Source organism: Lemur catta, chromosome 2 (genome assembly GCF_020740605.2).
Source record: "Lemur catta isolate mLemCat1 chromosome 2, mLemCat1.pri, whole genome shotgun sequence".
Classification (NCBI taxonomy): Eukaryota; Metazoa; Chordata; class Mammalia; order Primates; family Lemuridae; genus Lemur; species Lemur catta.
Genome location: NC_059129.1, coordinates 58,661,592 through 58,733,680, shown reverse-complemented (window position 1 = coordinate 58,733,680; position 72,089 = coordinate 58,661,592).

The window sequence follows — 72,089 nt, the reverse complement described above, 5'->3', positions numbered from 1 at the left end:
ACTACAACTTGGGCTATAACCACTAACCTACATCATCATTATTAATAATTCTTTTTTTAAATTCTAATTTCAGTATTGAATTGACTATTCCAAATACTGGATTTCGCCTGAGTCTAGATTCAGCTCATAATCCAATCTGCACACATAATAATCATGTAGATGCTACCATTTACCACGAGTGCACTCAGAGAACTGAGATAAAAGTACTGCCCACTCTGTTTCCCGATGGTCTATTATATTTCAGAGGTAAGAGGTCTTCTCCAACATGGGAGGTGCCAAGTGTGCCACACATACCTCTTTCCTTAAAACAAGTAATTTTAAAATGTTAGGTTATAGATAGTATCTTAGAAAGGAACCCTCTCATTTTATAGATGAGGGAAACAAAGCCCAGGACTGACCCTAGAACACATCCCTCCTGAATCCTAGTTTGGCTATCTTTTAACATTACCTCTCCTTTGGTGGAAATGGGTTAATGGAGATTTCCATTTATATTTTTATTTTATAGATATTTAGAATATCAAATTTAGTAACACTTAGTAAACCAATGATCATTGGTGGCTGCTAGTATTTCCCCCAAATGATGCAACCAGCCTAGGTATCCCCTGATAGAAATACACCCATGTAGTGTCATTTCCCACCCCACCACCCTCCAAAAAATCACGTCTAAAATGATCAACTTTCTAGATCTAACTATCAATTTACAGGAAACAAAAGGCATGTTCAACAATACTGTGGGAATGTGATCAGCTAACTCCAAATGGTGAGATGCTTTAAGGACAATTGAATACATTTATTTAAAAATATAAAAAATAAAGGAGGAAGTTAAAAAAAAATACGAAAGAGATAAACCAATCAATGATAATGTATGGAAAGCATGCAGACTATTAAAGAGATATGTTATCTAATTACAAATTTATAGGAAATACAAGGGACAGAGAATATATTCAATAAGACCATGACTAAATATCAATGAAAATGAGAAATTATTGTTAACTATTCCAGGTATAACAATAGCATTATTGTCATATTTTTAGTCCTTACCTTTTAGAAGTATATATGGTGTATACAGGGTGTCAGGATTTTGCTTCAAAATAATCTGAGGAGTAGGGTGTTCCTGAAACAAGACCAGAAATGAGTTGATAACTGTCAAAATGGGTAATGGGTGTATGAGGATCATAATGCATGTTGAAAATTGCCAACATTAAAGTTCAGAAACCAACTTAAGAAGTTCAAAAATATATATAAAAGACAAAAGCTATACATTCTCATTGAAGACATTCGTAAAGCACAGAAAAGTATTAAAATAATTTTACAAAACTACCCATAATGCTGCCCAGTTCGGATTCCCTGTTAGATCAGAACCAAGCACTCTGGAGGCTGGCTGCTTTGGGGGACTGTGTTCTAATCTGATGGCAAATATTTTTCACCAAATACAACCAAGAGCTTCCGTGAGGAAGAAGTTGTTCTTTGAAAATGTTTTTTTTTTTCCCTTAAATCTCTGCGTGTTCCTGTCTCTCCAGGTCAAAACAGAAGTGCTAGTCAAGAAATAGACCCTCCTTGTGTATACTCAATGAGTAGCTGCAGAGGCTCAAATCTGAGTCCAGGTTTTCAAATCAAATGTTTTGGTGTATTGTGGGCTCCTACATAAACACCTGGATTGACTCTCACTTAATCGGGATCTTTGTTCCCTCCTCCCGTTTGTTACATTAATACTATAATTAAATATCTCTTTTTGCAACTTGGAATTTACCCTCTTTGGGAGAAGAGGTCATCCAAATCACAAATTGACTTTCCATTTAGGATTTTTATCCCGAATGGGCTGGGAACGTCAGCTGCAGGGAGGGGCAGGCTCTGCTGTGCTTCTACACTGAGAGTGCGATATCTTTCCCCAGTTAAATCTTGTCATAAATGAACTCACAAATGCAGCCTGATTTCCTTCCTGCGTCTTTCTGGCTGCTGCCTCTGCCGCAAACAGTTGTGGCACTTGTCACCGGCACCGTTAAGACAATTTCCCCATTCTAACAAGATTTTACTCTTGAGTAAAATAATTTTTCTCAGTATGGCTTTAGGTTTTTTCTATATCAGCAATCAGTTTTCATTGAAGGGTGTATTTTTTTCCCCACATTCTGAAGTGATTTATATTAGGCATTTAAAGACAAACATGGACATTTTTATTATTACTATTATTATTTTTATTTCCTTAAGCAAGCAAGCAAGAGAAATCCAACAACAACTTGGAGTAGATTTACAGTTAGTTCTTCCACCCTTCCTCTTGCCTGGAGCCTGATGGGACTTGAGTGTCCTTGGAGGAATGGCAGAGGGAAATGCTAGGGGCCGATTGCTGATTTTATCATTCAAACACAAAATTTGTTACACCACTTTATCGGTCACAGGGAAAGCAATTATATTGTGGTTCAATTTTCCACTCAATGGCTGTACTGGGGATCAAAGTCAGTTTTTATGATGGGAAAAATGTTTTGCTATTTTATTTGTTACTTAAAATAAAGAAGTACTGTTGGTATAATGCTTTCAGAGGTTTTCCTACTCCTTCATGAGATACAGTGGATTATTTTGGTTTTCTCCTTCCCTTTGATTAAATAATCAGCTTTCTTCCTGTCCTCTAAAGCGTATTTCACTGTAGAAATGAAATTGGCACGGTTAAAGGCAACATAGCATTAAGACTCTAATCACAGCCAGGAAGGGCAAAACCTACTCTACGATATTTATTCTTTTCTAGACTGGTACTATTTAAAAAGAAGCAGGCATTGTAATGGTTTCTGTGTGTGTGCATGTCATTGTGTGCTACATGCACCTATGTACTCTCACTTATCTTCCATGTGAAATAATTAGCACACCTTCCAGCTGAATTCATGAGTCCTTTTTGCTATGGAAAATAACAATTAAGTGGGATTGGGTGTGGAGGAAGATTAGTATGGAATCATAAACAAAAATCATATATTTTAATTCAAAAATAAAATAGAATAGTTCCTTTTCAATTACAATCTTTTTTTCTCTTATTGTCTATCTTTTTTTCATTGAAAAAATTAAGGTAAAATTTAAAATATCAAAACCAAGAAAGATTTATCATTATTTTGGAGATCAAACTTCAGGACTAATTGATTCCTAGTCCTTCTTATTTAAACTTTACTGTTTTTATACCCAAAAATCTACTGATGAGAATTTTTTTTAAATAGTTCTATAAGGCTATATTCTGTAACGGGACTGAATAGCTAAGTGAAAACCAATACTTTTTATTGCACATGTATTCATAATCGCTGAGAAAAGAGAGACAAGTGACAGATACTTCTCTCTTTCAAAATATATCAGGTTTAACCTCCTGTTTCTACTTGGTTTCAGCTTTTACAATTTGATTGCGATCATCTTCATTTTTTTCTGGTCTCCTGCTAATTGCCTCCAGGCTCAGAGAATCTTACAACATATCCTCTGAATCCAGGAGCAGAGAACTCTGGAATCTGCTGTAGGTGACTAATTATGGCAGTAGCTGAGTGATGGTCTAGCTACCACGGGACACTTCTGTCCTCACAGTGGTGCTTCAGGCGATGGCGGGAGAGATGCGTGTGAGGCCCCAGAAAGGTTTGTGTGGGAGCCAGGCAAGTGCACCCCGCGGGGAGAAGCACCACGGGCTGGCTGGGGTCTGCCTCCCTCACTCCCTTTCCTGCCCATCCTTGGTGCTTGTGTCTGGGTTTTCCATACGAATTAGAGTAACTGCTGATGCTCAGAATAGGAAAGTCTTCCTCTCAGCAGTTTCCCTTTCAGCTTTCCCCTCTCCTATGAGTTTAAAGTGCTTTGTATATGTCAGTGAGTTTTCTGACTTTGAGAAAGAAACTGGGCCACAGAAAAAGGCAAATATGTACACCTGAGAAAGATAGTTCTGATAATGACAGCTACTGTTTATCGAGAGCTCACTGTGTGTAGCTCTGACACACACAGTATACGTTATATCCTTGGAACGATCCTGCAAGCCACAAATTGTTACCCTCATTTTTTAAGATAAGAAAGCTTAGACCCTAAAACCTATTTAAACTATTCTTGAAACTATTCCCCAAACTGCCCTTAGAACACTTTCTTATTATATGCTAAAGAGTCAGTCCAAAGATAACAGCCTCATCTACTCTTAAACATCATCTTCAGAAGCTTTAATTTCGCTTTTTTACCTTCATATGCTCCAAATGTTCTTAATTACAAAACCTTTAATTCGTTTGGAAATTTCATTTATTTTTGGCAGAACAGACTAACGTAAATCTAACTTTCCATAGAAATCTTACTACTTAGATAGTGCTCTGAGCCTGTGACAATATAATTTACTGTATGAACAAATTGGGAGCTGGCAGTTAGGTTGCTATTATTTTGGACTAGACTGGGCTGAAATTACAGTTTTATTACATCAAACAAAATGCTTTTTCAATTTTGTGACTGACATAGTGACTAAGTATTGTGCATTAAAATATTATTTTGATTTAAATGCATAGATGTCAAAGTAACTAGACCAATTGTTTTTCCTTCCTATTATGTTTAATGAACTTAATACTGAGTCCTATTCATCTGGTGATAATCCAGTCAATCAATTAATGATTTACCCACAAGTGGTCAGCTCAAGCCAGAGGCAAAACAACCTGATTTTGGCCAGGACATTGAAAAAAGTAATTGGAGTGGGAATAAGTGTCTTAAATATCTAGCCTTTAAAAACAGGATAAAAACAGGATTATTTTAATGGAGTATGGTGAACATAATCCTAAATATTGCCCCATGTTCCCAATGGGTTGTTTCTACATATAGATTACTTGGTTTCTACATATAGATTACTTTCATGACACCAAACTCTTAATTTAATGCAATATAAGACTGTGAATGAGACTAGCTCTTTGTGCTATGATAAATTTTAGATAACATTTTAAAACTTTCTTTGAATTTGTGAATGAAAATTTAAGTGATCTATTTAAAATGGTCCTTCCCATTTTAAATAATTTCACATTGACTCCAAGGTATAAAATTCCAGTTCTAATGAAAGCACAAAACTAAATACCTCTAAACAATTAAATTACCCTCCCCCTTTAAGAAAATCTAATATATAATTATCCAAATTTAGAAAGTAGACAGATGGGATTGGTAATCATTCTATTTCTTTGGAATTTTTTTACTTTACCTATAAGATAATGAATTTTTTAAACTCCAAATTATCCATGTGCATTTATTTTGGGACTTATTACATTTGCATTTTTATTATGTTTGCCTGTTTTCATTCCTTTCCACATAATGTCCTTTTGAAGGGCAGGATCCCTGACTTTTATATTTGTCTCACATCAATGTTTAACACATATAAATAACTCACATGCTAATGTAATAGTCCAGTAATTCAAAAGTAAATCTGATTTGAAACTTTTTTCAGAAATATGTTTTTGTATTTATATATAAATAAATACAGATACACATATATGTAGCTACTTCTTTTTTCCTTAATTCCTACACATCTAAGACGCATTAAGATCTGTTTACAAATTAGTTGCAAACTTCTCTGAGAAGTATTTTTAGTTATTGTAGAAAACACATAGAATAGCTTTTCCATGAAGAAATACTATGGGAGTAGATTCTTGCCCCCTGAGAAAATTCCCATAGCATTACAGAAAGAATGAACGGAGCCACACACTTCTTCAGTTTTCAGAGCAAATACTTTTTTTCTGTCCTTTTCCTTCAGCAGCCCAACTAAATAAATGAAAATAAATAAATAAATGAAAGCTTTCTATCCCCAGTGCTTTAGCAGACCTACAATCACAAATTTCTATTTACAAGCACTGGATTTCAAATAGCATCATCTGTAAATAAGGCTGCCATTTCAAGCTTAAAAGCATAGCTGATGCGAGACATGATGATTGCTTAAAATATCCTAAGGACATGAAAACTAAAGTGGAGAAAGAATTATTTAGGCATAACTAAAGCATAACTAAAGGGAGATATAACTGGATGGAGAAATACTGTTAAGTTAAAAAAAAAAAAGACGAAGAAGAAGAATTTCAAGGAAAGAAGCAGTGCATTAAAACCCCTCAAACTTTCTTAACAGTCTATTGGGCTGTGGAATTGGCTCTGACGGGAAGTGGTAGGCAAAAGCCAGGAGTGCTCACAACTAGATGAAAAACGACCAAGGACGAAACAAAGATGAGGACAACTTCAGACGGGCAAGAGGTGTGTAAAAGGGATGAAATAAAGTCTCTTTTGTTTTTCAGTCCCCTGATTTCAAAAAATAAAAAACTGTTGTTTCTCCTAATTTGATTTTACAAGAAAATATGCAAAGCAGAACACCTATGAATAATTTCTAAAAGCCCTTTAAGTTAAATCCTACTTTTCATTCATAAAGTTAATGATTGCTTACACACATACACACCATCTAAAGTTGATACTATATTTTAATCTTAAAGCCTCTGTACTCTGTTCTAAATAACTAAGTAAGTAAAATTCATGCTCTTTAGATTACCCCGCAAATCTATTTTCCTCCTTACACAGGCCTCCTTAAAGTAGCAGAAAAATAAAGATCCATTGCTTTTCCTCCCCATCTATAAAAGCTACCAAGATTCTTCAGCCTGACAAATTTAAATGATTTGAAGGCATCTCCCACAGGGGAATCAACAGCACTGGCTCATAGTTGGAGATAAATTTTTCAGTAAACCTGCACCTAGGGTGAGAAAGGGAAACCTCCCTAGCTTCTTCACTCCCCTTAATCTCTTTCTTCAGTGGCAGAATGGATAAGCAATAATTCTTTCTCCATTCCTCTGAATTTCCAAAAAGACAAGGACTTCAGATAACAACCAAGAATATTCTGTATGTTCCAGAAATTTCTGAATATAAGCAAATGATTGTTATTTTGTCATGCGCCAACTGGGTTGGCTGCCTGATTTTAATAACATCCAATGGTGATTGAAGGCCTAGCAGGGGAGATCCAAGAAATTGTGAGGTTAATGCTGGGGCCACCTTCCCCGCAAGGTTGACTCCTCTGCTTGGTTTGGATGATGACATGGGCTAGGACTATGTCTATGTGCATCTCCATGCCCTTGACACTTTTTGTTTTTCTGCTGTTTGGGTTGTTACTGCCCTTAACTTCTTAGTTCCATTGCAGACCTACCTTTGCTTCATTCCTTGCTGAACTATAATGGATTTCAAATGCAGTAAATAATTCAAAATAAACGTTGTGGTTGTGTCTTGAGACAAAATCAGCTTATTTGTTTGGAATGATCTGGCAAATCCAGAAATTTAGTAGGAGTATTTAACTAAGTCAATTAGTATTCAGTTGGAGCTGTGACATGAACGGTGTGTGTGGATCCAAACCCCAAGACCTTTGGAGTAGCTTCTCAAACATTTAAACATTTTCTCAAATCAATCTTAAGCTGGGATTCAAATCTAAATTTAAAATTTTGAGACTGCCTATTCAACTTATTAGCTATGTGACCTTAGGCAAACTATTTTACATCATTGATCCTCAGTTTTTTCATCTAGAACATATATATGTGGGTAGTATGAATGTGTTTTTAGATGGGAAAGGTGACAATATATTTCCTAAGAATTTTGTTAGCACAGCATGAAATGTGTGGCTAAATACAGTATTTTGTCAGGGAATGATGTCATGTTTTATGTATATTAAACATATACTGTCAATTTGCTGTATTAAATATATATTTGTGAAACATTTACCATTTGCTAAACCACGATTCTCAAAGTGTGATCCAGAGACCCCCTAGATATCCCAAAGACCCTTTCAGAGTATTGGCAAATTCAGATTTATTTTTATAATAATAGGCAGTTGTTCCCTTTATACATACATATATAGATATAAATATATATTTCTTACTCTTATTCTCTCAAGAGTGTAGAGTTTTTCAGAGGCTACACAACATGTGATATCTAAGAGTTGAATGCAAAAACAGACATTAAAAAAGATTTGCAAATATATAAAACAATACTGCATTTTTCACTGCGCTTTTGAGATTTTAAAATAGTTATTTTCTTTAAGATATATTAATTTTAATATATTAATACATAATAATATTCTTGATTATAGAGTTAAAAGCTAGCATTTCACACAGTCCTGGATAGTGTAGTACCCATGAGCCAATCAGAAGACGTTACTATTGAGCATGTAATGAGACCAGAGTCATCGTAGGATCAAACCCTGTGTAGTCCAATCCTCTTTCCCATTTCAGAACTACAGATTTCATTCCTTGTTCTGACAAATCTCTTCAGAAATGTCTACCTTTGATAGAAAGGCAGACCAGGTAACAGAGGCTGAATTTATTTCAGGAATATCTTTTGGTTGTCAAATATGTGCCAGGAACAGTGTTGGGCTTTAAGGATAAAGAGAAAAATAGACTAGTTCCAAAGAGAAACATGTAAACACATACATGGTATAAAATACTATAAGCATTGTAATAGAATTCTGGATGGGTTAGAGTGAAAGTATAAAAGATGAACAATCTATTCTACCTAAAAAGGGGAGCAGCAGGAAAAGGTTTCTTAGAAGAAACAACAACTGAATCTTTAAAGACAAATGAGCAACTCACAGAGCACAGGAACGTGCTGTTCTCATGGGGAAGCAGTATGGCAGAGGCATGGGGTCATTACCCCACAAGCTGTCCTGTGAAGAAAACCCTCAGGGATCTCCAGAGCTAAAGCTTCAGGGAAGAGGAGAGGTAAGAAGAGGACAATCTTGTTCACGAAGCTAAAGGGCTTGGGATTTGTGCAGAAAACAAAGAAGAACCATTTGAGTTTGCAGCTGTAGAATGACATGATCATGTCTAGGCTTGAAAGTATTTTGGCTGGCTGAGCAGGGTGGCTCACACTTGTAATCCCAGAACTTTTGGAAGCCGAGGCAGGAGGATTGCATAAGGTCAGAAGTTCAAGAGCAGCCTGGGCAACATAGCAAGACACCATCTTCCCCCCCCCAATTTTTTTTTTTTAATTAGCTGGGCATATACACAGCCATAGCCCTAGCTACTTAGGAGTCTGAGGCTGGAGGATCGCTTGAGCCCAGGAGTTCGAGGCTTCAGTGAGCTATGATTGCAGCACTGCACTCCAGTATAGGTGACAGAGTAAGACCCTGTCTTTTAAAAATATATATTTATATGTTTTGGCTATAATCATGGAAGATGGATTATCTGGGGCTAAAATGGAGGCAAGGGGGTTAATTGAGAGATCATTAACCATTTCAGGTGAGAAATTATGGGGGTTTAAACTCAAGGATAGTGCAGTTGTCCTTCTGTATCTGCAAGTTCAACATCTTCAGATTCAACTGATTAAGGGTTGAAATATTTGGGAAAAAAAACAAAAAATAGCATACAACAATAAACATAATATGAATTAAAAATAATACAACACCTGTTACATACCATTTACATCATATTAGGCATTACAAGTAATCTAGAGATTCTTTAAAGTACATGAGAGCATGCTCATAGGTTGTACCCAAACACTATGCCATTCCAAATCAGGGACTTCAGCATCTGCAGATTTTGGTATGGAGGTCCCAGAACTAATCCCCCAAGGACATCAAGGAATGAGTGTAGTGCAAATAGGGAAGTTTGGGCATTTATGAGAAGTGTGTGTGTTGTGTGTTTATGTTGTAGTGAAAAAAAGAGTTTTGTAGCTGAAAATGACATTATAAATCATCTGATCCTCCCCTCCCTCCCACCGTCAACTTTATAGATGGAAAAACTGAAGTGAAATATTTTGCAAAAGGCTCAAAGAGACAGAAACGGTGAATGAGAAGAAGACGCTTAGTCATTTGACCTGGTTTCTAATCCTATCTCTGCCCTTGACCTCTTTAAGATTCAGCTATTTATTTTCTGAAATGTAAATGAATCTATCTGTCTTGACCACATCCCAGAATTGTTAAAGCATTCTACCTACAGAGATAATGTATTTGTAAGCACTTGGTAACCAGTGAAACATGCTATACATATAAGCTATGATAATATCCAGGTCCTCTGATGCATTTTCCAGTCTTTTTATTGTGGGAAGAGGAAATGCACCAAGTGACACCAAGAGAGAGGGGACCTCCTGGCATTCCCACATGCAGGCACACCCCCCTTCCAGAGGTAGGGAACAGAGTTCGTTTCCAAGACCTGAGGAATGCCAGACCACATTGGGCTGCCACATTCAGGAATGGATGTGTTTCCTGCTCTTTCACTGAAATTAAGAGCTGATGTCTCACTCTGTTCATGTGCCACGGGTCAAGAGCAGTAATCTCATCTTGACTAAAAATGAGTGAATGTCAGGACATTGAGTGTCCCCCCGTGTATGGAGAAAGCTTGCTAACAAACACCTAAAAATATTTATATATGTCACACGGAAAAGCAATCCACCACAAAAATGGTATGTTACTCTTAGTCCACTAGATGATCAATAGTCAGGAATATTTTGCTACATCATATTTTAAACCCCTTTGCTTCTCTCTCTGTCACTCTGTCTCTTTCTCTCATTGTGTGGAATATCACCTGGCAAAGCATCACCATTTTATTATAGTTAATAAGCTGGGCACTGGATTAGTGTCAGGGGTATTAATGAAAATAACCTGTTTTGAAGAAAAGTTACAAAACCAAACTCTCTAGGTGCTCCCAAACTGAGAAAATGAAATCCTTGGCAAGAGGCAAAGCAAAACTAGTGTTCACATATATTTTTATGACTTGGAAGTTAAGACTGACTTTACCTCTATGCCCCATAAAATTTCCCTGAATCAACTACAGGCTTTTATGAAAAATATAGCATTCTGCAAAAGCATGCATTAAAAATATAGAGGAATTATAGAAAAAACGGGATTGGGGCAGACCACTCAAATCTACAGAACTTTGTAATAGAGCCCTAATAAAAACAACAAATAACAATTCAAATAAAAATATTAGCACAAGAAGAAATTCATATAATATTCTTACATACTGAAAAAGCTTTTGAAAAATTCAACTATCATTCTTAATAAAAAGCACACACACAAAAAATATGCATACGCATATATCACATAGCTCACTCCTAAGACCAACATCTTACTTAATAGGGAAACATTAGAGGCATTTCCATCAAAATTAGGATGAAGTTAAGGATGCTCACCATCTCCACCACTGTCTAAATATTGCACAGGAAGTATTTGTCAGTGTGTTTAGACAAGAGAACTCAATTAAAGACATATGCTTTCCACAGGGGTTGCACTAGTCTGCAGTCCCACCAGCAGTGTATGAGTGTTCCTGTCTCTCCACATCCATGCCAACATGTATTGTTTTGGGACTTTTTGATAAAGGCCATTCTCACTGGAGTTAAGTGATATCTCATTGTGGTTTTGATTTGCATTTCCCTGATGATTAGAGATGTTAAGCATTTTTTCATATGTTTATCATTCTCAAACTAGTGCAACCCCTGTGGAAAGCATTATGGAGATACCTTAAACAGATTCAAGTAGACCTACCATTCGATCCAGCAATCCCATTATTGGGCATCTACCCAAAAGAACAAAAGTCATTCTATAAAAAAGACACCTGTACTTGAATGTTTATAACAGCACAATTCACAATTGCAAAGATGTGGAAACAACCCAAATGCCCATCAATTCATGAGTGGATTAGTAAAATGTGGTATATGTATACCATGGAGTATTACTCAGCTTTAAGAAATAACGGTGATATAGAATCTCTTTTGTTCTCCTGGAAAGAGTTGGAACCCACTCTATTAAGTGAAGTATCCCAAAAATGGAAAAATAAGCACCACATGTACTCACTAACAAATTGGTTTCCCTGATCATCACCTAAGTGCACATTTGGGAATAACGTCAGTTGGGTATCCTACTGAGGTGGAGGGTGGGGGGAGGGGATGGGTGTATACCTACATGATAAGTGCGATGCGCACTGTCTGGGGAATGGTCATGCTTGAATGTTCTGACTCGGGGAGATGGGCGGGACATGGGCAATATATATAACCTGAACTTTTGTAGCCCCATAATAAGCTGAAATCATATAAAATATATATATATAACAATGGAAAAAAAAGACATATGAATTGGGGGCAAGAGAAAAAAGAAGAATATCACTTTTTGAGGAGGATATGATAGTAGCTGGAAGAGCCTAGTGTACCAAATGATAAAAATTATTCAAACAGTGAAAGAACTAAGTAGGTATCAGAATAAAAAATAAACAAACAGGCATTCACAGTCTGCATATACAAAAAAAATAAAATAGATGACACAGTGGTGGAGAAATCACATTTTCAATAACTTAGAAACATACTTAAAAAGAAATCTGCAAAACTTAGTTGCTGAAAACTTTAAAATACTCCTGAAAGCCACAGAAGTAGACTTAAGCAATTAGAAAGACATTCCTTTATGTTATGTAGGACAATTCTATAGCATCAAGATATTGGTTCACCTTAAGTTAATTTATAAATGTGATGCGAGTAAATTCAGTGTAAAAATACTAAGAATCTTTATTATGAAGCTATATACATTGATATAAAATTTATACAGAAAAACAAACATGCAGGTGTAGCTAGGAAAACACTGTGAAATTAAAGCTGCACAGGGGATGAACTCGACCTGTTATTAAATGTATATAAAGTTTCTCTGATTGAAACAGTATGACACTGGCACACAAGTATTCAGATAGAATAGCAAAGAGAAGAGAAAGTTCAGAAACAGACAAGTGCCTATACAAATGGGGCATATAATTCAGGTGGCACCTCAAATCACTGGCACAAAGATCGCTCTGCAACAACAGGATAACCATTTGGAAATAAAAGTAAATTAGATCTATGTCTCACACTAGATACAAAAGTACATCCCAACTGGATCATTTTCATCTCAATGAAAAATATGGAACCATATACACACTGGAGGAAAACATAGGTGAATTCTTGTATGCATACATATGCATGTATACATATAGTTAGGAAAGACTTTTTTCATTGATTCAAAATCCAGAGATAATGAAAGAAAAGAGTGATAAATTTTGTTAAATAAAAATTGAAAAACAACTTAGCATGACAGAAAACACCACAAACACAATGGAGCACTATCTGCTGTAAAAAAAAAAAAAAAAAAAAAAAGAGAGGAAGATCTCTGAAATGATACAGTGTGTGTTCCAATATATATGCTTAAGTTAAAATTTTTAAAAAAGCAAAGTACAAAAGGGTATCTATTCTATGCTATCTTTTGTTTAAGATACTTTAACTTAATAAAAATGAAGTCCTTCTTGAAACCACCAAGTGAGACACTCTTGTACTAAAAGAAGGCACTTTTGCAAGATTTTCAAACTTTTTTTCCCAATAATCATTATGGCAAAATGCTTTCTCTTTAATTATGGCAAAGTTTGCCCCTAATTGCTATAAACCATTAACATACTGAGGAAAAACATGTAAGAACCAACATGACTTTCCTCAGTATATTTATATTATTCCCTTGTCTCAATAGCATCTGAACTGAAAAGAAAAAAATTTTTAGAAAGCACTGTTACAGAACAAAGTGTATTGCTAATAATTAGCACTGTTTTGAGAAACACGGGTCCCCCTAAGGCCAATGAAGTGAATTAGAAGCCCTGCTTTATCTCTTGCTAGTTGTGTGATCGTGGGCTCTTTACTTAAGTTTTCTGAGTTGCAGTTATTTTCATCTCTAAAACTAAGATATTAGCAATACTTACTTCATAGGGTTGCTGTGAGGATTAAATGAGATGCTGTGTGAAAGCCTGGCTCACACCCAACGAAAGAAGCCATTATGACTGCCTGCATTGGCATTGTACAGTTTCTCCGGATGTGCCACAGCACTAAGCTCTGTGTATGTGTTACACAGACACACAAGCACACACGCCTGAAGATAGACACAAATGAATATGCCCCCATGCTACCCAGTCTTATATTTCACAGCTCCCTCCCTTTTGTTCCAGCTCAGCAACCGTAATGTATTTTGTACATCAATTCTGATCTTGGGGACTTTGCTCATAAAGTTCCTTCCACCTAGAACATCCTGCTCTCAGTTTTCAAAGCCTTTCTCAAGTGCCTACACATCCCTTCAGCCTTTACCATACTACTCAGAACCCACTGAGCTTTCAGAGTTCATGGGTCTGTAATGGGCTAGAATCTATTGACTTGTAATTTTCTTCAGCTATTTTCTGTGTTTACACCATGTTGCAGCAACAAGCCTTTAAGTTCTCTGAGAGTAGGAGCCATCTTTTATTTCTCTAACACAGCACCTAGCACTGTGTGTCACCTATTTTGTTGATCACCTCCAAACCCTTATCAAATTGAACATATTTGAAAAGTGTCTCAATATATTTTTGTAAATATGTTTCAAGCATTAAAGGGCCAAGTGTTACACAGCAGTGCAGTAAAACTGGACTATTATATAATAAAATTCCTCCCACCTCTGTGACTCTATGACAGAATTTAGGAATTGTATTACACAAATTATGCCATCATATAATTTTATCTATTAACCTCAAGGGGATGTTATCAGTTGTGGAAATTTTTTGACAACTTGTCATATTTCAATCCAAGTTATAACCGATTCTGACACTCTGAAAGTCTTGATTTAAAATGCCAGAAATAGATAGTGACTGTCACTGATGGTCTTGCCTATTCTGAACTAAATTCATTCCTCAGGGTCATAGCATCACATCTCAGCAATGAGAATTCCACACGGGTCCGGATCCAGGTCAATGAATAAAATCTCATGCATGCAGGACTTATATAGAAATAATAAATGAATCAGAGTTTTCTCCTCTGGCTATCAGGTTCTTTTTTACTCCCACTTCCCAATAGTTTAAGGATAAAAACAATTACAGAGTCCTGGACAGACTTGAGAAGGAATTATTTCTTAGTCAAAATCTAATTCTCCTTATAAGTCAGGCATAAATAAGCCTACGGTGCAAAATAAAATGACAAGAGTAAAATCATGAGATATGGCATATGGTTTTGGCTATATTAACATAAACTGAAGAGCAAGTAGTCATTTAGAGCATTTCTACTCAAAATAAGGTGTACTTCATATGGAAGGCAAAACAATGAATGGCCCCTAAAGGAGTCCGTGCTCCGATCCCCAGAACCTGTAAATATGATCCTGTATATAGGGCAAAAGAGACTTTGCAGGTGTAATTAATTTAAGGATATTAAAATGGGCAAATTATCATGGATTATCCAGGTAGACCCAATGTAACCAGAAAAAGTAGAAGAAGGAGGCAGAAGAGGAGAATCAAGGAGATGTGACTATGGAAGACCGGTCAGAGAGATGTAATGTCGTTAGCTTTGAAGATGGATCAAAGCACATCATCCAAGGAGCCAAGGAAATGATTCTCACCTACAGCAGGAAAACAGCTTTGCTGACATGTTGACTTTAGCCAGGTGAGACCAATGTTGGAGTTCTACCACAAAGAACTGTAAAATAATAAATTTATATTGTCTTAAGCAACTAAGTTTGTGGCAATTTGTTACAGTAGCAATAGAAAACTAATATATGTTACCTGAAGTAGAATGTAATCTCTGTTAGGGCATGACCTTTGATTCATTTCCTGCTGTATTTCCAAAGCCTAGAATAGTGTTTGACCCAGAACGCACCGTACATAGACTTTGAATGAAATATTGATGGAACCTTTGATACTTTACCAAAACAGTCCTAGTACAGTATTGACTTTCACTCTCACAACACTTTTGTTCCTTATATTAAAGCATCATCAGAATCACCTGAATTTTACAGATAGAGAAGTACTTAGTAACTTCTTCAAGGTTGTCTAGCTATTTAGAAAGTCAAGGCTTGAGACAAGGTCATTGGACTTTAGATCCAGTAACCTTTTCACTACATGACTGCTCAATTGCAGTTTTTAAAAGAAAGTAAATGGATTAACCAGAAGAATACTCAACGTGCCCCCATAGAAAGGAATCTTCATTCAATCCGCTACAAGGAACACATATCTAAAACAGGATAACACTCTCTAATTCCATTTAACTTTGAAGATAATTCGAATTAGAAAGGAAATGACAACATTACGCCTTGAAAGAAATGTCTTGCTATTCTACTTGGAAATCTCACCGTTCAAAGGGAGAAGGTGCCCCCAGGTACTTTCTCCAGTTTTAAAGGGCACAAGGAGACACTACTGCGGTGTCTCCTGGAGCCAAGCAGTATAACAAAGAGCAAAGTAGACACAGCTCTGCAAAGAACGACTGTAGAAGCCAGAAGTCCACACCAGATGCAGATGGGCCTTAGCAAAATAGCTTTTGGTGTCTGGTTCATAGTGATTGCTTAACGAAAATGGCTATTGTTACTTTCAATGCTATATTTAATGAATTCCTACCATGGGCCAGGAATTTAATCCTTACAACTGTCCTCTTTCTTGAATAAAATGTGAGGCTACCAAAAGCTAAGCAACTTTCCCAAGATTGCACTGCCATTACATTTAAGTTGAAGCAAGACATCACAGTCTGACCCTGGCGTCTGTGCACTATCCACTCTATCATTCTATTTCCCAAATTCAATCCACATTTCTCCAAATGTGTGTCTTCTCAGCAAGGTATTCGAGCATAACAAAGGCACATATCCTTGCATTGACTAGCAAAACTGGAAGCTTGATCTCCGCAATGAGAGTGAATATAAAGTCTAGAATACAAACACACTCCACCTCAGCTTGCCTTCCAAGGGACCCACCCTGCCATAGCCTGGAGACACTGTCCATGGGTGCCAGGCTAGCTTTCCAGCCCTCCCATAGAGAAGCCAAGGGGCATCATGGGCCCTTCCCAGTTTGGTTGGTATTAGAACTGCTTTACAAAGTAATCCAAGTTCCCTCTAAACTTGTTACTCAAAGAAGCCACTCGTTATTCAAAGAACTACACTTGCCCCTGCCATGGGCTTTGTTTTGTCAGGACCTGTTCCCTGAAACCTTTTAAGTACAGCCTACTGTGCTGCCAGCATCCTCCTGTGTGAGCTTAGCCATCAGTGGCTCCAGCCAGTGAATAATTTAAGTATTTAAGACATCATAAGTTCCTGAGTATTCATTTTATTTTGTTTTGTTTCCTTGAGTGCTTTGAACTTAGACCAAAATGCTAAGATGTAAAACTCTTCAAAAAGGTAGTCCATGATATGCCCCAAAATTTCTTATCCCAGTGATGTCCTGCAACTGCAGGCTACTCCTCTGTTACTGGAGGTCAGTTGATAGGCAAAGGTTACCTACCCATCCTTCCCATCCAACTTTAAGTATGACTCCTCCCTTGAAGTCTTCTCCAGCAATTCCAAGCTCACAATGACTGCCTGTGAGCTAGCAGTGCTCGTTCCACATTCCTTTACATAGTTCCTTTTGATATTATTCATTCAATTGATATTTATTGAACACTTACTCTATGCCAGACACTATTCTAGATGCTGATATGCAACAATAAGTAAGACAAAATCCCCACTTCCCTGGAACTTATACTCTAATGGAAGAGGCAGGCAATAAATACATAAACATTTAATAGAGGGGTCAAGAAAATCCTCTATAAAGAAATACTATTTGAGCCAAGACCTAAATAAAGTTAAGTTGTGTGAATGTATGGGTGAAGAGTGCTCAAAGCAGAGTGAAGAGCCCTGAGACGTTTACATGCATAGTGTGTTTCAGAAACATCAAGGAAGACACTGTAGTTGAGGCCCAGTGAGGGCTGGGAAAAGGGGTAGAACATGAAGACAGAAAAAGAGGCAGAGAGAGGTAAGGGCAGGTTTTGACTTTTAAATTTTATTCTAGAAGTGAAGGTAACCCATGAGAGGGTTGAAAACCGGAAAGGAAGACGATGTGTTATACATTCTTGAATCATCACTCCAGCTGTTGTGTGAAGAATAGATGGGAGTCAAGGCAACACTGGAAGCTAGAAGACAGGTTAGGAGGTTTTGCTCTGGTCCCGATAAGAAGATAGGGGTTTGGCCTAAGATTGTCTAACATTGTTCTTTGACTGCAGTGTTGCTTCTACTGGTTTGTGTGCCTTTGCTTTAGGTCCAAGTAAGAGTGTAAGTAATCACTAGCCAAGGTGAAAGAGGGAGCAGTGAGGGAGATGGGGCTGGGTGTCGGGTGAGGGATGGATTGGGGAAGAAGAGGAGGAACAGTTACCCCAGATATTTCTTAATAATCTCCAGAGCATTTGGAATAAAGCTGTGCTATGCACAAAACAGAACTCAATATATGCTAGTTGAAAAAAAAAGATGTACACATTTTTAACTAGCACATTGGAAGATGGGTTAACAAAACCTTGCTGCTGAGAGTAAAAGTTTTAGTATGTGAAACACCCTTAGGAGGCACTATGGGATGCTGCCAAGGTTAGGATAAATGTACAATCCGTGGTGAGGCTGGACCTGCATGTGCTGAAGAATGCTGAAGCGGGGGCTCCAGAAAGTTCATCTAAGACTGACCAAGGGAAACGAATACTATCAGTAGTAGAGATTCTAAAACTAGACTTCCTAATTGAAAAACAATTTTCTTTATTCCAATGTCTGCCATGTTTTGTATATAGTCTCATATGGTATTAAACAACAGACGCTGGGATGTTGGGATTTTTTGTTTCCATTATGCTTTGTCCCCATCCCTGCTCCTTGTCCTCTCTTCCTCCATCAATGTGAATCCCGCTTCTGCACAATAGTCCCTGCAGTCTCAGCCAGGTGCCTGCATTAAACTCACTCTTTGTTTCTTTTTAGATTTTTCACCAAGCCCTTATGATCACTTATACAAATAAATATACACGCACACACACATATATATATATGTATGTGTGTTTGTTGTGTATTCTTTTGCCTATATGTTGCCATATGAATGTACCATAATTTAGTTTCCTTTTACCTATTTAAAATCAATTCAGTCTTGGTTAGAAAATTTTTCCATTCCTCTAGACTGGACATGAACCCTTCTGGAATTTTCTTCCAAAATATTTATTATTTAATTTTTAAAAATATTTAAAGCTATTCATTCATAAGAATGCACATTTTGGATATGCAGATTGATAGCCATTTGTACCACCACCATTTATTAAGTAACCTCTTTTACTCTGAAGTAATTATAGGTTTTTATAGATTAAATGTGCATATAATAATAGCATTTTTTCTGCATTTTTTTCTTCTCTTCTATTCACCTATTTGTCTAGTATCATACTGTTACCATATTTGTCTGACTACTATGACTATATAGCACATTATGGTATTGGCTAAGGCAAGTCTGCCCTCACTATTCTGCTTTTATGCTATTCCATAGCATTATCATGCATTTATTCTTTCTTCAGACAATTTCATACAACTATTTCCCCAAGCTTGGATTCTAATTGCAATTACATTAAATACACATATGTTAGAACTTTTCTATGATACTACCTTCTCATTCAAAACTATGATATAATTTTCCATTTGTTCCAGTTGTGTCCTTTGATAGGATTTTGGACTTTCAGTTGTATATGTAGGGGCTTTCCTTCTTTAGGTTACTCTTGTGTGTTTTATGATTTTACCTCTGAGATCTTGTCTTAAAGCTGTTCTCGCATAAGAAGCAGACCGTTTTTCTCACGTATAGTTATTTAGGGCGGCTTAGGGGAAGTGCTGATGGAGATCATACAGGTGGGGATAAATTTTTCCAAGATACCTCTTGATGCTTCACTTTCCTGAGTCTCTCCCAAGCTACTGAGTTTCTGAGCACAAAAGGGCAAATTGAGCAGTATTCTCCATGTTTAGTATCTGCTTTGCTTTGCTCATGGTCATTTTGACATTCTGATTATTGTCAGTTCAAGTGTATGTATCATGCATGCTTGGTCTTTTTGTTTTCACACAGGTGGTTCTCTGAATATTATGTCAATGATGCTTTTGGGGGCATTTTTCTTTAAAGAGCCATTGTGGCACAGAGTAGTGGTAGGAACACACATACCAGTATCAATAATATTTCTACGTTAAGGACATTAAGATAGTTACCATAAGAATTTCCTACATATGTAGTTTAACTTTAATGGCAAAAATAAAAACTAAGTCATTAGCTATGACTCTAAATTCCTATGCATAAATATGTTTTGTTTTTTATTTGTTAGGCACCTGTGCTAATAAAATCCATGGATTCTGAGTTTGATAGCAGTCTTAATAAAACTAAGATTATAGAAGCAGCAATAAAACCTATCATGCATGATTAAGTATGGAGGGACAAATTAATTTGGCACTGCTTTGACAGAAAATTTCCCTTTGTTGTGCTTATATGCCTGTATTTTGTACCAATAGCTTTTGTGATTCTCCAGTTTAATCATGCCTTTAAGTGATGAGCTACATGCTGATGATAGAATATCAAATTCTAGATGTTTATTGAGGAAATGCATGGAGGTCATAGCAGGTACAAGATCATGTGCTGCCTATAGCATTTACACAAAAAGAAAGTCCTAATATTTTGTAAAACATTACATGACTCTATACTGGAGATATCTTTTAAGGAAAATTTCTCATTTTCCTTAAAGTAGTAATTTAGTGGTGGAGATGATATATTTCTAAATCTTAAAACTGAGGTTGAGAAAGCAAGGTTTATTTAGGATTAAGGAAAATCGATAGCAAATTATACATGACACAGTATCACCCAAATGTCCATATTCTATTTCATGAATAGATTTTGAGGTACATGGAATGTTGGAGACAAAGAGATTGCAGCCTTCTATGAAAAATGGTAGGAAGTTCAGAACAAGGGTAGATTTTAACAGCCCTCTTTTTGAAATAATTGAGTCTGTGCTCATTAGGCACATAAAATGTGCTGTTAAATCATTTTTGGAATATGATAATTTTCCAAGTTTATATACATCATGATATAATTATAATAAAATGTAATTAATAAGAGGAGGACAGAAATGTGTAATGTATAAATCAGTTACCTAAAGATAAATACGTAACTAGTAGTTACCAGCTTCAATGCTTTGGCAATTATGCTATATTTTACTGTACAATAAACAATGTCCACATAGCCTTTTGTTTTATCCAAATATGTTTGTTGTAGTCACTTTTTTATATGCACTGATCAAGGAATTTCAGTTCTCAGGAAATGTAAGACACTGTCAAATTTAATGTATGGACAGTTCCAGCTCAATTTATTTGTGGGAAGGTGACAAATCACTTGTTTGTATTTATACTTGCAATAATACTGTAAATTCATTTTGATTTACTTTCATTTGAATTCCATCAGTGATACATGATTTTCCTAGATTTCATGAAAGACTTCACTCTCATTAATGGCCTGTACCCCATATAAATTATTTCATAATTGAGAATGGATTATAAATATTGAAGAATAAAAATCAAGTTTTCATTTAATATATCTAACTCGTTTGAAGCTCCTATCCAACCCAATATTAATTCTAATGAATTACTTCTTCTGAGGCAAGAGTATCTACAATTTAATTTGGGGAAAATGTCAAAGAATGTATGTCTAAAGGTGAAACTGCAGTTATTCATGAAGATTATAGCAGGAAACAATAAAATTTTCTACATATCCATAATATTCCACCTAAAACAAACAAACAAACAAACAAACAAATAAAACTACTAACTTCTATGTAGCAGTCTAGAATTAATATCTAGACTATGGAGTTGACATGGATCTAACCTAAAGTGTCCAGACCTAAAATGTCTTTTTAAAAAGTAGTAGTCCTACATAAAGCATGTCTTAAAAAATAGAAATTATACCATGCATCTTCTCATATCACAGTGGAATAAAAGTAATAATGAATCCTAACAGAAATTCTCATTCCTACTCAAAGTCATGGAAGCTAAACAACCTTCTCCCGAATGATTATTTTATAAATAAAGAAATCAAGATGGAAATGAAAAGATTCTTTGAATTAAATGACAAAGGAGACACAACTTATCAAAATCTGTGGGACACAGTTAAAGCAGTCCTGAGAGGAAAATTTATTTCCATAAATGCCTATATCAAAAAGACAGAAAACTTACAAACAGACAATCTAATGAATAGATTCAAAGAGCTGGAGAAGGAAGAACAGACCGACCCCAAACACAGCAGAAGGAGAGAAATTATTAAGATCAAATCAGAACTAAATGAAAAGGACAACAAACAAAACATAAGGGAGATTAATAAAACAAAAAGTTGGTTCTTTGAAAAAATAAACAAAATTGACACACTTCTGGCTAGACTAACCAAGAGCAGAAAAGAAAAAACTCTAATAACCTCCACCAGGAACATGAAAGGAAAAATCACGACCGATACCACAGAGATACATGATATATCATCTATGAATTCTAGAAAAATCTTTATGCACACAAATTGGAAAATGTGGAGGAAAGGACAAATTCTTAGAAACACACAGCCTTCCCAGGCTCAACCAGGAAGAAATAGAATTCGTGAATAGACCAATATCTAGATCTGAAACCAAAACAGCAATAAAAAACCTTCCCAAAAAGAAAAGCCCTGGACCAAATGAGTTCACACCTGAATTTTACCATACCTACAAAGAAGAACTGGTGCCCATCCTACATAAACTATTCTCCAATATTGAGAAGGATGGAATTCTCCCCAACACAGTTTACCAAGCCAACATAATTTTGATACCAAATCAGGAAAGGATGCAACAAAAAAAGAAAACTACAACCAATATCCCTTATGAATATACATGCAAAAATTCTCAATAAAATCCTAGCAAATCGAATCCAAGTGCTTATCAAAAAAATAATCCATCACAACCAAGTAGACTTCATCCCAGAGATGCAGGGATGGTTTAACATATGCAAATCTATAAATGTAATTCACCACATAAATAGAAACAAAAATAAAGATCATATGATCCTCTCAATAGATGCAGAAAAAGCATTTGACAAAATTCAACACCCTTTTATGATAAGAATGCTTAACAAAATAGGCATAGAAGGGGCCTATCTAAAAATGATACAAGCCATATATGACAAACCCACAGCCAACATCATACTGAATGGGGAAAAATTGAAAGCATTCCCACTTCGAACTAGAACCAGACAAGGCTGCCCACTGTCCCCATTACTTTTCAACATAGTATTGGAAGTCCTTGAGAGAGCTATCAGGCAAGAGAGCAGAATCAAGGGAGTCCAAATAGCGAAAGAAGAGATCAAACTCTCACTCTTTGCAGATAATATGATATTTTATCTAGAAAACCCCAAGGATTCAACCAAGAAACTCCTGGAATGGATCAATGAATTCAGTAAAGTCTCAGGATACAAAATCAATACACACAAATCAGAGGCATTCATATATGCCAGTAACAGTCAAACAGAGAACCAAATTAAGGACTCAATACCCTTCAAAATAGTAACAAAGAAAATAAAATACCTAGGAATATATTTAACTAAGGAGGTAAAGGACCTCTATAGGGATAACTACGAAACACTGAGGAAGAAAATCACAGAGCATGTAAATAGGTGGAAAACCATATCATGCTCATGGATCGGAAGAATCAACATTGTTAAAATGTCTATTCTTCCCAAAGTTATCTACAGATTCAATGCAATCCCTATTAAATTACCAACATCATTTTTCACAGATATAGAAAAAATAATTTTATGCTTTGTATGGAACCTGAGAAGACCCCGTTTAGCAAAGGCAATTTTAAGCAACAAAAACAAAATGGGAGGTATTAATTTGCCAGACTTCAAACTATACTACAAAGCTGTGATTATTAAAACTGCTTGGTATTGGCACAAGTGCAGGGACACAGACCAGTGGAACAGAACAGAAAATCCAAATATAAAACCATCCTCATATAGCCATCTAATCTTTGACAAAGCAGACAAAAACATACTCTGGGGAAAAGATTCCTTGTTTAATAAATGGTGCTGGGAAAACTGGATAGCCACATGTAGGAGACTAAAACAGGACCCACACCTTTCACCTCTCACAAAAATCAAATCACGGTGGATAACAGATTTAAACCTTAGGTGGGAAACTATTAGAATTCTAGAAGAAAATGTAGGAAAGACTCTTACAGACATTGGCCTAGGCAAAGAATTTATGAAGAAGACCCCTAAGGCAATCACAGCAACAACAAAAATAAATAAATGGACTTGATCAAATTAAAAAGCTTCTGCACAGCCAAAGAAACAGTCATGAGAGTAAACAGACAACCTACAGAATGGGCAAAAATTTTCACATACTACACATCAGATAAAGGACTGATAACAAGAATCTATTTAGAACTCAGGAAAATCAGTAAGAAAAAATTGAACAACCCTATCAAAAAGTGGGCAAAGGACATGAATAGAAATTTTTCAAAAGAAGATATAAAAATGGCTAACAAACATATGAAAAAATGTTAAGCATCTCTAATCATCAGGGAAATGCAAATCAAAACCACAATGAGATATCACTTAACTCCAGTGAGAATGGCCTTTATCAAAAAGTCCCAAAACAATACATGTTGGCGTGGATGTGGAGAGACAGGAACACTCATACACTGATGGTGGGACTGCAAACTAATGCAACCCCTATGGAAAACAATATGGAGATAATAAACAGATTCAAGTAGACCTACCATTCAATCCGGCAATCCCATTATTGGGCATCTACCCAGAAGAACAAAAGTCATTCTATAAAAAAGACACCTGCACCCGAATGTTTATAGCAGCAAAATTCACAATTGCAAAGATGTGGAAACAACCCAAATGCCCATCAATTCATGAATGGATTAGCAAAATGTGGTATATGTATACCATGGAATATTACTCAGCTTTAAGAAATAATGGTGATATGGCATCTCTTTGGTTCTCCTGGAGAGAGTTGGAACCCATTCTATTAAGTGAAGTATCCCAAAAATGGAAAAATAAGCACCACATGTGCTCACCAGCAAACTGGTTTCCCTGATCATCACCTAAGTGCACATTTGGGAATAACACCAATTGGGTATCAGACAGAGGTGGGGGCTGGGGGGGAAGGGATGGGTGTATACCTACTTGATAAGTGCGATGCGCACTGTCTAGGGAATGGACACACTTGAAGTTCTGACTGGGGGGGTAGGGGTAGGGGATGGGTGCATACCTACGTGATGAGTGCGATGAGCACTGTCTAGGGAATGGACACACTTGAAGCTCAGACTCGGGGGGATGGGGGAGTATGGGCAATATATGTAACCTGAACTTTTGTACCCCCATAATGAGCTGAAATTAAACAAACAAACAAACAAAAAAGTAGTAGTCCTAGGAAATCTCCTGACTCAAACTTTATCAGGAATAATAGTTGGGATTATCATATAATTTATCACCCAAATCAGAGACTTTTGAGAGTGTGAGAGGGAATATTTATAATTACACTGGAACATAAGGCAAAACCAGGACTGTCCAAAGTAAATCAATCCTATCAAAAATGCTAGCATTGTCATTAGTAAAATTTTACTGTGAGTGGTACTATTCTTACAAATTTTCTCTGAATCGTACGTTGGTGCAAGATACCTTTCTTTTATTTTTTTTTAACTTTTAAAATTATTTTCCTGGCCAGGTATGTTGCCAAATACCTGTAATCACAATGCTTTTGGATGCCAGGGCAGCAGGATCACTTGAGGTCAAGAGTTCAAGACCAGCCTGGGAAACATAGTGAGACCCTAACTCTACAAAAAAGTTAAATTAATTAACTAATTGATTAATTAAAAAGAAAAAAATTTCCTATTTTTAGTTATGTATTTATGTTCTAGCTTTTTTGAAGTATGACTGATAAATAAAATTATATAAATTATGGTATATGATGTGATGTTTTGACATACATATGCATATATGGTTATCACAATCAAGCTAATTAATATATCCATCACTTCACATAGTTGTCATTTGTGTCTGTGTGGTGAGAGTGCTTAAGATATACTCTCTTAGACAATTTCAAGGATACAATAAAGTATTATTAACTATAGTCACCATGCTGTACATTAGATCTCCACAACTTATTCATCTTGCCAAACTAAAACTTTGTACCCTTTGACCAATATCTTTCCAATTCACTCTCCCCCTATCCCCTGGCAACCACCATTCTACTCTTTGCTTCCATGGCTTTTTAGGTTCCACATATAAGTGAGATCATGCCGTCTTCATCTTTCTGTGCCTGGCTTATTTCACTTAGCATAAAATCCTCCAGTTTCATCCATATTGTTGCATATGCCAGGATTTCCCTCTTTTTAAAGGTTGAATACTATTCTATTATATATGTATGTATATGTGTATGTATGTGTGTGTATACATATGTATACATGTATATCACATTTTCTTTATTCACTCATTAATGAACAATTATTTCCATATAATGGCTATTGTGAATAATGTTGCAATGAACATGGGAGCTCAGATATCTCTCTGAGATGCTAATTTTATTTCCATTACGTATACACCCAGATTTTGAGTTACTGGATCGTGTGATAGTTTTATTTTCAATTTTTTGAGAAACCTCTATACTATTTTCTATAATGGCTGTGCATTCCCAACATAAGTGTACTTTTATTATTCCACATGAATTTGGGGACTCCATATAAATTTTAAGGTCTTTTGTGACCTTATGAATTTTAGGATTATTTATTCTATTTCTGTGAAAAATGCCATGGGCCTTTAAAAACTATTTCAGCATATAACAGGGGTACAAATGTTTAGGTTACATGTGTTGCCTTTGCCCCTCCCAAGTCAGAGTTTCAAACGTGTCCGTCTCCCAGACAATGCACTTCGCACCCATTAGGTGTGAATATACCCATTCCCTCCTCCCCCCCTCACCTGCCTGACACCCGATGAATGTTATTACTATATGTGCACTTAAGTCTTGATCAGTTAATATCAATTTGATGGTGAGTACATGTGGTGCTTGTTTTTTCATTCTTGGGAAACTTCACTTAGTAGAATGGGTTCCAGCTCCATCCAGGATAATACAAAAGGTGCTGTATCACCACTGTTTTTTGTGGCTGAGTAGAACTCCATGATATACACATATCACATTTTATTAATCCACTCATGTATTGATGGGCACTTGGGTTGTTTCCACATCTTTACAACTGTGAATTGTGTTGCTATAAACATTCAAGTGCAGATGTCTTTTTTATAGAATGTCTTTTTTTCTTTTGGGTAGATGCCCAGTAATGGGATTGCTGGATCAAATGGTAGTTCTACTTGTAGCTCTTTGAGGTATCTCCATGTTACTTTCCACAGAGGTTGTACTAGTTTTCAGTCCCACCAGCAGTGTATGAGTATTCCCATCTTTCCACATCCATGCCAACATTTATTGCTTTGGGAGTTTTTGATAAAAACCATTCTCACTGAGTTAAGTGATATCTCATTGTGGTTTTGATTTGCATTTCTCTAATGATCAGAGATGTTGAGCATTTTTCATATATCTGTTGGCCATTAGTCTGTCTTCTTTTGAAAAGTTTCTGTTCATGTCCTTTACCCACTGTTTAATAAGGTTGTTTAATTTTTTTCTTGCTTATTTTCCTGAGTTCTATAAAGATTCTAGTTATCAGCCCTTTATCGGATGTGTAGCATGTGAATATTTTCTCCCATTCTGTAAGTTGTCTGTTTGCTCTAGTGATTGTTTCCTTGGCTGTGTAGAAGCTTTTTAATTTGATCAGGTCCCATTTATTTATTTATTTTTGTTGTTAGAAGTCCTAGCTGGAGCAATCAGACAAAAGAAGGAAATCAAAGGCATCCAAATGGGGGCAGAAGAGGTCAAACTATCACTCTTTGCTGATGATATGATCTTATATCTCGAAAACCCCAAAGATTCTGCCATGAGACTACTGGAATTGATAAACAAATTCATCAAAGTCTCAGGTTACAAATCAGTGTACAGAAATCAGTACCATTCCTCCACACCAAGAACAGTCAAACTGAGAACCAAATTAAAGACTTAATACTCTTCACAATAGAAAGAAAGAAAATAAAATACCTAGGAATCTATTTAACTAAGAAGGTGAAAGATCTCTACAGAGAAAACTACGAAACACTGAGAAAGGAAATAGCAGAGGATATAAATAGGTGGAAAACCACACCATACTCATGGGTTGGCAGAATCAACATTGTTAAAGTGTCTATACTGCCCAAAGTGATCTACAGATACAATGCAATCCCTATTAAAATACCAACATCATTTTTCACAGATCTAGAAAAAATAATTCTATGTTTTGTATGGAACCAGAGAAGACTCTGTATAGCAAAAGCAATACTAAGCAAAAAAAAAAAAAAAACATCGGGAGCCATCAATTTACCAGACTTCAAGCTATGTTATACAAGGCTATAGTAACTAAAACAGCATGGTAGTGGCACAAGAACAGAGACATAGACCAATGAAACAGAGCTGAGAACCCAGATATAAAACCATCCTCATATAGCCATCTAATCTTTGACAAAACAGACAAAAACACACACTTGAGAAAAGAATTCTCATTCAATACATGGTGCTGGGAAAATTGGATAGCCACATGTAGAAGACTGAAACAGGATCTGCACTTCTCACCTCTCATAAAAATCAACTCACAGTGGATAACAGACTTAAACCTAAGGCAAGAAACAATAATAATTCTAGAAGAAAATGTTGGAAAAACTCTTATAAACATTGGCCTAGGGAAAGAATCTATGAAGAAGACCATTGGACTTTTTAATAGGGATTGCACGGAATCTGTAGTTTGCTTTGTGTAATATGGCCATTTTAGCAATATTAATTTTTCTAATCAATAAGGATGGGATATATTTCCATTTTTTTATTTCTTATTCAAATTCTTTCATCAGTGAATTGTCTGGGTCCACTGGAACAGGCCTGGAGCTTGGTTCTGCATGGGCAGGTTGGTGCCTTAGTCTACAGTGGTAGGCCTAAACCCTGGGTCCCTGGAGGGAAGGGATACTGGAGACTCTATCCGTGAGGGCTGGTCTAAAGTCTGGGTTCACAGGGCCTACCTGGCACTGGGGCAGGACTTGATCCTAAGTCCAAGACTGTAGGCCTTGGTGCCTGAGACCATGGGGACTGGTTTGAGTCCTGGATCCACAGAGGCTAGCCTGAAGCTTGGGTCTGCAGGGGTGGTCCTTAAGCCTGACTCTATGGAGGCTATACTGGCACTGTGGTCTACTGGAACAAGCCTGGATCCTGTATCTGTTGGAGCCTGGGCCACGGGAGCCAGCTAGGTGTCAGAGTTTAATGGGTCGGGCCTGGTGCTGGTGTCCATGGCAAAGTCAGGTGCTTACTTCACTCTCCTTTCTCTACACTGCACTTCATGGGCTTGGAGGAGGGGTTATGTGAGTAATGTGAACATTGTCTTTCCTACCCTCTCCAATGCAACTTTTTAATTCCTTTCCTTCACCCAGGTGCTATGATCTCTCACCTGGATTCCTTAGAATTTGCGAAAGTATTTTCATGCATGCATAGTTGTTCAAATTCATGATTCTGTCAGAATATGAGCATTGGGAAGTCTTATTCTGCCATCTTGCTGATGTAACTCTCCTCTGTTATCTGTTTAAGAAATCTTTCTTTTAAATCCCCAACATGGTCATTGTGTCTCTAAATAATAATAGATAACATGTATTAAGTGTTTATTCTGTGCTCTTAACACATGTACATTTTAACAGTGGGCCACAGATTTTTACATGCACTGTCTCATTTAATTTTCACTTTTTAGTTTATCCTTAATTTTACAGTTGAGAAAACTGAAACACAGAGAAATTAAATAAAATGCCAGTGAGTGCACCTTTATTGAGTGGTAGAGCCCAGATTCGAATACAGTATGGCTCTGTAACCTACACTTTTAAATAATAAATTTTATTCTCTTATCATAGTCTCTACACATTATAATCATAATTTTGCATAATTTCTCTTTCCTGTGCCCACAACAGACATGCTTCTTTATCCCTATAGTCCTTCCTGCTAAGCCTAAAGATGGCCACAGAATCTTTCTCAACACAATTCTCTAGGAAGCAACTATCATTGTTCAGATCTTTCTACACTCCTTGAACTAATCCAGATCCTTACTTTTACAAATGGTAAAATTAGAATTACACTGCTCTTGCTTCTGCAGACATTGTGATTGCCCACCCAATATCATTAACTACTCCTTTTTTCTTTCCATCCAAACACCAGTTATGTTCAACTCACAGGTGGTCACATGTAACAGAAGAGGCTAGACACTCTCCAGGCCCAGGGGATAAATGTGAATTAGTCCAAAGTGATCATGATATTGACATTCCCATTAGCAGTAGCCAATTTAAGAATTAGTATGAGATGCAATTCTGGACAAAGAGATGAGAAGTCAAAACTACTAGCCAGGGAGAGGGAGTTCTGAAAAATGTTTTCTTTATTTGTGAAAAAGAGACATATGAGAGGATACAGTCCCTGTTCTTCTTCCTGCTTGGGGACACTGTAATCCTTGGGGAATGGTAGCCTTAAGGATGTTGGCAGCTGCAAAATACAAGTATAAGATACCATTCCTATATCATGTGGATATACAAAAGTGCCATATTAGTTTTCTATCATTGCATAACAATTTCCTCCAAACTTATCAGCTTAAAACAATTAAAATTTATTATCTATATCCATGGTGAAGATTCCAGATACAGCTTAACTGGGGCTTTTGCTCAAGGTCTCATAACTTTGTAATCAAAGTGTTGGTCATGGTGCATTTTCATTTGGAGGCTCAACTGGGGAAGAATCCACTTCCAGGCTCCTTAAGGATGTTGACGGAATTTATTTTTTTGCAGTTGTGTGACTGAGAGTCTTGAATTCTTTTTCCTGGTTGTTGGGCAGAGATCACTCTCAGGTTTTATAGATTGCCCACAGTTTCTAGAGCTCATCTATAGTCCCTTGCCATACAGGCTTGTCCAGCATGGCCACTTGTTTCATTAAAGGAGAGTCTCTCTCCTGGAACTAGTCTATCTCCTGGAACTATCTGTAGGAAAGACAATAAGCATCATCACTTTCTACAACCAACTCACGAGCCTGACTTCAAAAGTGGCTGGATGGTTTTTTGGTGATGTACAAGCTCTCTTGAACACACTGGTTAAAGGTGTTAGTAGACATTCTCTCTCTCTCTTGTGCTCAACTGTCAAGAGTAGAAATGGAGAGTTGACTCTAGAGCAGGCACAGCACAAACATTCATGTATTTGTTTGTTTGTGCATCCATTCATTTATACATTCATCCAACAGACATTAAGTGAGCATGGAATTTAGGCTAGGAAGCTCTGGCAGATGCAAAGATGAATCATACACATACACATAATCTAATGGGAGCAGAAAGAAGCAAAAAGATAATTAAGTATATAATAACACAGAAACTATTAAGAACTTTAAAAGATGAACAAGTCTTGGCAAGGACCAATGCCTGCTTTTACTACCACTAAGCCTGCCTAGAGGAGAAAGAGAGTATGCCCAGCAAGAGCCCAGAGGTAGATCAGAACATTCAAAAATTAGGGAGGGAGAGCATTCTAGGTAGAGGAACAGGTAAACAAAAGAAAGAGGAAGAAAAGTGTGAAGTATATGAGGATATGAGCAGGGGAGAACTGATAGTACAAAAGAGAATAACACAAAAAGCTCCCAGGATCAAAAGGAGGAAGACTTCAAATTTAGATGACTAGAAAAAGAATGTACCAGAACCCATAACATTCACATTAGATATTTTTCATGAGCCCTCAACTCACTTATGGCTGAAGATGATTTATAGGGGTTAGGGCAACTAGGAGATGGAGAGGTTTCTGGATTCAGTATGAGTTTAGATAAAAACAATAAATTATTGGAGTTTGCATTATCATAATGACCAAAGAGTAAAAGAAATACTAAAGTTATTCACAAGAAATTATCTTAAATGTAGTGATGTGATATATGTTAGTATATATATATAAAATATCTGCTCATGGGGGGGGCAAACCTGCCCCTAGAAATTGAATCCTTTTCCTCTTCCTCCCACCTTCTCTCTTCCCTGTACCTCTCTCCTAAACTTCAGTCATTTGATGGTCTCATGAAAAATGTCTCATGGTAATTTTCTTTCAAAGGGATTAAAATCTTAAGACAGAAGCAAAACTGTAACTGAGATAATTTTGGAGACAAACCAGGAGCCAAAGCTTTGCTCCATTAGGGCACTAAGCTTGGCTCACAATGTGTCCTCTAAGATCGTGATGCTGAAACCCTTTGGAAGGAGTCCAGCAGAGTCTCAGTCCCTCATATGTGTAGCTTGCTTAACAGGTAAAATGCTTCACATGCTCTCTATATCTCCTTTCCCCCAAGTTTGTTGAATATCCACCAACTCAGATCCACTGGCCTTTTGGGGAATTTAAAATATTAATAGAAGAGCTCTGAGGGTGCATGTGTGTGTGTGTGTGTGTGTGTGCATGCATCATCCTGTGCAATATTATAGTCAAACAAATGAAGTGAGAGGCATTTGAGTCAATAGACTTTCTTTTTCTTTTCTTTTTTTTTTGAGACAGAGTCTCGCTTTGTTGCCTGGGCTAGAGTGAGTGCCATGGCATCAGCCTAGCTCACAGTAACCTCAACCTCCTGGGCTTAAGCAATCCTCCTGCCTCAGCCTCCAAGTAGCTGGGACTACAGGCATGCGCCACCATGCCCAGCTAATTTTTTCTATATATTTTTAGTTGGCCAGATAATTTCCTTCTATTTTTAGTAGAGACAGGGTCTCACTCTTGCTCAGGCTGGTCTCGAACTCCTGACCTTGAGCGATCCACCCGCCTCGGCCTCCCAGAGTGCTAGGATTACAGGCGTGAGGCACCGCACCCGGCCAATCAATAGACTTTCAGCAAAGCACATCACCTGATTTGTGAGTGTGTAGAAGGATGCCTGGTATAGTGTCTTAGTTGTGTGCTTTTTGGATTTATTATTTTTTCCTAGCTTTTTATTTCTTCCTGAAAACTCACTCTCAAGATCTTATGGACTTAAATTCTAAAAAGTGAATAAAATCCTCAAAAAGAGTATGCATTGATGTTTCAGACAGCTATTTGGCAGTATTCCGCTGCCACCAAATGTGAAGTCTGTTAATGAAGAAAGAGATGTATTTTCTTCTCATTTTATTTTTCAAGATGCAAATAGTCTCATGGTAGGTGAAATAAACAAGCAAGTGTTTTGAAGCTCTCAACCCCTAGAATAAGATGGATGGAGGGAAGCATTGAGTTTACAGTGTCCAGAAAACACTAGAGAATAAATGAATGAATGGGGTTTATATTTATTTTTTGGCTTTCCATAGTTGATATCAGCAAGCATATCATCATGCTACTCTACTACTAGCAATGATGTAATAAGGTCTTGGATGGGCAAAATATGTCACAAGTTCCTTCTGAAGATCATAGCCACCAATCCTAGTCCTCGATCTCAAAACAGTCATTCAGTTGGCTGACACATTTAATGAATGCCTGCTCTGTGCTAGGTAGTCTAGGAACTGGGAATACAGAGCTGAGGAAGTTACAGCAAGTCCCTGCCTTTGAAGACAGTTTGTCAAACATTCAAAGACAAACCAATGCTCATAATTTGTCATTAGGGAAAGGCAAATTAAAACAAGAGATACTACTGGATGTATATTACAATGGCTAAAACCCAGGAAAAATGGCAATATCAATTGTTGGTGAGGATTTGGGGCAACAGAAACTGTCATTCATTGCTGGTGGGAATGTAAAATGGACAACAGTTTGATAGTTTCTTAAGGAACTAAGCAATCTTATCTAGCAGTTTTATCCTAGGTATTTATTCCAACTGAAATGAAAACTTAGGTCCACACAAAAATTACACATGAATGTTTATATAACAAACTGTGATCAAAATCACAGTTTGATTCATAACTGCCAACATCTAGAAGCAACCAAGATGTCCTCAAATGATGAATGGTAAACACACTCTGTGACACATCCACCCAATACAATATTCAGCAATACAAAGGAATGAGCTAACAAGTCACCCAAAAACCTGGATGAATTTTAAATGCATATTGCTAAGTGAAAGAGTCAGCCTGAAACACATACTGTACAATTCCACTTATATGAGATTCTGGAAGAGGCAAAACCAAAGGGAAGGTAAACAGATAAATGACTCCGTAAATCTAAAACTATTTTTAAATAACAAGTTTATGAAAAAAGAGACAACCCATAAAAAAGGAGATGATAAGTTTGGGGAAAAGATAACTGTTTATTTTTAAGTGTGTTATATTTGAGGGTTCTATGAAATAGCTAGGTAGAGATTCACTTACTTATTTCACATGTACTTGCTGAATGTCTACTATGTGCCCGACACTGTTCTATGTATTCTACAAAATGCAGCACGTGTTTTCCTGAAACCTATAGTGGAAAAGATAAATGTATAGTAAGTAATTATATAAACAGGTATAACGTAATGTATAAGTAAGTGTTAAGAAGGATTGTGATATGAAAGGGTATTAGAGGAGACTTGATACACAGGAAACAATTGGGTTTGTGGGTCTAAAACTGAGAATAGGAACCTGATAAGAAGACAAAGGTGATTCCTCAGCTATTGAAAAGCCCACACAACTCTGGTTGCTCTTTGCAGTCCCATTCTACGGGGATCTAAACTAGTCCGTGGTGTCATAAAATAGATAAAAATTCATTTCTCCTTTGAAGGGAATGAAAGTCCAAATCCCTTGGCTCTGGAGTGACCCTGGATGTTGGCAGTCAAAGCTGAGTATTCAGAACTCTAAATGAAGAGAGATATAAGGGACTATTTGAGAAAAAAAAGCTATGATCTGAGGTGGTATAGTCTAAGTGGCTATACATAAAATGATTTGGGGAATTTACAAAAACAGATAGTCCTTCCACTGGGCTCCACTGCCAAAGATTCAGATTCCATAGATGGAGTTGGATTTCTCCCAGATGATTCTGAGGTTTAGTATTGGGTGAAGGTTGAGAGGATGAGAATATCAGGCAAGGGTAATGAAAGTAGCACATGTAATCTGGAAGCACAGCCGAGGTCATGAGAGAGAAGAGGAAATATGAAATGTAACACTGACAGACACAAAATAATTGATGTCATAAAAATAGGGGGAAAGGGAGATGCTGGCCTAGCTGACAGAATTGGAAGGGGATGCACCTAGAAAGAAAGGCCCTGATATTATTCTAAGGGTACTCTAAACATAGCTTATCAGAGACGGTGAATTATGGGAATACAGAGTGTCAGAATTCTAGCGGGCATCAATTGGAAAAAGTCAGCAGTTTTCCGGGCACTGGGTAATTATTTAGGTAGTCCTTTTGGAGATGTGCAGAAGGTAATAAATCATATCTTGTTATCCCCTTAGGAATTGTGAAGGGCTTGAAACTTGCTCAAGCCTGAGATTCAAAGTGGGGGGGGGGCGTGTATTAATCAGAGTTCTTTTAGAAGTAACAGAAACTAACTCATAATTTACGTGAAAAATCGATGCACTAAAAGGATGGTAGGTAGGTAGCTTATGTTATACAATTGTCATGAAGTATGGAGAAAGAAATGGGTGAAACAGCAGATATTCCCATATGCCCACAGACCACTGGGCCCCCAGAAATTACACGGAGGAGGCTGATCTTATAGTTTCTAGGTTGTCTCTACTGACTGCAAGAGCTGTTGTAAGAAGGAAGGAACAGGCCAGTGATGAAAATGTAATGGGTGTTCAGAGCCAGTCTAGAGCTTAAGTGGCTTGATGCTGTTTATATGGGAATTGGCCCCAGAACTTATTTATGCTGGGCTGAGCCTATAGGTGACACTGTGATTGCTCTGCCTCCACCCCCAATGGGAGAGAGGAACAAGGTGGAAATTGAGACTATCATAGAACTTGATCAAGTTAGAGCAAGGGCTTCAAAGCTGGGGTGTCAGTGTGGAAAGAAGATTGTTATAAGCAAAATACATGAGATTAAAAAAGCTGATATTGAGCCAGTGCAGGTCATATCTTTGTCAAGAATTTTTCTGCCACCTTGGTTCAGTAATATTCCCACTCTCAGAATACATGACTATTAATGACCTTAATTACAAAATGACATATGTCTTAAACTATTACTTCAGTGTTCACATTATGCCTTGTTTTATCATCTACATTATAATGCCCTGGAAGCAAAGACTACTGCATCTTGTTAGTGTCTGCCTGTACCCACCTGCCACTGCCTTGCACAATACTAAATCCACAGTAGGTGCGCACTAAGTTGTTATGAAATTAACGGATGGATATTTGGATAGAGGGGTAAATGAATAGATCTAGATGGATGGATAGATAGATGGATAGAAATATTAATTCCATAGAATCTCTTCATTTCTGTACAAGAAACAGTAGGGTTGATTAGAAAGACAAGTTTGAAAAATGACTTTATCTAGTTAGGGTCCTCATGAATTCGCAGATTCTGTTATGAAGAACAGACCAAACTTCTCTAACACACTTGAGATCTGTATCCCTAGAGGTGCGTGGAAGGAAAACCAGATTTTGGATTGTGATGGTCATGAGTTTGAATTGTGTCCCCCCCAAAAAATGATATATTGAAGTCCTAACCCTTATTACCTTAAAATGTGACCTTATTTGGAAATAGGGTCTTTAGAGAGGTAAATAATTTAAAATGAGTTCATCATAGTGGGCTTTAATTCAATATCATTAGTGTCTTTATAAAAACTGGAAATTTGGACACAATCATGCAAAGAGACACATGGAAAAGACAGCCATCTACAAGCCAAGAAATGTCTGAGATTACTAGAAAGTAAGAGAGAAGCATGGAATTGATCCTTCCCTTACACCTTTAGAGACAACACGGACCCGCCAACAACTGGACTTTGGAATTCCAGCAGCTAAAATGTGAGACACAAACTTTTGTTATTCTAAAAAGCCACTTAGTTAGTGGCACTTTGTTATAGTAGCTGTAGCAAACTAATACAGTGGTGAACAAGATATTTTTCATGAAGAAGACTATCTAAACGTGCATGTCTGCCTGTTTTCCTTAGTATGAGAAAGATTTTTTTTTTTTTTTTTTTTTGAGACAGAGTCTTGCTTTGTTGCCCGGGCTAGCATGCAGTGGCATCATCATAGCCCACTGCAACCTCAAACTCCTAGGTTCAAGCAATCCTCCTGCCTCAGCCTCCCGAGAAGCTGGGAGTACACCTGGCTAATTTTTCTATTTTTTGTAGAGACAAGGTCTTGGTCTTTTGCTCAGGCTGGTCTCAAACTCCTGGCCTCAAGCGATCCTCCCCATTCAGCCTCCCAAAGTGCCAAGATTACAGGCATGAGCCACCATACCCAACCTGAAAGATTATTTTTAAAAACTTCTAAAACTTTACCTTGCCAAAGAGGACAATTAGGGGATAATTAATCGCATTATTAAAAAACCTTTTAAATAGCAAGCTTCCCCAAAGCATTTAAAGGACTTTTAATATAGAATTTTCACTCTATTTTTAATGAGTAAGTCTATTGCGTAACATTGGGTACATCTGTGTACAATTATACATTACAGAGGTAAAGAAACATGTGGCTACACAGTTATGCCTATAGTTTAGTAATTTAAGGTATAATAAAGGGCATTCCCCTAAAGACTTAGACTTTAATAATTTCGGGAGATTGTTTTGTTTAATTTTGTCCTGGCAAAATTATGGGGTTAACGTTGCTGACATGTTCGCATATTTTTCATTGGAGTTGATGTTGCAGCTGTCTGCAACAATATTTTGTTTTCTTCATAAATTAATAAACTTAAATGTAATTTTTGGTCTCTTTCACTGCCTCTGTGCTTTTTTTATATTCTACACAAATGCCTCAATGTTCCATTCTATTTTAACTATAAAATATAATAATGCATTAAAGGGAGGTGGTAACGTTTATCATAAAGTTATAGTTTTTCCACTTTGCTTTCCAAATCCATTTAAGTTAGCAGCACAAAGCATAGTTCCTTTATAATGCTTATGTTCACAGCAAAAGCATATAAATATTACATTCACAAAACTGGTTCATAAAGAGAATGTTATAGGAAGGGATATTTTAGGTAACATCAGTGCATATGTGTAAACCCTATATAACTTTGGCCATAAATCCACAGAATCTCATACTCTTTGCACTGGGAGTTTATACAAACTTCTTAATTAGATCAGAAGAGAGGCACCTGCTGGCAACTCCTACCCTATAATTATTATATTAGGCTAGTTCCTGCTTTACATATAAGAAAATGGAGTTTCATTAAATTATAACTCTATATGATACAAACGAAAAATTAAATATTAAAAGTTTAGCCAATCACCTGCAGCTTTACTATCCAATATGATAGCTATGATCCACAAATGGCTACCGAGCACATCAAATGTGGATACTCTTGATTAAGATGTGATTTAAGTATAAAATAAACACCAGACTCCCAAAACTTAATGTAAAACAATGCAAAATATCTCATTAATAATTTTTACATTGATTACAGGTTGCAATGATATTTTCATATGTTGGATTAAATAATAGATATTATGGAAGTTAATTTTATCTGTTTCTTTTTAAAATTTAAAATTATAGATACCTAATGGCTTACATTACATATCTACAGGATAATGCTGCTCTCAATGTTTTCAAATGTTACATGATTTCTAATCTATAGGGGAAAATAGTTGATTGCTAATTTGACATATGCAATTTGCATGTTATTATGATTAAGATCACAGATTATGAAACCAGAGTACCTGTCTCCACATTCTGACTCTACTTTTTAATAGTAACTAACTTGACTTCTCTGAATCTCAGTTTTCTCAGGGGGAAAGTAGATATGATAGAAGAATCTACTTCATACAATTTAATTTAAAGAATTAATGAGATAATTCACATACTGATCTTAGCAGAACGCCAGGATGGTGTGGCATTCAAGACCTGAAAGAAACTTTCTTTTGGTTAGTACAATATTTTTCAAAAATTTGAATTTGATATTCTCCATTTTAACCACAGGCCCTGCTATTCTCTATATGCATAGTCTGAATTGTCCTTGTCCTGAGGACATTTGAATTTGTGACAGTGTCAAAGAATTGTTGTCAGAATCCCAGTTCTTCTATGTAGAAATTTATTAACTGATTCTAAAATTAATCTGGAATTTCAAGGGACCCAGAATAGCCAAAACAATCTTGAGAAAGAAGAACAAAGGAGGAGGACTCACACTTCCTCATTTTAAAACTTACTGCAGAGTGGCAGTAATCAATACTGTGCTGCTGGCATGAGGAGAGACATATGGATCATAGAATTGAGAGTCTAGAAATAAACTCTCAGATATATGGCCAACTGATTTCCAGCAAGAGTGCCAAGATCATCCAATGAAAAAACAATAGCCTTTTCAACAGATGGTGATAGGACAATTGAATAACCACATGCCAAATAATGAAGTTGGACCCTTACCTCACACCATATACAAAATTGGTTCAAATTAATAAAAGTTCTAAATATAAGAGTTAAAGCTATAAAAGTTCTAAATAAAAGAGTTAAAGCTATCTTAGATGAAACAGTCGTAAATCTTCATGACCTTAGATTTGGTAAAGTATTTTTAAATCCGACATCTAAAGCATAAGCAGCAAAAGAAAGAAATATTTATCAGACTCATCAAAATTAATAACTTTTATGCTTCACAGGACACTATCAAGAAAGTGAAATGACAATCCATGGAATGGGAGAGAATATTTTCAAGTTATATATCTGAAAAGGTACTTATATCCAGAATACATAAAGAACTCTCACAACTCAATAATAAAAAGAAAAATATAACCCAGTTACAAAACAGGCACAGGGGATGAAAAATATTTTTTCTCCAAGAAAGACACCCAGATGGCCATGAGCACCAGAAATGATGCAGGACATTATTAGCCATCAGGGAAAAGCAAATAAAAACTACAATGACATACTACTTCATACCCACTGGGTTGGCTAGAATAAAAACATCACATAACTGTTGATGGGAGTGTGGAGAAGTTGGAACCCTCATGCACTGCTGGTGGGAATGTAAAATAGTGAAGCCACTTTAAAAAACAGTCTGGAAATTTCTTAAAAGATTAAATATAAAGTTACCATATGACCCAGGAATTCCACTCCTAGCTATATATCCAAGAGAAATTAAAATATATGCCCACAGAGAAACTTACACATGATTATAGCAGCATTATTCCTGATAGCCAAAAGGTGGAAACATCCCAAATGTCTATCAACTGATGAAAGGATAAACAAAATATGATATACACATACAGTGGAATATACACATACACATACAGTGGAATATTATGTGGCCATGAAAATGAATGGAGTATAGATATAAGCTACAATATAGATGAACTTTGAAAATGTTATGCTAGGTGAAAGAAGCTAGTCACAAAAGATAACATAATATATGATTACATTCATATGAAATGTCCAGGATAGGGAAATCTATACAGGCAGAAAGTAGGTTAGTGGTTGCCTAGGGCTGGGGCATGGGGTTTGGGAGTGCAGGGGTTGATAGCTAAAGTGTAAGGGTTTTCTTCTGAGGGTGATGAAAGTGTTTTAAAATTGACTGTAATAATGGATGCACACATCTGTGAATATACTAAAAACCACTGAATTGTATGTATGTGAGCTTTATGTCAATAAAGCTGTTTTTAGAAAGCACATCACAAATTGGCTCATCAAAACACTTGAAATAAAGGATTTCTATGTGAAAGAGCAATATTCAATCTAACTTCATATGTTAAGTCTGTAGCATGATTATATAAAACATGATTTCAATTTCTACTTTATACTCTTTGGTCCCTCTTCTAACTCTTCTTAACATCTCAGGATGATAAGTGATGAAAGCTCTGCATGATGCCCTGCCAAAGCTCTCTGAGTGCTAGAATTCAGGGTTTTAGATTTCTTGGCAAGGAGAAGGTTTATTATGTTTAATAAATCTGTATTAATTTCACAGATTAATATTTTTATCAGTGGTGCTGTGCATAGAAGAGTGAATGCTTATACCCAGAAAAATTAAGTCTAGAGTAAAAAAACTAAAAGGCTGAATGATTTTGTTTTAAAGCTTAGTGTTAAAATTATTCACTTAAAATAAGGAAAAAATGTATCTGGCATAAAAAAAAATGATAAATATAGCCAACATTGACTGAAATGATTAATGATCCTCCTTGGAATGGGAACATAGAGGTTTCCACAAAGATGAACTTCCAAGGTGCATTTGTTGTGTGAAATGTGTGAAGACAGTTTTGTTTAGTATAACTGTTCAGTTAGAATGAAATAGCCCAACTGATCAATTTGTTAACCAGAAACCTAGTTTAAAAGGGCAGTGCTAACATATTCCTACTTTGAGGACCTCTTTTGGTTTCTCTGTTTGTGAAGATGTCATTGCCAATCAAATGTATTTGATAGTACCCCGATTTTCTTCTGCAATTCCAAATGGGGTGGTATATTAGACCTTAAAGACTCGTGTCTCATACTTTTTGGTGTTGCCTATGTCTAAGCTCACTGCTGACCAGTTCTCAGTCATCACTAGATTTCTGCTTGACTGATGGTGTAAGCTCAGTTCCAAAGATAAATCTAGAAGGATTGGCATGCAAACTTATCTTGGTATAGGGAGAGAAAGGGAAGACATTTCCATTGTATTTATGTCGCTATATAAGAACAAGAAACATTGTTTAACAAGCTTAGCTGTAGAGTTCTGTACATATGATTTTGACAAAATACATCTTTTTGCAAAGGCTCTCCCAGGATGGTTTATCCATGTTGAATTAGATTTGGGGTTTTGGAGAGGGTGAGACTTGGTTGCCCTTGGTCACAGAGTGAAACAGTTGAATCATTTCTATAAAAAATACAGTATCTTTCATTGATTCTGCCTCCCTTGCAGCCTAGCACATGAGCTGGAATCCTGGAACTTTAACTTAGTCGCTGTTTGATATCAAGTAAGTGACTCAACCTCTCTGAGTCCCAGGTTACTCCTCTGTAAAATGGGAATGATCATTGTACCAACTTCTTTGTGATATCATGGGGATTAAATAGATTAATTCATATAAAGCAACTTACGAGTTAATTCACACAAATCCTGCCCTCAAACAACTTAAATTCAAATAGGAAAGAGACAAAGCCAGACATAACTATAAACTCAAATCCAAATCTGATGAATATATTGACTTTAACTATAACTCATTTAAACTTTTCCCTAGAAGATAAATCACCAAACTCATAAAAGAAAAGATAAAATAATTCAATCACATAAAAATAAAAATGTTTGTACATGGCAGAAGCTTTCACAAGTAAACCCAAAAGAAAAAAAATTACTAACAAAAATACTTGTAACACATGCTTCTCTATAACACAAGGAGCTTATAGAAATGAATAAGAAATATACCAACAACTCAATAGAAAAAAATGAGCAAAATGCATTCACAGAGTTCACTAAAAAAGAAATACAAATGTCTCTTAAGCATATGAAAATACGTTCAAACTCATTCCTAATCAGGGAAATGAAAATGTAAACTACACAGATACTATTTGTCATTTATCAAGGAGGTGATGAGTTTGTGGGAAACAATACTTTCATACACTGCTGGTGAGAGTATAACTTGGTACAACTTCTATGGAGGGAAGTTTGGCAATACCAAAAAAAAAAAAGTTATAAAGGCACATGCCATGTGATGAAGTGATTCCATTTTGAGGAATTTATGCTGCAGATGCCCTTGGCATGTCTGGAATGACCGACATGAAAAGTTGCTATGTAATGAATAACTTTATTATTGTCCTTGCAATGATAAAACATTGGCGACAAGTCCTAAACATGGTATGGTTAAATGCATTTTTGAAAAAAGCTATACACTGGAATATTATGAAGGTATAAAAAATGAGGGGCCTCTTTACATACTAACATGGGAATGATCTATAATATCAAAAAATAATAAGAGCAATAACAATAGTAACAACAGTTAGTCACATTGGGGCTTTGGATGTGACAGAAACAGTGCCAAGTACTTTACAAGCATATTGATGTATCTTGTCCACAACTACCTGATAAAATACATGGTATTACCATACTACTACATTTCCTACTTCATAAATTAAGAAACTGAGATGTAGAGAGGCTTACTAACTTATCTAAACTAACTTAACTAATATGTGGTTTAGCCAAAATTAGAACTCAGGCAGTTGAGCTGCAGTCTCTACTTTTAAAAAACAGTACACTATATGGCCTGTCCAACTGAAAAAGCAAAGTGCAGAAGAATATGATTTTCTGCCGTTTATATATTTTTTAAATAAGTAGAAGTGACAACATACACACACATACATACATATATATCATATACATAGTATCTACATATTTTCTTATATATGTATAAACCATTTCTAGAAGGATATATGAAAAACTAATATCACTGATTGCCTAGGGAGGGAAATCAGGTATCTAGAGAAGAGGAGCTAGAAAAAGACTTTTCACTGTACAACATTTTATAGCATTTGAATTTTGAAACATTTTGAGAAAATTATACAATTTTAAATGGAATGCTTTTTTTAACTTAACACTGATATGATATAATTTACGTCTCAAAGATACCTCTTTTAGCCCACATATAACCTTAATTCACCTTAATAGACAGCTATGGACTTGACCTTTTCTTGACTTTTTAGCAGAAAACCTGTACCAAATACTAAGCAGATGTCCATAATGGGCAGGGGAGGAGAGCACTGCCTTCCTGTGATGTAGAAAAGAGATATTATCCAGAATTGGGGAAACAGGGGTGTCTGAATGCATTCTTACCTGAGACAAAACCCCAACCAGCTTCTCCTAGCTCAGCAAGCCCCGGAGGGAATCTGAGACAGGTATGTATCTAGCGAAGATGTGGAACTCAGAAGACTTAAGACAGTGTGTCCTTCTATCCTAACATTCCTTCTATGCTCTAACACACACACACACACACACACACACCCCTCACTTATAAACGGGCGCTTTTCTAACTTCTTCCTAGACTCCACCATCCAGGTGGAGTCTACATGACCAAATGAAGTCCACAAGTTCAATTCATTGCATCCAGGGACAAAAAAGGCATCTCAGATTCAGTAATAGAATAGGTTATTCTGAGCACAAGATTTCACAATCACTATCCAAAGCATTTGGTGAAATCATTAAAACAGAATTCAATTGGTCTAAGATTCTCAGATAGTAGGTATCTTACTGGACATCCATTCTTTTGTCTCACACTATAGGAATGATAACAATATTATCCAAAGTAAATCAGATTACATAATTAGATACTTTCAGTTGTTTATTTTTAACTGATTCAAATTATTTATTTGAAAAGGCATCTGATGAAAGCATAAAATTCAATTACATGCATTCACTTATTTAAATATTTTCTCTGATTGCCCAATATTTGTAGGTGTTGTTCTGATCCCAAACAAGCCAGTCTCCACCCTCCTGGAATTTACATGTTGGTAGAATAGATAATCAATAAACAATCAGAGTAATAAATAAGTAATAAGCATCTGGTATGAAGGAAAATAAAGCAGCATGAGAAGATAGACAGTGAAGGGAAGTTGGGGTGGAGGATATCCTTGGTAGGGCTGATAGGTCAGAGAAAGGCTCTCTAAGAAGATTTGAGCAGGCACACCTGGATGAAGTGGAGGAGAGAGGCATTCCAGGTAGCAGGAACAGAAAATACAAAGGCCTGGAGGTGGGAATCAATTTGGTGGACTCAAGTACCAGCATAAGGCAGTGTAGGTTGGCGTGCAGAGGCCAAGGCAGAGATGAGGTAGGAGAGGGAAGCAGGGAGCAGATTTCAAAGGCCTTGAGATTCCAAATATTCCAAATATTAGGAGAAGTCATTGTGGGTTTTGAGCAGGGAATTGATTTATATTTCTGAACATCACCCTCATAATAGACTATAATAGGCAAAGGTGGAAGCAGAAGATCAATGAAGAGGCTATTCCAGTAATCAAGACAGAAATGATGGTAGCCTAGACAGAGGTGGGAGCAGAAGCTGGGGTGAATTCTGCAAGATCAGGGATACAGAACGTGGACTTTCTCAGTAAATTGTTGAGGTATGAGAGAAGAACAGGTATCAAGGATGACAGCTCCACATTTGACCTGAGCACCTGAATGAATAGCTGTGTCCCTTACTGAAACTGGGTAGTTAAGGGGAAGAGCAGGTTGGGAGGGTAGGGTCGGAATGAAGTGTTCTGGATTGGATGTGTTAAATTTGAGATGCTTATTAAGTGTCTAGCAAGAGCAATTAGATAGGAAATGTGGAACTTAGGGTGAGGTCATGGCTAGAGAGGTAGATTTTGGACTATATATTGATAACACTGTGTCCATTGAAAAGAATAAAGTTACATAAAATCAACATGTCCCTTGGGAAATCTAAGATGGTAGATGGCAGTATAATCAATCAGACCCTAAGAACCCTCAGGCCATTAAATAGTGATGTGCACACATTTTAGTTGCTGAGAATTTTGTTAATGAATAATTAAGATCACCTGGACCAAGAACACCTTCGCCTCTGGATTAAGATAAGTGTCAGAATCAAATCCCAGCCCCACTACTTATGAGCTATGGGGCTTTGTTATTTAAAATCCCCATGACTCAAGTTTTTATTTATATACACACATAAGGTGCAACATATGTGTATGACTCCTTATCTAGAGCAGTTCCTATGCTAGGCTCAGAGGCAAATGTGGTAAACAAAATAAATATGGCCTGTGCCTCAGAGAGCTTATGCTTTTGTGGGCTGAAGTAAAAACATAGCGCCTTTTTCTCTGTTTGGTGAGGATTAAACAAAATGTTGTTTGCTATGGTGGCACTTAACACATGCCTCATAAATGTGAGTTTTTGTGGTTGTAGTTAGTTATTTCTATGGACAAAACCTAAGAAACCTCTAGCCTTTATGTTGGGAATTAGCAACAACACGAAATACTTTGAATTTAGTTAGACAATGAAAATACAAAATGTAAAAATACTCACCTGAATAATTAGAGATATATAAATTGAAAAAAAATAAAATACATGAATGCTCCCTGTTGGAAGCAGTCTCTGTGGAGGGGAGGAAATAATCACTTTCGTCCACTGGTAGTAGATACATGCATTGATACTTCTCCAGAAGGCAGTGTGGATATTTATCTTCAAATATATAATTCACGTATGATTTAAAATGTGCATTCTTTCTGATGGAGCAATTCTATTTCTAAGACTATTTCCTTAAGAAATAATTTATCCTGAGGATAAATATGGGAGATCACATACCCCATATATTGTAAGGTCTGCGTGGGACAACACCATGTCTGTTCTCTCCACGGTTGGATTCCCAGTGCCTAGCATTGCAGCTGGTTCAGAGCAGGCACTGAATAACATTTATTTAGTGAATGAATAAACATATAGAGTGTGCAAAGGTCTGCACAAAAGGATGTTCACATCAATGTTTTTTTATAATTGTGAACAATGGAAATCCTCAGTGTCCACCTGCAAAAGATTGTTTGAAGCTGTCTAAGCTTCCACTTAGACTAGAATCCATACTCCTTATCATCATCTACAAAACTTACAGGATCTGCCCCCAAGCCCATGCCCAGACCTCATCACTCACCCTTCTTCTCTTGTTTACTCTATTCCAAACACACTATTCTCACTAGTTCTCAAACAAGCCATGCATGATATCATCTCAAAACCTTTGAACTTGCAGTTCCCTCTGCCTGGATGTTCTTCCCCTCCCTACGTACAAGCTCTTTCCTTCACTCCATATCTCGGCTCAAACATCAGCTGCTCAAGAGGCTTGGCTACCCCATCTAAAATAGCAGTCTTTACCACTGGAACAATACCTGGTAAGAATCACTGAAACTGTTGAAAGAATGACATCATATTTCTTAAAAATCAGGCTTTGCTACTCCAAGTATAATTATACCCCAAAATGCCAGAGAAGAATCTCACCTCTGTAAGTGAAGCTAGTAACTTATTTCTCAATGTAAACTCACCTGGGAATAAAGCCAGGCCTTTTAGGCTAAAACAAACAAACAAACAAACAAAACTAGGACTTACTGATGCATTGGTAATTGGCCTGCAGAAGCACTCAGTTTTGCATTGTTTCTGTTTTTAGCTACAGACACAGGAAGATAAAGGATAATCAGAATCTTTCCTTTTTTCCTATTCTGAAAGACAGCTCTCTAAATAAACACAGAATTCCACATATAAATAACTTGTATATTTTCAAATAAAATAAAATACATATTAAGTGAATACTGTAGAAACAATGAAAGTGTGAGAAAATTAATATTTGATGGGAAACAGGATATAAGCAAGCCACCCTTGAATACATGTTTTGTAGATACGCACTAGAAGACCTCAAGTCAATTAGGCTTTATTTATCTTTTTCTTCAATTAAGAAGAGAGAGGTGATTTAAAATATGAATCCCTAGCAATCTTTTCTGTCATAAAATTAAAATTTCATCAACATTGGAATAAATAAGGAAGAACTAAAATAAAAATGATTTTTGAGTTATAGTTCTTGGCAAAACCTTGATGTTGCCTTGTTGGGTCAGAGGCCCAATCCTCAAAGAGCATCACCCCAGGAACTGGGGTTCAGTTACAATGATGTCCCCAGTATCAATGGAAAAATCACGGCCATACCAGAGCTTCAGTGGTCACCCTCTTAAAGAAAACTAAATATGTTCCTGAGAGACCTGAACACGCAAGCACTCATATAATAACTAATGCTAAATAAACCAATCTTCAAGGGAGTAATTCTCGAGTGGTTAAACTTCTTTTTTCCTTATTTTTTTTTTGATATTGGAATTAAATAAATAAGCTATTTGGGAGCTCTAATCCAAAGCTCTCACCGTGAAGCCCTTTAAAACACACACACACACACACACACACACACACACACACACACACACACACACACGAGATCATGAGTGGGAGCCCCCTGGCCCCCCAGTGGGGTGGGAGCAGGTGAACTGCAGGTTTCCCACCTGCCCTGCCTTGAGCTCTCCGAGGACGCTGGGTAAACACACAAGTGCTTCTTGAGGGCCGCCAGGTCATCCTTCCCCTCCTCCTTTCAGGCATAGACTAATTTAGGTTTTGCACGGAGGACCACATCCTTCTCATCAGTATGAGAAGGTCCTGGCACGCTTGGAAGATCAGAGAGAGAGACCTTCAGATCCAAGCACTGGGTGAGGAACGGCACAAGGATTGGGATTAATCGGAACCGGGGCGGTCCCCTTACCAATATATATTGCTTTCACGACGGTAATAAAACATTCCAGGAAGTTGCGAGGAAGAGAAAGGGAGAAACTCTCTCTCTCTCTCCCCCTCGCTCTCTGCCTTCTGAAGGAAGCAGCAGCGTCTCCTTGCAGAACGACAACCCTGAGGATACAGCAGTTGTCTTCAAATCTGTGACCATAAAAAATCATTATCTCTGTGAAATACAGCAATTTGGGAGATAATCAAACGGTGACCAGGGGGCAGAGCTGCCAATCTGAAGGATTACGCTCCCGCCGCCCGCCTGCGCCTGACCTTCCTGGGAGCCAGCTGTCGGCGGCGGAGACGCCCCTTCCACTCCGGCACGTTCATTAGGCTGCCTTCGGTGCACGGGCCATTTGCATAACACCCCGGCTTTCTTAATTAGTACTTCATTTCTCCCTTGACTTATTTTGTGGCTAAGTTCGCTGTCCCCCCCCCTCCTTGATTCGCTTTTCCCTTTTTGAAATATACGACAGGGTTAGAGGAGGTGGGCGGGAGGGGAAGAAGGGAAAAGGAATAGGACTTGCAAATGAAGGCACTGGTAATTAGCCTATTAATATTTTCAGAGTTGTGTGAGGTTTCTCCGTGGGACTGTTTTGGAAGAGGTTTATCCTCGAAACTTGTAATTCCACTGTGGGCCAATGAGAGCACGTTTGCCTCCTCGTCTGTCCCCTTCTGAGAATACGCCCTATCAGTGATTGATGAGTCTTTTGGTTTTGGATTTTCAGAATTAACATTACCTCCATGAGAGGAAGGGATCATGTCTATCTGCTTATTGGTTTTGAGCAGGTCTCAAATTTTAATGGAGGGTTGGGTAATTCTTTTCCTGGTCTGTCCATACATTTTCAATTTTTAATTTCAACCTCTCTCTTGCTGGATTATTCCACACAAATGAAATGATAATAAGAGAAAATGTATGCAACATGTGATTATTATAGTTCCCCAGGATGGATAATTCAGATTCAATCAAAATCAAATTTCTCTTTTCTTAGAGGTAGTGTTTATTTTACTTGACCTAAGAAATAGAATACCTGCCTCCACCTCCCCACTTGATAGCCATAGGCTGAGAGAATAGTGAATCTTGGTTTCTGCTCATGAAGAGAGGACAGACTCTGCTATGTGGGCCCAGGAGACAGTTGATGACCTCTTTGAAGAAAATAGAAAGTGACCATTATTAAAAGCCTCAATCTGTGATGCTTAATTTAGTCCTGAGATGTATGAATCACATCAATAAAAATCAACAGTTATTTCTAAAAGGTCTAAATTATTTCAGCATCTATTGCATTTCTTGCATTTCTTTAAATATTTTAACTCTACGTATTAAATCATTCTATTTGCCCTATGACACAGAATTGTACTCTGCAAAGAATTTTTTTGCATCCAAATGTCTAATAAAACCATTCTTACCAAAAGTATGATGCTGGACAGAGTTGACACGGAAGGTAATAGGAAAGTATAAATCCTCATGAAGCTTGCCATCTAGTTGAGAAAAAAGACATGTGCCTAATCAGTGTGATAACTGTTCCATAGCAAAAAATAGCTTAACACATGAATGAAGGTAGCCTGACCAGGGGTATTGTAGCCTTACTGAAGAGAGGAGCTCCTCTGATGGCCACTCCTTAATTCTGAACCCCAGTCATTTAGCATTAATAAAATATATTTATAACTACATCCTATTCCTGCACGTGTATGTAGCAAAGTATTTCCTTTCTGTCTGTTTCTCCATCTTCGACATACAAATGAACCCAATCTACTATCAATAGTTGTTAGAGGATTTACCTGATACTTCTTGATACTAATAAAAGAATTAATTGGTGAATATCACATGATATCAATTACCCAGACCTTTATTGTTTATTTTTGTGGTTGAGAAAGCCCTAAATGAAAGGCCAACTCCTAAACACAAGCACCTTTAAGCATGGCTGCCTAAGAGAAAGAAATTTTTAAGGCAGACTTTTTAATTGTTTCAGTATACATATATATGCCAATAATCAACTGCATTCTACTGCATACATGCAAACATGTATGTATGATCATAGTATATTCTAAGTCATGATCACTTCAAAAATGCTTAAGCAATTTTCTTTAAATTTGGCTTGGGTTTCCTCCTTCAGGGGGCTCTGTGACTAACCCAAACATAAAGTTTACAGCTTCGGTGCAAATAATATCTTAACCATTCTTTGGGGGTGGGGGGAATGCATTTTTTCAGTCTCTTGTAACCCCAAACCAGCTTAATCTATTTTGTTGTAACTATTAAGCACACACAAACACACATACAAATAATAAATAAAAAGAGACTTTCATTATTGGTTCAAGAAAGGAAATGTTTTGACCATGAACCATTGCTGAAGAAAACAGTCTCTAAGAAGGCACTTATACCTTTAAAAACATGCTCAGAATTTTTCTTCAGAGAGCATATTTTTAAATATAAAATGTATGAATTACAATTATGTGGACAATATGTTTCTTTATACATCTATATATACTTGTATTTAGGATAAACACATTTATACATGGTACAATATGCAAATAGTTATTCTTTTATGACTAACAAATTCTACTTAATATGTAATCACATACACACACATAATTTATAAGCAACAGATATCTATTCACATTTCCAAATGCATCTCTTTTTTATTATTATTTTTTAATTCATTCTTTATTTTCAACTGGAATCTAATCTTTCTTTTTTTTACCAGGGACTTTTTCCTCTCTGTAAAAAGAGTGAATGCAGGGTTGTTTTTTTTTTTTTTAATTTCCACAATTAAAGCACTGTACGAATTTCATCTGAGAAGTCAGAAAACACACAGGGCAAAGGATAGGCCAAGAAGTTATGTTGGCGGCAATATATATTCCTTGTGAGCAATAAGAAGGGGTAAAATAGTACAGAGAGTGATCATTTGAAATGTTAAGCTTTGAAATATTTGCCCATAATGTTATTTTAACATAGTTGGTTGCACTGAATGGATGTGGGTCTCTGTCCCAAGTGATACTTCTGTGAACATGAAGTGTCTGCAGGTGTTTGCCTCCAGGTAGGTCACTGAAAGACAATGCAAATGAGGACAATTTCCCCAGTAGCAGCAACCATAGAAATTAACAAGCAGAAACCTGATAGACATTGGCATCATTCTCTATAGCAAGATAAGTTTCAGGGCATTTTAGAATTTGCCCTCCATTAACTCCTAGATTACCCTGTCCCTCAGATGTGTGCCACCAGGTCATAACCATAGGAACTGACTCTAAGAAATTCTCAATTATCCACTTATGGAATATGCACTTTATTTTTATTCGAGGCTTATTTGAAATCCCACACTGGCTACCAACATCCACCTGCTTGCTTCTGCAATACTACTCCATGTCAGCTGGCCAGTACTTTGGCAAATACTGTTAATACAAGCTTAAACTAGGCAAACCTCTGTCTCCCCTATAAAAGTTATATAATACATGTCTAGCTAAAAAAATCATCTTTTGTAGGAAATCTTGTTTTAGATTACTGTCAACCCTCCTTATTCATGAGTTCTGCACCTACAGACCCAACCAACTGCAGATTGAAAATATCTGGAAAAAAACAAAAATAAGATACAATAAAAAATAGGAACTTTAAAAATACAGTCTAACAACTATTTATTTACATATTATTTGCATTGTATTGGGTATTATTAGCAATCGATAGGTGATTTAAAGTATATGGGAGAATGTGTGTAAGTTATATGCAAACACTATATTATTTTCTATAAGGGACTTGAGCATCCCTGAAATTTGGTATGAACAGGGGTCCTGGAACTAATGCCCTATGGGTACTGAAGGACAACTGTATTACTGCAATACACTAGCTCATTCTGAGCACTTTGTAAGTATAGAAAATTTAGAAGAGTCAAAGAAAAGGAAGAAAGAAAATAAGTTATATGATAAGTAAGGCTTTTTTATGACTCATTTAATTTCCTTCAAGATTCCATGAAAAAGGTACAAAGGTCCCCATTTCACAGATGAGGAAACTAAGGCATACATAGATTGAATAATTTTCTGAATATCATAGAGCTAGAAAATAATGGAGCTAACACTTGATGCCAAGTCTCTTTGACTCTAATGATTTTTCCACAATAAAACATTATCTTGGCCTTGTATGCATATGCAAAGTTTGCAAATGGTTTGGGTAATTGCAAAATGAAAGGCACCTTACAAAAATCAAGCATTCCTAATGTGCAGAACTCTTTTAGTAAAACAGCTCACACATGTATATAATACAATGCAAGTAATAAAATCACTGAAACTTAACAACTACATAGAATGATATGCCATATTCATTAATAGGATACCTGCTAGTCAAGTCTCCACAAGCAGATAGAATACAGGAGATCCCCCTTGTACATACGTGCTTTTCCATACATTTCTTTGTAACATATGCCATCACTGGTAATAAAATTGGAACTTGAATTCTACAACACTGAGGCAATAAAATGTCCTGCTACAAGACTGCATAGCAACCAGATGTCCACAGTGGAAGGTCTGGGAAAGACAATTAAATACAGTACTTTCCCTCCAGGGCAGTATTGATCAAAGGAGTAACACGTATACATGTTTCATCATTCAAATGCTAATGAATCTATAAACCTCATTATTTCTTATCTATCTTTGAGTTTCCACAGCAGTTTTTGGTGACATACCATATTTATGCCAGTAATGTTTGCACTTTTTATATGCATTTTCTGAGCCCAATAATGGACAGGGAACCATTAATAAAGAAAAAAAATTATATGAATATAATCCTAGAGCATGCATTATTTGCAGATGGAGAATGGATACAAACTCTTCACTCTCTGCTTGAAGTTATATCAAACAAGGACCATTAGTGGATAGAATAATAAAAACCATTTGCTAAGTGAGACACCAAAAAACATTTACTATATGAATTTTGGAATTCTCAGAAGATAGATATGATGCAAATATTATTGTGTGTTTTCACACATATTGCACAGATCTAAATGCAACAGAGGGTTCAGCAAGACCAACTGGGATACCTAGGTAGGGACAAAACATTTCTTCTCTTTCTTATTGTATACTTTTCTCTTTCTTTATCACACTTTTCAATGTATTTTTGTTGTTGTTGTTGTCATTAGTTTTGAGAAGCAATGCCATAAGGTAGAAAGACCAAGACATTTGAGATTAGAAAGGTCTAGTTTAAATCTATTCTGCTACATACACACAAGATAACCTTGAGCAAGTTAATTTACCTGAGCCTCAGTTTTCTCACCTGTAAAATGGGGATAGTGATTATTTTTATTAATTGCATGACCTAATATAATTTAGTCAACATTTCTGAGATGGGGGATTCTTCTGTGTAAAACGAAATTAATGTCTACTTCATAGCGTTGTGCCAAGGATTAAATGGGATAATAGCTACAGAACCTAGCATAGAGTAAGTGCTGAGTAAACTGGTTGTCAGTAATTTATGCTAGAAATCCATAGTCATGGCAGAATATTTGGAAAATAATTCTAACACAGATAATCTTTGTATGCTTTCCAGTCTTTAAAATATATATATATATATAAAAATGCTTTTGTATGTAATTGAGATTGTGTTATCCATAGTTTTATAATTGCTATAATAATTATAATAAACATTTCCCTCCCTATCATTACAAATTCTTTATAATCATTGTGATAGTTGATTTTATGTGTCAGTTTGACTGGGCTAAGGAATTCCTGCATAGCTGGTAATATGTGATTTCTGTGAAAGTCTGTGAGCATTTGAATAAGTAGACTGAGTGAAGCTCTGCTCTCACCAACATGAGCAGGCATCATCCAATCCACTGTGGTCCTGAATAGAAAAAGACAGAGGAAGGGCAAATTCTCTCTCTTCTTGAGCTGGGACATCCATCTTCTACCCTCAGACAGCAGAGCTCCTGGTTCTTAGGCCTTCAGACTCTGGGACTTATACCAACAGCAACCCCCTCTTCCCATCCCCTTACCTCTATCTTATACACCCCCACCACCCCACCTCGTTCTCCGGCTTTTGGACTCAGACTGAATTACACCACCAGCTTTCCTGAGACCCCAGCTTGCAGACGGCAGATCATAGGACTTCTCCGGCTCCATAATCACATGAACCAATTCCCATAATAAATCTCTTACATATCTGTATATAGCCTATTGGTTCTGTTTCCCTGGAAAACCCTAATACAATCATGATTTCAATTAGTGTAATGTCAAATTGGGGGGCATATATACAATGTGTTTAATTAAATTATGACTCTGCTATTATTAATATAAATATTATATCAGCCACATTTCCGAATATTTTTGTTTAGCTCTATTTTCCAAAGTGCTTACCTATAGCCCTGTGCCAAGAGATATTACGAGTTGGAAGAGATTTGGAAAAGAAATACAAAGGAGGATTAATTTCCCAGCAGCAACAAAAGAAAGTCGAAGGAAAACACAATATTGTTACAGTGCATAATAAAAAGGGAGAGGAAAACTGCAGAAAAATGCAACATGGAGACATCCTTTGTAAAGGTCCGATAGCTTGACAAATTTAAAAAGTACTGACTAGAGAATTTCTGATGTCCTGTGGATGTTCCACGTATCAAGAAAAAACTCCCTAGGTCAGATCTGCAGCCCATCCCATCAATAGGTCAAATGCTACAATTCTGTACACATTCAAGGATGGTCTAGAGAACATTAGATGTTTATAAAACTGAAAATTAGGCATGGCCTTGAACTTCCCAGAAGTACAGGAAAGGCCTTCATTAATGTCCCTACTTTCTTGTTTTTTTAATTCTATCCTAAAACTGCTAACAAGCTTTTCTGGCAGAATTGTTAGTTTAAAAACATCACAGGGTATTTTTTTTTCTTATACTGATGTAGATTAGCTAAATCCCATATATATATGTGTGTGTGTGTTTATATATAGACATATATTTATTTATATTTATTAAAATGCAAAACAAAAAGGCATTGGAATTATATGCAGACAGCAAATGTGAATGAGAATAGCCCATCACCATACCTCTGTTCCCTTTGATAAAAGGGGCCTCTTGTTTCTAAACACAAACTGAATTAAACAGGGAAACAAAACATAATGGGAATAGAGATGGAGCAGCTTGGATCATAAGTGTTGAACCTTTTATTTAAATGAAACTCTGAACGGAAATGCATTTCCAATGATTCAGACTTGGTGACTAGGGTAGGCGTATAGACCACACACAGGGGTAGGCGATAGGCCGCATTCATTTTCTGGGATACTACAGGAGGAAGGAATTTGACAAAACCGCTCATGCCCACACAGGTGCTTATCGCATTTTCCTTTCATTTTTTAAATTCACTTGTATTTTAAGAGAAATTTAATCGATCTCTTTCGCATTCCTTCCTACTTGGTGCACAAAAGATATTTAGGAGAGCTTTTCCATGTTTGTTTGTTTTGCCATTAGAAGAAAACACGTAAATTTTTCTTCTTCAGCCGTTCCCCCCTCAAATATCCCTCCTTACTGGCCCTGGGGTTTCGTCAAAACAGAATTACCATGCAGCCTGGGGTACAACTCGATTTTTTATTCTATTGATCTTTATATCTGGATCTGGTAGTTACAGTTGTAGCAGTAAATTTCTATTTATTGGAATTCTCCTGGGCTTGTGGCTTGATACTAGATACCTGGGGAGGGGAGGGAAAAGGTACCTTGCACTTAAACCAAGTGCTTCCCGAGTTCCTGCTCTGATACACAGAGCAGTACATACAACAGGATGCCCAAAGGAAACAACAAAACAAAGAAATAGAAATGTTTAATTTACATACTTAGCTGCAGAGATATCAGTAGCTTTAAAGATATAATTGTAAAATTGATAGCATATGTGTTATATTAATATTAAGAATGGCAGATTATGACCCAAGCCTAATAAATCCATGTCAAAAATTATGTTATAAAAGAATTTTCTTTTCTATTTATAGACAGCTTACTTCTAGCTATCCAAGACCCTAAACTTACTAGATGTACAATCTGATCAAATGGCACACAATCAGGAAGTGATTACAAATTCTAGTTCACCTAGGCAATTTTCTCACAAGATCTGGACTTTAGCCATATTTTTTAAGACTCTTAATTCGTCAATGCTGGATATCTAGTTAATTGTGCTATCCCAGCCAATGCAGAAACTCACAACCCTGTTCTATGGCCAAATTTGAAAGCTTCATTGATATAGAAAAAGTAACTTACATTTGAGCATGTATTTGACACTAGTCTAAAACTAAGTGTACTTGTTTCATGTATCCACTTCCCCTAGAATGAAGCATTTATTGTGTCTTGACAGAACATCCTTCCTTTTTTTTCCTACACACCTTCTGCCATGGTGTCATTTCAGTGTTTTCCTATCACACCTGCACATTATATTCTCTCTGTCCTTGTTTACTAATGTGACTATCATGAACTATTTTTGTTATAAATTATGTTTAAAGCTAACTAACCTCATTTCAGCAAAAGACTTCAGGTTGGAAAAAGAGTGAGGCCCAAGAAGTAGAGTAACAGGGTTTTATTTACATCAGTCTTCAGTCTATTCACTGGTTTTTATTGGCACTGAAAACACATTTGGGCAAGATTACATTGCAGATCTTTTTATTTTTAATATGGCTGTTTAAAGGCTCACAATTAAATAGCTACTATTAACGCCATCAATACAAATGAACACTGGACACATTAATATGACTGATTTCAACAATTAAGACAAAAATTGAGGTTAAAAAATTATTTTGTAAAGGAAAGAAGATGAAAACTCAGAATGTGTAGAATTCTAACATAGCAGCCAATTGTTTAGATACGTGTTTGGTTCAATGTTAGATATATGAATGAGCAGCAGAGAGGACAAAGGAAAGAGAGAGAAAAGGGGAAAGGAAGGAGAGACAGAGCATATGAAAAAAAGTTTTCGTTTTTTCCAAAATGGGAAATTTTTATTATGTGAAATTTCTCAGTGGTATATACCAAATACAGTGAGCAATTTCAGGACTAACACACTTTAAGACTATCTATAATTTAATGCATTTACATAGATTGGTTTTGTACTGTTTTCTAATTCTGGCCCTTCCATTAACTGGGCATTTAGAATTCTGTTCCTCTTTGGTCTATGCAAAGACACTTTTAAGATAACTGGTTCACTCGATGACCTTCATTTCAACAAATCACTCATTCACTTGGTTTCACTATATATCCATATCCTGTTATGGAATTACTCTGAGCACATTCTAAAATAATTAGATTAAATCATTTTGAACTTATTTATAAAATAAGGTTATTTCTGTCCAAGAATTTGAAACCATTATTCATCTAAAAAGTAATGCTGATTATCAAACCAAACCAGAACATAAGTCACAAAGCAAACATTAAACAACCATGGGCATTCAGCAATGATTTCCTGAATACAAATGATCATGCAAGATATACTTTATTGTACTAAGCAACTTTTATCCAAATTTATCAAATGTTCATTTTAATAACTTTCATTGCTTTACTTTCCACCATTTACATTTAAATGCAAATCTTATTTTGTGATTCTACTAAAGATCTTATATAGCACCAAGGAAAATTACTATACAAATACCATTATCTTGAAGTTTGAAATCCTGAGACTACAAACGGGTTAATTAATTACATTATCTGTAGCATTACCCTGGCTACATTCTGCCCAGAAGGCATATGGATCCACTCAGCTGCTGAATTTGAAAGAGCTGTGTCCTTTTCATGCAGAAGAAAAATCATGCATATAACCTTCTTCCACCCCCACTGTAAGCACTGGAAGACTTAAGTTTCTTTTTCACCTGATTGTGTCCCTTGTGAATTACCAAAGAAGCAACATTAAGTAAATCCAAAATATTTCATACCATCATGAATATCTGAGTACTGTATAATATATTTCAATCAGTACCTACTTACTAAGCTCCTACTATGTGTAGGCAACATGCTAGACATTGGGCTGACAGAATCAAAGATGAATAAGACATGGTCCCTGACCATCAGGAACTCATATCAGAGTAAGTTCACAAAAGCTAAGCAAAAGAGAGCACTGAAAAAAATCCCAAGATTCAATTTGCTAAGGAAATATCAGTGATATGTAAACCATTTATCTGCTTAGCTATTTATGTAGACTAAATTAATCACGTAATTGTACAAGTCATTTTAGATTTTGTTTCTTCTCTCCTCTTTTCACCCTCTTCTTTTCCTAATTTCTCTGCTTTATTAGTTCCTTTGGTTCTTTCAACTTTTTTTCATCTATTTTGCTTTGTTTAAAAAAAAAAAAACTCGAGGCAGCTAAAAAGTGCATGGTGTCATAGGAAAAAAATGTCAAAATACAAAGGGAAATTAGAGTATACAAGTAAATTGAAATGGGATAAAATTAGTACACCAAAGTGTACACCATAAACTCCTGAATATAATTGTTAAACATGGATGGCAAATGGGCTGTGCGTTTCCTAGTGGACAAAGATAAAGGGGGCACAATTCAGCGTCCAAAATACAGGCAGCATTTCAGCAGCCGCTAAGAAGTGGCACAGCTTTTCCCAGTGTGAAGTTGGAGAGAACATTCTTCTTGAGTTCACTCCTGGAGGGGATGTTTGTGCCAAGCAGACAGTATCCTTGACAATATCCAATTATCTGGTAGAGTGCAGTTTTTGAGTATGAAAAGCTAGAGATTTTGTTGATATAATACAATTACGAAGGGATTTTAAAACTCTGAAATCTGAATCATGTACATTGTGAGCGTTCGTGTGCTCTGTGTGTGTGTATATATGTATATGTGAGATATATATTAGTTTATTACTAATGTAGTTACAACTAGTGTAGAGTGAGAAAAACTGCTTCTACAACTGAAAAAGTTTCTCAAACATTCACCTACAATTTGATTATGTCAGTGATAGATTTTTTTATGACTACCATGTTTAATTAAAACATTTGTATAATTTTATTTTTCATTTTCAAGAATATAAAAAAATTGTTTAGTTTATTTTTATGTAATAATTTTTAATTAAATTTAGCAATGAATATTTTTATCAAAATGATTAGAGGTTTAACGTGTTTTTATACATTTTTATTTTTACTTAAAAATGTTTATATATTTTTAAAAGTTTGATTTACATTGAGAATTTTATATCACTGATTCTTTCATGAATCCTGAATATTTTAAAAAGAAAATGCTGTGATTATTTCCAACAATTCTATATTATACACTAAAAATATTAAAATGTTGTTCTTGTCCTTTTGTACCAGTGTTGCAATCACCACGAAGCCTGACAGGTACTCAGTTGATCCGACTGTTAACCCTAACTCTGTCTCAACCATGCAGGAAAATTTCATCAGCCATCTCAGCAGACGTTACTACCTACCCCAAAATACAAAAACAAGAAACAAGCCCAAATTTTACCTTGTAGGTTTACCATAACCTGTTCTGTCCACTTGTCCAACCAAGATCAAAAGAAATACTGATGTGGCATGGTCAAAGACTCAGAGTTCTATGAACACTTAACACAGATAGAAGAAAAACTTAATGATAACTCAACACCTCTGTTGGAAAACATAGAAAAAAAAAAACTCAATGTATTCTTTGTTCACTTGCAAATTTAGGTTTGACCTTAGGCAAGTCACCAAAATTCTTTGTCTTAATTTCCTTATATACGGATCCATGGGACATATTCTGGCTTACAGGGATGCTTCGTAGAATAATAATGATTATTAAGTGACTGTGAAATGCAAATGACAAGTATTTCTTTTGTCCAGATATCTTTTTAAACCTTAATTTGTTTCTGGTAGCTCAGTAAGAGGATCTAGTCTCTTGATTGAATGAATTAGGTTAAAGTAATATAGGGTAAGCAGCTGGTTGCACAGTGTTAAAACGCTTAGATTTGGTCAAAATTAGTCATTTACCAGATATGGGTCTCATGCAGACCCAATGTCTGGCTGCATTGCATATTTTATTACATTGATGAGATATTTTGTCATGTAACTTCTGTCTACATTTTCATAGCAGGAACTCAGACTTTCTGAAGATGGCTATGTACCCAAAGTACCCAAATCCTGCACAAATAGTCATTTCAAAACTAAAAGTATCAGCCAATTTGGTGGGAAGTTCAATCAACTAGCTTGGTGCCTTATACATAAGATAATTTGCCAAAGGAATTTCTCCTTCATATTTCAGGGATCTCTTTTGGCTTCATGCAGGAAGTCAGGGAGAAAGGAGGCTTAGTGAGATGGATGTTTTGGGTATAATCCAATAAATCAGGGAGAATACATTTTCTGTGATCACAGGTCATTTTCTGTACTGAGTGTGACCTAGAGATTAATACCTCTTAGGAAAACTCCTCAAGTTTGCTATTTCCTAATTTACAAAATGGGAAGTCTGCTTGGAGGAATTATAGCTTGTCCTCCAGAAATAACTCTGAGTTCCTCATACTCACTAGGCAGCATTTATTGAGCACCCACTGTGTGCTTAGCACTATGCAAATACAAGGTGTCAGGTTAAAAAATCACAACCCTTCTGGCTGCAAAATAATTTTTTAAAACCCTCAACTCCATTAATATTCCATGCCATATGGTGGAGAAAGGTCTAAATTCTATTGCTTTTGCTTTTACAGATAATTTATGAAAAAAATGAAATATTAACTAGGAATGTGGTAGAATGGCTTTCTATTTCGCTAGGAGATGACAAATGAAGCAGCATAGGCACACATTTGAATAAGGAATTATCAATCAACCTCAAACTTGACCCACAGCTGTCATCCCTATAAATTAATGTTTACCATTTTTAAGTATGTGCAGGACATCTGGAAACACACAGGCTGTGGCTGGCGAGAAATTTCCAAGAAATAGTATATCAAAAGCTAATTATAGCAGCAGCGAGCCCAAGTGTCATTTTGTTATGGTGAATTATAGACAGGGAGCTCTGTCACCGCAAACTGTTATTCATAACTAAATCATAATGCTTTTAAGTTTTAATTAATCTGCTTAGCTTTAGTTGCAAGGGAGAAGCTTGCTTAACTGTTAGGCCGCCAAGGCTCTCTCGGGCTACGCTGGAACCACATCTGAGCACCTGAGGGAGCAAGACCACATTATCAAACTGACATTGCCTCTATTAAAGAGAATTTCTTTTAATATGCCTGAGTCTGAATATTTCTTTCTATTTCATTATCAAAAAACCAATTAATTTTCCATAAGAGCACCAAATTAATTACAAAATACTATGGAAATCAGAGATGTCTCTCCTTCCCCACCATTATGGAAATGCCAGTCCTTCCAAGATACCAGTTTTTCTCTTTAGTTAATATTTTATTTGTGATGTTGGGAAGATCCTAAAGAGCTGACATTTTTATTTCTCTTTCACATGACTTATTTCCCCTAATCTGCTTACCCAGTCCATACTCTTTATATTTATTCATATTTACCTCATGAAAGTTAGCTAGAGAAAGAAAATTTTTCCATAAAGAAACTCCCTCTTATTCATTGTGACTTCTTGGGTCTTCACCTTGTCTGCCCACCTGGACTATAACCTCCTCATGGGTGGGGCCATGTTTTAAACTTGTTTTATACCCACACCTTCCTATCTGCCGTTGGTATGAACTTCTACTCTGAATTCATAGCGGGGATTTAGTAAATTTTCATCCGTTGCAAAAAAAAAATCGAATTTTAATTAGCAATGATAAATTTAAATTCATTGGGCTTACAATACAAAATAATCTGAAAGGAGCGACGATAACAGAAATCTATACAGTCTCTTCATCAAGCAAGCAACAGGAAAAGCAATAGCCATAACTTGTGGCTATTTAAATTTCTATTAAGCAAACAAATTTTTTTCCTTATGAGGAATTTATGATGATCTTACACAAAACGGGAATGGAGATAATGAAAGCAAAAATAAATGTACATGGGTGCATAATATGTGATTACAAATTTTATCTTCTCTGAAATAAAGGCATTAGCTAATTTTTAAACTTTTATTTAAAGCACTGGAAACCTTGTTCAAATGAAATAGTAGGAAGACCATGCCCTAACCCTCTGTACCAGGGTCCTAGCCTCCTTGGACTTCCCTTTGCCCAGAAGTGACTTCTTCAGTTTCTGCAAAAAGGCCTTGGTCTCTGGAAAACACTGTCTAAAAATGACTGGGAAAGTCTTCCTGGGGGCAAAGCATACAGCATACTCATCTGTTTCTCTGAAGTGCCCAGCACTGCACCTTGACCAGCAGGTATTTAATACATATTTTATTGATTTAGCACCAGGGTCAGTGTCTTCAATGCTTTCTATCTTGAATTACTGACTTATTTCTTATTTGCCTATATCTAGATTAACTGAAATTTAAAATACAATAAGTATTTTCTCTATAGTTTGTGTCACTACCTAATGTAACTTAGATGTGTTTATGGTTAAAATGCTATAACTTAGGCAGCAGTAAATGGTCATTTCAATAAGACTCTTTTTAAAACATGTTTTAAAAGAACAACTGGATCTAAAAGTTGTGAAAGGCACAGGCTAGGCCAGCTTGGTCTTCTTCCCTAGAACCATGGATCAGTTTTCACTTTATTTAAATGGAAGCCCCATAGTTGGACTTCATGTCTTCTAATGTTTCTTCCAATTTTCAGAGGCTACCATCTCTGGCAAAAAAAGATAGATTCTCCTTTTCCACATATTAAATAATGCAGCCACTTCTCTTATATTTGCTTCTCCAAGAGAGGTACGGAATTAAAAATAGAAGAAGATGTGTTCGTATTTAATCCTCAGTTCAAACATGGAATGGTAAAAGATTTAATTTGCCTTTTTTCAGGAAGCAATTTTGTCTGGTACTTTAAAACATTGTTTTGGATTAGCACAACTCCATCAAAGTGCCAATCATACTTTGAAGCCTCAAAATATAGTCATTTACGCCAAATTAAGTGGATTACATAAGCTGCAAGCTGATTTTGTATATCTCATTTTTAATAAGGAAACTGAGGCATATACTTTGAGGCAGGAGTTCAATCTTTATGGCCTATTGAGGCTTGCTTTCTTCCAAAATAGGTTTTGTCCCTGAAGCCTATGTTTCTGGGCATAAATACACACACATACACACACACACACACACACACACACACACACACACTTTTTTTTCTAGAACTCTGATGACAGAGATGCTTATGACCTTCTGAGCTATTTTAGGCTTTCATTTTCTCTCATTAAATGTTAATTTTTTCATCCCTGTCATAAAGCCAAATAAATTAAAAACAAGAAAAAAGTCTTTTGATTTAATTTCTAATACAGAAGAAAAGCTAATACTGGCATAATAATTGCTAAAATGCTCCTTAAATCTGCATCTGACTCATGGCCAACATCAGAGGACAAGTTGAAACAGTGGTGGATAAATAATTAAAACATTTGGAGACATTAGGTTCATATTTCCTTTCAATAAAATTACAATTTCGAGCCTCCCATGATAAGTCTTCAAGCGTATTTTAGCCAAAGGTTCTCTGAGTTAGCCACTCCCTTTGAAAATGCAGTCCTTTAATTTAAAAACAAATGCTGATGAGAGCAATTTAGCTCGGTTCTTGCCTTTGTGTCAGCTCAGGGCTTACAGAAAGGAAATGTTTTGTTTTGTTTTGTTTTGTTTCCCATGAGTCTAGCAGATTCTTTCAGATGTGGAAACACAGAATATGAGAAACACAGCTGAGCCAGGCCTACTGCAGGCAGGGTGACCAAGAGAGATCCCACCTGAAGGACTTCCCTAAGCTTATTACTATTTGAAGTCATCTTTTGTGGGGAGAAGGGAAGGAGGCTTGGCCAAAGCTCAAATTTCAAATGATCACTTCATTCTAGATTATTTAGATTTTATTTAATAGCAAACAAGGCCACAGGTTTCAAACAGGCACCTTCTCTGAATGGTAGTCTGGTAGACTAGACTAAAGTCTAAAGCCTAAAGTCAGACACACCTACGAATTGTATGACCTTGGGCAAGTTAGCCACTGTAATGGTTCACATTTATTGAGTGCTTCCTAGGGACCAGGCACTGTGCTAACCACTCTCCCTGAGTGAACTCATTTTATCCTCACAGTAACTCATATACTGATTGTCAGATTTATTACACAAATGAGGAAATTAGATCCAGGGAAGTTAAATAACTCACCTAAAGTCACACAGCTAGAAAGTGAAGAGCTAGGGTAGGCTACACTTTCTCAATAAATTGAGATTAAGAACTGGATTGACAGATCAAGTTTATCCTCCAGATAAATGAGCTCTAAGAATTAAGTACAGTAACAAGTGAAAAGATCCAGGACATTTTTTATTGACTGGAAGGAAAACTAACATGTATTAGCATCCACTCTTGCCTATCTTTCTCCCTCCTTTCTTACCATCGCTCCAATCCACTTAGTACCCTTTCTTTGGACTTTCCCTGACTTCAGGATGCCTCCTCAGAGGTTCTGACTCCTGAATAATACACGGAATACCAGATGCAGAGATCTCATTCAGTTAGGCACATGGAAGATAGATAATGCTTTCTAGTTTGATTTAACTGCTCCTTGGTTGCCAACCTTTAGATTGGCTCTCTTTGTTATAGAAAGACATGTGCAATAAGACTTAAATTATTCTCTGAATTGTAACTAATAGCACGGAATCATCAATTTATGCATTATAGTGCCTTGATGTCCTTCCTGCCATGTCTTGCCGGTGTGCTCAGATGCACACATTTTTAGCCGATGGGATGGGTCTGACCCTCACAGTTAACCCTGTGAGCGCTGAGAAAAGCTCCAAACACAGAGAGTGCCTTATGCAATTCACTGTAGGATTCTAGACAGAGAATACTTCAGTGGGTCATACGTTGTTGTTACTGCTTTAATCACCAAGTTTATATTTCTTCTCAATACTATTTAAATACTTAGAAGTCCTAACAACAATCAGATTGGCTAAGAAGGGAAGACCCTTTTAGTAAAGATTCTTTTTAATTGGTTTCAGACTCATTCACCATTACCTTCTGAATCAGCTCTTTAATGCAATAGTCAAAAGAGTGCATTTTCTTTCTTTTTTTTTTTTTTTGCTTGTGAACGGTCTGTTCCAGGAAACAATCCTTTGTGCTTTGTGAAAACCTCACCTCCAACTCTTAGAATATTCATTCCCTCTAAGTTTGAGTAATTAAAAGACAACCGTTATTATTTCTTGGCCTAATGCAACTGCTTCCCCAGACATTTTAAATGCTTTTTTCTCAGATCCATCAGTCTGTTATACATATTTCTTGCTAATTATTTATTAAAATGGCATAAAATTCTCTCTACTGCCTCATGGTCTTTCTTTTTTCTAAGTTTACTCTTATATTTAAAAATACCTTCTTTTTGTTAAAAGAGCAGTACTTATTCACTATCAAATGTGAGAAAGTACAACGTGAAAACACAAATGTTTAACCCAGATCGAGTCCTGCCCAAGCCTATTTAATATTCACATACAAAAATATACACTCTATGGAAAAAATATGTGAAAACCATACATCCAGTGAGACGTTAATATCAAAAATATATAAGGAATTAATACAACTCAATAGCAAAAAACAAATATAGTTTATCATTAATCCTAAATTCTTAGAAGCCAGAAGTGTTTTGAATGTCAGATTTTTTTTTTTTTTTTTTTTTTTTTTTTTTTAGATTTTGGAGCATTTCAAAGTTTGGATTTTTTCACTTGGGATACTCAACCTATAATCCAGTTTAAAAATGGACAAAAGATGTGAACAGACATTTTTCCAAAATGCCAACAGGTACATGAAAAGCCAGTAATCAACACCACTAATCACCAGGGAAATGTAAATCAAAACCACAATAACATCATTTTATACCTGTTAAGATGGCTATTATCAAAAAGAAAAGAGATAACAAATGCTGGCAAGAATGTGGAGAAAAAAGAATCCTTGCATACTGTTCGTGGGAATGTAAATTGATACGGCCAACATAGAAAACAGTAGGAGGTTCCTCAAAAAAATAAAAATAGAACTACCATATGATCCAGCAATCTCACCATTGGGTTATATATGAAGGAAAAGAAATCAGTATCTCAAAGAGATATTTGCATTCTCGTGTTCATTTCAGCACTATTCACAATAGCCAAGAGAGGAAAACAACCCACGTGTCTATGGATGGGTGAATAAATAAAAATGTGATTGTGTGTGTGTGTGTGTGTGTGTGTGTGTAAAATAAATATGTGTATATATATTTGTATGTGTGTACATATATACAATGAAATATTATTCAGCTATAAAAAAGAAGGAAATCCTGCCATTTGTTGTGATAACACGGTGAACCTGGAGAACATTATGCTAAATGAAATAATCCATGCAGACAAAGACAAATACAGTCATGTCCTGCTGAATGATGGGGATACCTTCCGAGAAATCATTAGGTGAGTTCATCTTTGTGGGAACATCATAGAGTGTACACGAAATCCTCACTTAGCTTTGTCAATAGGTTCTTGGAAGTATAACTTTAAATGAGATAACGTATAAGGAAATCAATTTTACCATAGACTAATAGATACAAGCAAGTGTTAAGTTCTTACAGCATATTTCTGGTCACAAAAACATCATCCAACTTATAATAAAGATCAAAACACTTCCAACATTAAACACTGAAATAAATATGTACTGTACATACATTTAAGACATATTAATAAATATTTAAAAAGTAAGATAATTATTAATACTTACCCAGTTACTCCAGTTCAGGGTCGTGGGTGCCTGGAGCCTATCCTGGCAGCTCAGGGTGCAAGGTGGGAACCCACCCTGGACAGGGGCCATCCCGTCACAGGGCACACTCACACACATACTCACACTCACTCAGCCTGGGACCATTTAGACACACCGAAATCCTAACTTACACATCTCTGAGATGAGGGAGAAAACCAGAGTACCCAGAGAAAACTCACGCAGACATGGGGAGAACACGCAAACTCCACACACTGGCCGCTCAAGGGATCTATTATTTTTTCTTCTCATCAGTGTTATAAGGAAGCAAGCTTGAAGGAAATGACATTACTCGAGAACTTTCTGTACTTACACAAACCTAGATGGTATATATATTTTTATTTATATGTATTTTTTTATATGGAAAACCAAATGTCCCAACACCATTTTCTCCCACTTGATCTGCAATGCCAGTATCAAGTGCTATATATCAGGTTTCTATATATGCTCCATTATATTCTTATGTGACCACTGTTATATATGCGATTTGTCATTGACCAAACTATCATTATGTGATACATGACTATACTGTATGGTATCACTTATATACAGAATCTTAAAAAAAGAAAAAGTCAAACTCATAGAAACAGTAGAACAGTGGTTGCCAGAAGCTAGAGAGTAGGGCAAAGGGGGAAATGTTGGCCAAAGGGTACAAACTTCCAGTTATAAAATTAATAAATTCTGAGGCTCTAATGTATACTCTGGTGACTACAGTAATAATACTGTATTATATACATGAAATTTTCTATACTTAAAAGGATTAGGTCTTAAGTATTCTCACGCACAATAAACAAGTAACCAAAGGCAACTATGTGAGGTGATAGATGTGTTAATTAACTTGATTATGGTAATCATTTCACAATACATACTTATATCAAATCAGCATATTGCATAATTTAAAATATACAATTTTATTTATACTTTGATAAAGCTGAAGAAAATATATATTATGCTTCCTTTTTTCATTTAATACAATTTTGTAGGCATGGCATATTTTCAGGTCAATAATTATATCTGATATAATTTTAATGACAACATAGTATTCTATTATGTAGATATACCATAATATATTTAACCAATCTCCAGTTTTAAATATTAGGTTGTTCCCCACATATACTATCAAAACATGATAGTGAGAAGAATTTCTTATTGCTAAATATATTTCCCTAAACCTAATGATCTTTTTAAGACAATCTCATTTCTCAAAAACCTAAAAGTAGAATTAGCATATGATTCAGCAATCCTACTCTGAGTATCCAAAGGAAATCAGTATTTCAAAACCAGTATATCAAAGGGATACCTGTAATCCCATTGCAGCACTCTTCACAAAAGCAAAGATATGGAATCAACCTAAGTGCCCATCAACAGATGAATGGATAAAGATAATGTGGTATATACACAAAATATAATACTATTCAGCCATAAAAAAGAATGAAATCATGTCATTTGTAGCAACACGGATGGAACTGGAGGTCACTATGTTAAGTGAAATAAGCTAGGCACAGAAAGACAAATATTGCATGTTCTCACTCACATGTGGGATCTAAAAGTTGATTTCATGGAGATGGAGAATAGAATGACAGACACTAGAGTCTAGGAAGAGTGTGGGGATTGGGGTGATAAAAAGAGGTTGGTTAAAGGGTGCAAATACACAGTTACATAGAAAGAAAAAGTTCTAATGGTCGATAGTAGAGCAGGATGTCTAAAGTTAACAGCAATGTATTATATATTTCAAAATAGCTAGAAGCAAGGACCTGAAATATTCCCAAAATATTGATATGATAAATACTTACAGTGATGAACACACCCAATAGCCTGACTTGATCATTACACAGTGTATAGATGTAACAAAATATCACATGTACCCCATAAATGTGTGCAATATTATGTATAAATAAAAAGATAATCTCACAGAATTAGGTTACCAGGCTGTGCATTTTTAGGGTTATTCTTTCCTACTTTCTAACTTACTTTTTAGAAAGGCATATCAATTTGCACTCCTATATCTACCATGTAAGTGCATATTTATCCAAATTCTAGGAAAATTCAGGCATTATTTTCACTTTTGCCAATTTCATGTCATTTTAAATTACATTTTCTTAATTACGAGAGAATCAACAAATTTCCTGTATTTTAACTCTCTTACTGCTTACCAAATGATTCGTAACAAAGGTAACCTATTCTGCTGCCACCTCATTCTCCTCATCCCTAGAGAACTTTCAGTCTTGAATCACCTTTCCCTTATAATTATACTCCCAACAAAATATGTTTGAGCTGTTACCTATACCAAAGTTTTTTTTTTTCTGACAAGTATTTACTTTGCAATGGTTACTACTATAGCTTTCTTTCTGGTATAGGAACATTTTGCACTCTGACTTGACTCTTTTAGTGACTTCCTACCTATCTGATGCCCTCACGATGAACTGGATTTTCTGCCCAGTCTGTTTTTCCTAATAATAGCCAAAGCCTTCCTTCTGACTACTATTGCAATAACAGTGCCATCCTGAGGCTCAGACCTTTCTATACTTGCAGATTTCCTCCTTACTGTAAGACTGAATGCTTTTCTGACCCTCTCATTCCTTTTAGTACCTAGCTTTAGTGTTCCAGTAAAGCTTGTCTTCAGGATATTTGCAGTCAAATCAGAAATTCTCATTCTCAGCTCTATTAACATTTGGAGCCAGATAATTATTTGTTGTGGGGGGGCTGTCATGTGCATTGTAGGATACTGGTCAGCATCCCATGTCTTTACCAACCGTATGTCACTAGTGGCCTGCCAGGTGTGACAACCAAAAACATCTCCAGACATTGCCAAATGTGATCTGGTGGTAAAGTCAAGTTACAAAATCAAGTAACCCAGTTACAACCACTAGTCCAGGGTATACAGAATGTCTAAGGAGTTAACATCATCTTAGGTTAGATGGTGTCCTGCTACAGAAGGCAACGTTCTTACTGAGCTCTTGTCAGAGCACATTTGTAGCCTTGACCCCGAGTCACACATTTTAAGACGTGTTGACAAAACAGAGAGCTTCAAAAGTAGAGTAACCTGGAAGATGAAAGACCTGGAGGTCGCCAATATACAATCTGGTCAGTAAAAGTGAGCTGAGTTTGGTTTATAGAAAAATCAGAAAGAATCATTTAATTTGTGCTGCTTTATAAAGAAAAACAAGCTAAAAGATCTTAGAGAAAGACACATTCCAACTTGATATAAAGAATGGGTACCTCGAAAGTTGGCGAGCTTCTCATCACTGCAAGTTCAAGCAGAAACAGAGTGAGAGTGCTGTTGGAAGGAATCCCATACTGAAAGTGTCTTATCTCTCTTATCTCTTTCTCCTGATATCTATGAAACTTTCCTTTATAGTTTTTTTTTTTTCGCATGTGCTTTGCTGCCTTTTTTTTTTTTTTTTTTTTTGCTACTAGTTGTGCCCATATTTCTTTGTGGATGGATTTTGCCACATCATTTGAACAATATTCCCAAGCAACTGAATGCTGGAGGGGACAGGGCCGAGTCACATTCTGACTAATCATGCACATTAATCACCTGTTAACTACTCTGCCTCTAACAGCTCTTGTATCTTAATGTGTCAGTCACAGTGCTGGGCCATAGTATGTGCTCGAAAAGTACTGAGTAACCTTGTATTGATTCTTTTTTTACTCTGAAATTTTCTGAATTCAACAATATAGTTAATTAATTCCTTTTAAAGGATCAAATGTTGCTTGTTAGATGAAATAATCAGTTGGTTGATCTTTTTTTCAATCACCAGGTAGGCACATCTTGAAACAAAGAAAACTCCATTAACTTTTGTATGCCATTTGTTCCGAGTCTTGGCTTCCTAGTAGACTGTAAGATTCCTAAGTTCAAAAACTATTTCTTGGTTTAATTGCATACAGTATCTAGTGGAGCATGATGTACAGCTAGGTCCTTGGTGAGTGCCACCCTTCACATTCCAAGTGTGGCGGTTCCACAAAGGAGAATGGCTTTCTCTGCCCAGCCACCTGGGAAGACTGGCTCTTCAGATGCCATTTCCAGAGATACACAACCCTTACATGGTCCCCATGGGGGGAAATCTAAAGCAAGGCATTAGGACACTAGGCTCTTCTTCTAGCTTTAATACTTTGGACAATGAAGTAGTGTCCCTAAGCCCTTGGTCTCTCACTATGTGTTACGTGTGCTCTACCTACCTCTTATGAGAAGCATGGAAGTTAAGATCACCTACTCTGGTGCCAGATGATGTCTGGGCTCAAATCCTCACACTGCTACTTACCAGCTTTGTGACTTAGGCAAGTTCCTCAATTTCTCATTGCTGTACAATCCTCATTTTAAAAATAATTACACATGAAGTAATGTATATGTTAGCTTGATTTAGCCATTTTACCATGTGTAAATATATTAAAACATCATGTTGTCCACCGTAAATATATACAGTTCTTGCAAATTTAAAAAATAAATTTAAATGATTATAATAACAACAATAATAATCTTTTCATGAAATCGTCATAAGGCTTAAATGAGTTAATAGTGTCAAACACTTAGAACAGTGCCTGTCACATAATAAGCTCTTAATAATGATAACTGTAGCTGCTTTTGATAATGTACATGAAAGAGTTAAAAGTGCTCTGCAGTGGAAGATGTTATGACTGGATCCTCTCTTATGCCGTAGTTCTAACAAAGAAAATCTGTCTGCAGAAATAACTTCTCCCATCTTCAGGGTGATTGTCATAGTGATTAGGATTTTCTGTGCAGTGGCATTATAGGACTGGCTGACTCAAGTTTTCTCTCTTCACTAGAAAGACATACTGAGATTATCCACCTTTTCAGGCAGTAAGGGAGCTAATGATCTGCGAATCAAATGAATAAATACAGCGCTAACCAGCAACAAGCTAAATTCCCAGCACACTTGGTGAAGAAATGCTGCCACATGATATCCAGTCATGCTTGATCTTGAATCCTATGTTCAGACCACTAGACAACGGCTTTTTCAGAATTGCTGACCCACCCAATCCATTCTTTTAAGGAATGACAAGGTAATGACAATGGTCTCCCTGCTTCCCATCTCTGTTTGACCTCTTTTGTTTTGGGGGAGGAGGTTCATAATAAGCTGGTTGTTATTTTTTTTTTTAAGGTGAGTTCTTGTCTTCATTCTTTTCTGGTAGAGGGCAGAGTTCCTTCCCAAGCTAATGGGGGTCTTTGGATCCACTGGGAGGTGGGGAGAAGAAGGAATAAGAATTGCAAAAAGCTACCCTTAAAATCAAATAAAATTTCAATTGAATGACCTGAACTAGC